Genomic DNA, 52,226 nt, shown 5'->3' with positions numbered 1-52,226 from the left:
TTGAGACGTCTTAATTACCAATGAGATTCTGGTGGTCCCCCTCTTGGGACGTCTTAATTACCAATGAGATTCTGGTGGTCCCCCTCTTGGGAAGTCTTAATTACCAATGAGATTCTGGTGGTCCCCCTCTTGGGACGTCTTAATTACCAATGAGATTCTGGTGGGCCCCCTCTTGGGACGTCTTAATTACCAATTTGTACAATATCACAGAGGCTGTGTCTCCTATCCCTTTCTCTCAGCCGCCCCCAATCTACAACTTTCTCAATCTTTCACTCTATCACTACTAGGCAATAGTCACGGGTAGGGTGGTTGAATGGCGTACAATGACCGGTGGAGGTGTGGTGTACACGAGGACGCGCAGAATGCGACGTCTCTCAGTTGCTGGTTCGAAGCGTGGCATGGGATCGCGCTAGGTCTCACCACTCGACCGGTCACCCCTCAGACCCAAGGAGACCACAGACAAACCAATAATGGCTGAAACACTAGCAAGTGTGACACATACATAGTATGTGATCTCCACTTACCGTGTTTGGAGGGTGATCAGTCCTCGAGGTCAGCCACTACGGGTGTTGTCCACGGACGTCCAGGCATGGGTCCAGGGGGTCTCGGATCGCGGGCCACGCCCCACGTTGGTTGCGCCAAATTGTCGGGGTCGTCACGACAATATCCTTCCTTCACCAGTCATTCCAAATTAGATTATGTGAGCATTGGTACCGGATAAGAATGAGTCAGACAAAGGCTGGTTCAAACATGCTCGTGTGTCTACAAGGTGTAGCAACGTCACAGCAACTGAACTCTTTATTTCCTATACACAACATTATATGGTCCATTGGGGGAAGGTGTGCAGAGGGCGGGGTTAGGCGGGGTTTAAGCAATATGTCTAGTATTCAGTCTTTCTGGTTGGTCCTGACGTCATCTGATGGATCCTCCTTTCTCCACGTCACTTTAAGTTTCAACTTCAACAGAAATGATACTTTAGCTTCTGGAATGCGAAACTTGCTTCTCATCAGAAGCAGAACTAGGGCAAAGGTGAATACTGGCAGCCATGTTAAATACAGTTACATTTGCATTAGCAAGCAAAGGGAAAAAAACTTATTGTTTCACAGCATAAGAAAATATAAAAGTACAAAAGTGTATAAAGATATATATTTTCACCTTGACACTATAAAGGCCTGACTGGTGGAGGGCTGCAGTGATAGTTGACTTTGTGGAACTTTCTCCCATCTCCCTACTGCATCTCTGGAGCTCAGCCACAGTGATCTTGGGGTTCTTCTTTAGGCTATGTGCTCACGCTGCGGAATGGTGTGTGGATTTTTCCACACTGTTTTTGGTAAATCCGCAGGCAAACCGCACTGCTGATTTACCGCGGATTTACCGCAGTTTTTGTGCGGATTCCACCTGTGGATTTCTATTGAGGAGCAGGTGTAAACCGCTGCAGAATCTGCACAAAGAATTGACATGCTGCGGAAAAAACAACGCTGCGTTTCCACACGTTTTTTTCTGCAGCATGTGCACTGCGGATTTTGTGTTCCATAGGTTTACATGGTACTGTACAATGCACGGAAAACTGCTGTGGATCTGCAGCAAAATCCGCAGCGTGTGCACATAGCCTTACCTCTCTCCCCCAGGCTCTTCTCCCACGATTGCTCAGTTTGGCTGGATGGCCAGGTCTAGGAAGACTTCTGGTGGTCCCAAACGTCTTTCATTTGAAAGGAACCATTTTGCCGTTATAAGATGCGGCCACCGCCTTTCAGGGCTTATCTACAGCATTCTATAATGCTGTAGATAAGCCCCCAATTCGACCTGAAAGATAAGAAAAATAAGTTATATTATACTTACCTGCAGGGCAGACCTGTTCGATGGGTGTTGCAGGCAGGGGCCTTACTACAACAGGTGCAGGGGTTGCAATCGCACCCGGGCCCTGGAGCCTAGGGGGCACTAACGTTCCCTTTGGCCTATATGAAACGACTATTGCTATTAAAGATTTAAAATATTTGGGCGACCCGTTGAAGCTGTCGCATCGGGGCCCATAAGTTTCAAGTTACGCCACTTGTCGCAAGTCTGGGTACGGCGCCTCCCATCTTCTTGTGATGCTACCCTCCTGCTTGCTTCATGGCTCCCCAGCATCGCGCTCCTGCACAGTCGTACTTATCTGCTCTGTTGAGGGCAGAGCAAAGTATCGCAGTGCGCAGGCGCTGGGAAAGGTCAGAGGCCCAGCACCTGTGCACTGCAGTACTTTGGTCTGCCCTCAACAGAGCAGATAGGTACGACTGTGCAGGAGCGCGATGCTGGGGAGCCATGAAGCAAGCAGGAGGGCGGCGATCATAAGGTGGGAGGTGTCGGACCTGGACCTGCGACAGCAATTGGACCGGACCGCCCCCCCGGTGAGTATAATAAAACTTATTTTTCTTATCATGCAGGTCGGACCAGGGGCTTATAGACAGCATTATAGAATGCTGTAGATAAGCCCTGAAAGGCAGTCTTATGGCGCAGGGGTGGGGAACTTTTTCCAGCCGGGGGGCCATTTGGAAATTTCTACCATCATCCAGGGGCCACTAAAAATGATCACCTTGAAAATTACCCCAGTATATTTAGTCAAACAATTAATTACGGTAACTCACCCTTAATGTGACGGCTGGAGCTCACAGGGGGGGGGGGGGGGGGCACAAAGATGAAAGGAGGGCACATACAGTTAAGTCCATATATATTTGGACAGAGACAACATTTTCCTAATTTGATTATAGACATTACCACAATGAATTTTAAATAAAACAATTCAGATGCAGTTGAAGTTCAGACTTTCAGCTTTCATTTGAGGGTATCCACATTTAAATTGGATGAAGGGTTTAGGAGTTTCAGCTCTGCAATATGTGCCACCCTGTTTTTAAAGGGACCAAAAGTAATCGGACAGATTAAATAATTTTAAATAAAATGTTCATTTCTAGTACTTAGTTGAAAACCCTTTGTTGGCAATGACTGCCTGAAGTCTTGAACTCATGGACATCACCAGACGCTGTGTTTCCTCCTTTTTGATGCTCTGCCAGGCCTTCACTGCGGTGGTTTTCAGTTGCTGTTTGTTTGTGGGCCTTTCTGTCTGAAGTTTAGTCTTTAACAAGTGAAATGCATGCTCAACTGGGTTGAGATCAGGTGACTGACTTGGCCCTTCAAGAATATTCCACTTCTTTGCTTCAATAAATTCCTGGGTTGCTTTGGCTTTATGTTTTGGGTCATTTTCCATCTATAGTATGAAACGACGACCAATCAGTTTGGCTGCATTTAGCTGGATCTGAGCACACAGTATGGCGGCTCTGAATACCTCAGAATTCATTCGGCTGCTTCTGTCCTGTGTCACATCATCAATAAACACTAGTTACCCAGTGCCACTGGCAGCCATGCATGCCCAAGCCATCACACTGCCTCCGCCATGTTTTACAGATGATGTGGTATGCTTTGGATCATGAGCTGGACCACGCCTTCGCCATACTTCTCTTTCTATCATTCTGGTAGAGGTTGATCTTGGTTTCATCTGTCCAAATAATGTTCTTCCAGAACTGTGCTGGCTTTTTTAGATGTTTTTTAGGAAAGTCCAGTCTTTTTATTCTTGATGCTGATGAGTGGCTTGCACCGTGCAGTGAACCCTCTGTATTTACTTTCATGCAGTCTTCTCTTTATGGTAGATTTGGATATTGATACGCCGACCTCCTGGAGAGTGTTGTTCACTTGGTTGGCTGTTGTGAAGGGGTTTCTCTTCACCATGGAGATTATTCTGCGATCATCCACCACTGTTGTCTTCCGTGGGCGCCCAGGTCTGTTTGCATTGATGAGTTCACCAGTGCTTTCTTTCTTTCTCAGAATGTACCAAACTGTAGATTTTGCCACTCCTAATATTGTAGCAATTTTTCGGATGGGTTTTTTCTATTTTTGCAGCTTAAGGATGGCTTGCTTCACCTGCATGGAGAGCTCCTTTGACCGCATGTTTTCTTCACAGCAAAACCTTCCAAATGCAAGCACCACGCCTCAAATCAACTCCAGGCCTTTTATGTGCTTAATTGAGAATGACATAACGAAGACATTGCCCACACCTGTCCATGAAATAGCCTTGGAGTCAATTGTCCAATTACTTTTGCTCCCTTTAAAAACAGTGTGGCACATGTTAAGGAGCTGAAACTCCTAAACCCTTCATCCAATTTTAATGTGGATACCCTCAAATGAAAGCTGAAAGTCTGAACTTCAACTGCATCTGAATTGTTTTGTTTAAAATTCATTGTGGTAATGTCTATAACCAAAATTAGAAAAATGTTGTCTCTGTCCAAAAATATATATGGACTTAACTGTAGCTGGGGGACACAGAGATCACGGAGGGGCACATTGCTGGAGGGGACAGAGATCACAGGGGGCACAGATCACATGGGAGCACAACTATCACAGAGGGTTACATAGCAGGGGGCACAAAGCTGGGAGCCACAGAGATCATATGGGGGGGCATATAGCTGGAGGGCACAGAAATCACAGGGGGGCATAGAGCTGGAGAGCACAGAAATCACAGAGGGGCACAAAGATCAAAGGAGGGCACATAGCTGGGGGGGACTGAGGTGACAGAGGGGCACAGCTGGGGCCACAGATCACATGTTAGCACAAATATTGCAGGGGGTACATAGCTGGGGGTCATAGCAGGGATCACAGGGGGGCCAGAGAAGAAATGAGGAATTCAGCTCAACGAGGTAGTAAAAAAAACCCTTTTCTTTATTCACTTGAAAAATATGTTCAGTGGAGGATAAAAACATAAGCGATTACAAAGGATAAAATGCGATATCAACGCGTTTCTGGTGATCAAGCACCCTTAATCATGATATCCAATGTGTGGCTTATCTTGCATTTTTATACTAAGATTCGGTGAACACACTGTTACACTGATTAATTAGCATGATTGCTAAACAAAGTGAAAACATAAGAAAGTGAATATAAATACAGATTAAAACAAATACTTTGGCTGGATGAAAATACAACATGGGCAATATATTTTTCACAATATTGAATAAGTAGCAGCAAAAATATCCCATATATATAGAATTTAATTTGATGTCATGATTTTATGAGCATGGAAAAATACACCATAACTGTTCGCTGATGTTTTTATCCTCCACTGAACATATTTTTCAAGTGAATAAAGAAAAGGGTTTTTTTCACTACCTCATTGAGCTGGATTCCTCATTTCTTCTCTGACTTCTCCACGCCTTGACACAGCGGTTCCGTGCTCCGAGTTCCCAAGGATGTCGATCATGGGGAGCTGGACTTTGTTCGATCACAGGGGGGCACAAAGCTGGGAACCAGAGAGATGCACATAGCTGGGGGTCATATATAATTATATACAGGAAATGCCCAGGTTATATCAACTGTGCAAATATAATTCTATACAGGAAATGCCCGGGTTATACCAGCTGTTCATATATAATTCTATTCAGGAGATGCCCAGTTTATACCAGCTGTACATACATAATTATATATAGGAAATGCCCAGGTTATACCAGCTACCATTACATAATTCTATACAGGAGATACCCAGGTTATACCAGCTGTACATATATAATAATATACAGGAGATGCCCGGGTTATACCATCTGAACATATATTATTATATACAGGAGATGCCCAGGTCAAACCACCATGGTCCATATCACAATATGGGTGATGTATCGCATATATGAACTGTACATCGCATTACTAAAGCTCCGTGTTATTTGGTTATGGTAGTGGAGGACATATTGTATACAATTTTGCACGTTTGCCATTCAGGACTCTATGAGAGCTGGGTGCCGCCTTTTTCATCTTACTCCTTTATTGAATCTCATGAGTCAGTTATGAGACGTCCACACTTTCTGACCCCTCCTCAAGGCTTTGCCCGCTGACATTACCCACTGGCAGTTAGCAGGCGGTGGGAAAAGATAAGGATATCACAGAACAGCAATGAGTGGAGTCATCACTGCTCCTCCCAAACCTCCAGATTTCTAAGACAACTCACTATCCAGTGTATCCTTACAGCAAAACATCACACTTCATTCAGACATTTCTGTGCCGCCATTACAGCTCCACCAGTGTTAATGCCAATATTCTTGGCAGTATATGGTAATTAAGGGGTCAAAGTCCCTGGTGGGCTAGTGTTTTGAAAAATCTCAATTTCTGGTGGTCTATGGTATTATGGAGCTGTGCTATAGCAGCCCTGGTGGTCAGTGTCAGACTGGGGTTCCAAGGGTCACCAGTAACCAACTGCAGGGCCCCACTTTTCAGCTGCATGCAAATGTGACATTATCTTCCATCAGAAACTTACAGAACAATGGACTGGCCAGATTGTTACATGAATAAGATGGCGCCTGTGTCTGTATATAGTGATTCATGTATATAGTGCGAGCACTGCTCATATGGAGGGTGGTGCCCACTCCTGCACAGGGGCCCACCGGAGGATTCTCCTGTTCTCCTATGGGCCAGGCCAGCTGGTGGTTAAGAGCAGCAACGGAGTAATGTAGAGTCTGGGGCTTTGAGCAGTGAAGGGGTTACAGTCAGGTAAGGGTTAGACACAGAGATGGGTCAGAGTCAGCATCAATCACCAGGGAGGCTAGACACTTACTGGCCAGATAACATCCCTATTGATGTTGTAGTGATATGCCATCAATGCCAGTATCCCTGGTGCTCTAGTGTTTTGATCTTGATTGTGTAAAAACATCTAGTGGCCTAATGCAGTAATGGGCTGTAGTAGCATCCCTGGTGGTCTAATACAGGAGTGTGGGAAAATGTCAGTGTTATTGATAAACAAGCGGAGTAAGGCATTATCTTCTGGGTTCCTGGTGGTCTACAGCAGTGAAGGAGTTAGCAACAATATCAATTGCCAGGAAGACCGGGAAGTTACTGGCCTGATGGCAGGGAAGGGGAAATGACATTTGGCAGATTACATACTTACTGGATAAATGGCAACCCTAGGTATGCTGGTAATATGGCAAAGCCAGCCAATATCAATGGGGTCTAGGGCAGTAAAAGGATAATGCCAACGCCACTGGTGGTCTAAAGTAGTTAAGGGGGTAAATCTTTTCGAAAGGTCAGTGCAAAAATTCCTTGTGGTCTAGTGGCTTGAAACCTTAACCATACCTGGTCACCTGGGAAGTTAGTGTATATGTTAGTATCCCTAGTGGTCTAGCACAAAGGGCATAAAGATATCAGCCCGAGTGGGCAAGGGCAAATGAAGATTAATGTCTGCATCCGTGGTGATCTAAGGCTGAGAAGGGGTTAATTACAACATCAATAACGCAACCTTATGCATGTCCTTGTGATATGCCAAAACTTGCAAAGCTAGCGAATATCCATGGGGTCTTGGTTACTAAAAGGGTTAATACCAACATTCTTATTGATCTGCTGGTAGAGAAAGGGTCAATGCCAACATCCCTGGTGATCGGGTATTTTGAAAAGGTCAGTGCTAAAATCTTGGGGGGTGTCTACAGTAGTACAGTAAAGGGTTACATTTTCAACATTGGTGGTATAAGGCAGTAGTAGGGTCAATTCAACATCTCTGTGGTCTATCATAGTAAGGAGTTAATGTCCCTGGTGGTCTAGGGCAGGGAAGGGGTAATAACTGCAGGCAGATTGAACATTTGCTGACCAGATGGCAACCCTGGGTACTTCCTAGTGGTATGCCACTACTAGGCATGGCTAGCTAATATTTTTTGGGGCAGTAAAAGGGATAAACACTAACATCCCTAATGGTCTGCAGTAGTTAAGGGGGAATGTTTTGGAAAGATTAATGCAAAAATCCCTGATGGGTTCAGTTAGACAATATCTGATAGCATCTCTGCTAGTCTAGGGCAGTAGAGGATAAGTCCCGCTGGTCTTGGAGAGGAGGGGGTTAAAGTCAGCAACCCTGGGGAACAAAAGTGGTAAAGAACTAATATCTGTGTCCCTGGTGGTCTACAGTTGGGAAGGGTTAGTAATAGCATCAATAACTGGGCACGTACTGCCCACATGTCAAACCTAATAATTTCGTAGCGACATGTCATCACTAGGGTAGTAAATGGGTTATTGCCAGTATCCCTAATGCTCGGTGTTAGTTAAAACATGAATGTCAGCAGCCCTGGTGACCTGGAGGCAATAAGGAGTCATGTTAGCATCACTGGTGGCAAGGGTTTAATAACCGGATCCATAACTCTGCAGACTATAAACATACGTGCCTGATGGCCACCCTAAGGATCTCCTAGTGAGACAGGTAGATCTCTGCATCCGAATTTGGCACTGCCCATCAATTCACCAGGGGTTAACAGGAACAAGTGAATTTCATGACCCATCTTTAAGGAGGAAGGATCTGATCTGCAAAGCAAATGTAAGTGCGTCCGGACCATTGGGATAAAATGCCTCCATTCATCCTCCGGTCCCAAGCAATGCAAATCTGAGCAAGAGTAAAAGTGAGTCTGACTCTTAGGGGTCCCAGAGCGACAAATGCCCATCCAGGACCCCGGCTGCAAATAATGACATCAGGCAGATAATTCTATGAAACGTCAGTGGAGCACTGTGGGGGGCCGCTCACTGCATGTGTGACCCCCTACAGGCACTCAGATGTGCCTGTAGGGGGTCTCCACTTCTCACTCTCTTACCTATTGAAATAGGCTGATAATGAGAGGAGCGCACCCCACCCCACAACAGGCGCATACATCCACACCACTCTTCTATCTACCACCACTCGCCATTTTCTTAGGCCTGTAGTACACACACTACCCAGCTTTCCCAAGCACCTGACAGGTATACGGCTAGCACTCACAGGGTAACACTGCCGGGCTGTACTTTCCCTCTTCAGGGTTGTGGGTACGTTTACAGCAGCAAGGAATAAACTTCTTACATGTTAGAATTAATATATGAAAAAGGGTACAGTGCTTCAAAAAAGTGAAAGAACAAAAGACACACGGCAAAAACATCGTACAACAGAAGGGGATAAAATAATGAAACCTCAAACATTGGATTGGTGAGTGATCCTTGCGGAGGAAATACTGCTGAAATAAGATCCTCACAGTTCCCCTGGGTCTGAGCCCTGGTGTCTCTGGAGAGATCATCCTCACCCCTCATCTCCTCGTCAGGTGAGTAGGAGATAATCATATGCACGGAAAGATGGGTGCAGGACAGAATTCTAATTTGTCATTTTCCCACGGTAACCTCCTAGTGCAGCGATGTCAAGCTCAAATACACAGAGGCAGGTACGGACTGGGGCTGAAATTCAGTCCTGGCATTTGGAATCACACAAGACCATGCTGTCCCCGTCCCCATGAACCAGATGAGATATATTAGTAATACGGCCCTGGATGGAGGAAAGGAAGACTTACTACTAGTGTTGAGCATTCCGATACCGCAAGTATCGGGTATCGGCCGATATTTGCGGTATCGGAATTCCGATACTGAATTCCGATACTTCCCGCGTATCGGATACCGGAATCGGAAGTTCCCAGAATTCAAATTGAACGCAGCAGCCAATGAGGAATGAATGAAAGTGTGGGCACATCCTGTTTAGCATGGTGGGCATGTAAGTACTGGCAAGGCTTGGATTGGCTGCTGAAATGATGTCACTCTGCACTATAAAAAAGCGCTGCCGCCATTTTGCGCTCACTCTGCTGTGATTTCAGTTAGGGACAGGACGCTGTGTTCTAACTGAGGGCCAGTTGAGCTAGCTAATTGCTTTATTTTCCTTTCCAAAGGCTAATTTAGCAAAACGCTGTGTGTTCTTCACTGTTCACCTTGCTCTTGCCTTGCAGCGCTGTTTTAACAGCGTTCTGCAAGGTCTCTGTGTGTGTGTGTGTGTGTGCAGCTCACTCTGTAGTCTGTGTGCAGCCATATACCCGGTTGTATTCAGCTCAGGGGGGGTTCACACTGCCTCACACAGTTGTTCTTTTTTGCTCTTAGTGCAGCCTGCTGCACATTTTTTCTCAAATTTCCTATTAGTGTTTTTCCACCAGTCTCCAGCTCTATTGTGGAAAAACACTACATAGGATAACCTAGAGGGGGGTTTTTGGGCCTTGCAGCGCCGTTTACGGCTGTCTGCACGGTCTCCGTGTGAGCCCAGCTCGCCCTGTAGTCTGTGTGCAGCCATAGCCGGTTGGATTCAGCTCAGGGTTCGTTACTGGCTCATACCTTGAGAAAAATTTTCCTTTTTTTCAAATAGTGCAGCCTGTTTAAAATTTGAAAAAAAAAATTCCTATTAGTGTCTTTCCACTCGTATCCAGCTAAATAGTGGAAAAACACTATATAGGATAACCTGAAGGAGGGTTTTTTGGCCTTGCAGCGCCGTTTACGGCTGTCTGCACGGTCTCCGTGTGAGCCCAGCTCGCCCTGTAGTCTGTGTGCAGCCATAGCCGGTTGGATTCAGCTCAGGGTTCGTTACTGGCTCATACCTTGAGAAAAATTTTCCTTTTTTTCAAATAGTGCAGCCTGTTTAAAATTTGAAAAAAAAAAAAATTCCTATTAGTGTCTTTCCACCAGTCTCCAGCTCAATTGTGGAAAAACACTACATAGGATAACCTAGAGGTTTTTTTGGGGGCCTTGCAGCGCCGTTTACGGCTGTCTGCACGGTCTCTGTGTGAGCGCAGCTCGCCCTGTAGTCTGTGTGCAGCCATAGCCGGTTGGATTCAGCTCAGGGTGCGTTACTGCCTCATACCTTGAAAAACAATTTCCTTTTTTTCAAATAGTGCAGCCAGTTTAAAATTTGAAAAAAAAAATTCCTATTAGTGTCTTTCCACTTGTATCCAGCTAAATAGTGGAAAAACACTATATAGGATAACCTAGAGGAGGGTTTCTTGGCCTTGCAGCGCCGTTTACGGCTGTCTGCACGGTCTCCGTGTGATTTAAACTAGCTCTGTAGCCCGATCTGCACCAAAAAAAAGGTTAAGTTCACCAAACACAACTTACACTTGTGTAGGCCACATTTGAAAAATAATAAAGTTTAGTCCACAATTTACAACATTAGTGTTTCTTACACCTGTTAGGAGGAGCATTACAGGAATAAGCACACTAAGGCCTTAGTACTTTTCTGCTTATCTTTATCTGTCAACCAAGATGAAGAGGGCAGGGAGTAAGGCACGTGGGCGTGGGCGCGGAGCAGGGAGAGGAGCAGGGAGAGGACGTGGTGATTCTGTGCCTGCTGCGGGCGCCGGTGACTCGTCGTCACTCAGTTTCAGCAGGGAACAGTCCTTCATGCGCAGCTTTGTCGGAGAGCGCCGTGCACCGCTGCTGCGTGAAGACCAAATTGAAGCCGTTGTCGGGTGGATGGCAGCTAACGCCTCGGCATCGACTTCAGTTAGTGCCACATCCTCTCAGGCACAGAGCACTGGAGAGCAGCCATCTGTCTCTTCACCACCTGCCAAATTGGCCAGGCAGTCAGAGAGCCCAGGACAGGAGCCGTCTCTACTTCTGTTCTCTGAATCTCTTGGCTTGGAAACAGGGGGCCAGCCAAGCAGCATTGGAGAAATGGAAGAAGAGGCAGTGTGCAGTGATGCCCAACACCTTTTTCTCTCTGACTCTGAAGAGGCAGGTGGGCCAGTGCCTCCGGTGACCACAGCGCAGTACGCATCTGATGATGAAACTCAGGTGCCGCTTTCTCGTGCGTACTGTGCTGCTGAGACTACCCAGGAGGAGCAGTTGGTGGCAGAGGGTAGTGGAGATGATGAGGTCCTTGACCCATCGTGGCGTGAGGAACAGGAAGGTGGTGGGAGCAGCTCAGAGGAAGAGCTTCCTCTTACGGGCCAAAGAGGGAGAGGGAGGGGGAAGACTGCGGAGCCTGTAGCCTCCACTTTGGCACCCGTTAGGAGCCTGTCTCTTTCCAAAGCCAAAAAGGGCGCTCCCAAGACTTGCAGTGCCTGGTCCTTTTTTGACACAGTTGCAGATGACATTTGTTTTGTCAAATGCAAGCTGTGTCATCATAAAGAAAAAAGAGGGAAAAATGTCAGCAACCTCAATACCACAAATATGTGGAAACATGTGCGGACCAGGCACGCGGTGGAGTTACAGAAACACACTGAAGATGTAGGCCAACCAACAGCGGCAGCTACCACCTCTTCAGCTCGTGTTGCCTCTTCCTCCAGCTCACGCACAGCTGGTTTGGCTTCCTCCCAGAGACCTTGTGTAATTCCACCCACAGCACCACCTTCCCAGTCATCCTCACACTCCCAGTCTACTCTACAGCCATCGGTAGTACAGGCATGGGAGAAAAGGCGGGCATTCTCGGCCAACCACCCCCGAGCACAGGCTCTGAATGCAGGCATTGCCAAACTGTTGTCCCTGGAAATGCTCTCGTTCAGGCTGGTGGAGACTGACAGCTTCCGTGACTTGATGGCATTGGCAGTCCCACAGTACAAGGTGCCCAGCCGCTTTTACTTCAGCAGGCAGGCTGTCCCTGCCCTGCACAGGCATGTTGAGGCAAACATAAAACATGCGCTACTGAACGCCGTCAGTAGCAAGGTCCACCTCACCACCGATGCGTGGACCAGTCAGCATGGACAGGGGCGATATGTTTCCCTCACTGCCCATTGGGTTAATGTTGTTGAGCCAGGTACAGATCGTGCGAGTGGCGCAGGACGTGTCCTGCCCACTCCAAGGATTGCAGGAATCCAGTCTGTACGCATCGACTCCTCCTCTTACACCAGTTCCTCTGATTCCTCTCTGCAGGATCCGTCACAGTCCACCCCCACATGGACCCGTGAACGTTTACCTATGACCGACATGAGCACAGCCGTGGCCAAACGTCAGCAGGCCGTCTTGAAACTAGTTTCATTGGGGCATCGAAGCCACACAGCGCAGGAGCTCTGGAATGCCATAAAGCAGGAGAGCGATGTGTGGTTACTGCCAGCGAATCTCCAGCCAGGCATGGTAGTGTGTGACAATGGCCGAAATCTGGTGGCAGCTTTGGCCCTTGGCAACCTCACTCACATCCCATGTCTGGCACATGTGCTCAATTTGGTTGTGCAGAGTTTTCTGAGGGACTATCCGGATCTTGATGCCCTGCTGCACAAGGTCCGCCTAGAGTGTGCTCACTTGCGGCGTTCCAGCTTGGCCAGATCCCGCATTGCTGCTCTGCAGCGCCGATTCCGCCTTCCGGAACACCGCATCATATGTGACCTACCTACCCGGTGGAATTCCACGTTACATATGTTGGAGCGGTTGTGTGAGCAGCAGCAAGCAGTTATGGAGTACCAGCTGCATCAGGCGCAAAGAAGTCGCAGTCAGCGCCGATCAGACTTCACAACCACAGAGTGGGCCACTATGAAGGACGTCTGCCAGGTTTTGCGTCCTTTTGATTATTCCACGCGGATGGCAAGTGCAGATGATGCACTAGTCAGCATGACTGTCCCCCTTATCTGCCTGCTTCAGCAAACTTTGCAAGGGTTAAGGGATGATGTGGTGGAAGAGGTGGAGGATGAGGAGTCACCTTTTCCATCAGCTTCTGGAGAGTCAGCGCCACGTGGTTCCTCACAAAGGGGTACGCAGGGGCCAATTTGTGAGGAGGATGAGGAGGAGTCAATGGAGGAGGAAGAGCTCCGTCCAGAGGAGGGAGCGACACAATTGTCCAGTGGTCAGTGTGTACAGCGAGGGTGGGGTGATGACGAGCGGGCAGAGATCATGTCTCAAGCAGGGGACAGCGTTTCTGGGCCGGTTGGCACTCTGCAGCACATGGTGGATTTCATGCTGCAGTGCCTGAGAAACGACCGCCGCATCGACCACATTCTCAACATGCCTGATTATTGGGTGTTCACCCTCCTCGATCCTCGCTACCGGGACAACGTCCAAAACCTCATCCCTGCGTTGACCCGGGAGCGTAAATTGCGGGAGTACCACGACACACTGGTGAATTCCATCATCTTCTCCTGTCCAACTGAGAGGAGTGCTGCTAGTGCTTTACAAAGCAGCTCAGTGCGTCGAGGCAGTGGGGGAGGCTCTGCCCAAAGAGGGAGCAGAAGCAGTGCCTCTGCCCAAGGCAAGCCCAGTATGGCACAACTCTGGCACACTTTTGTGTGCCCGCCCCAAATGTCTACACCATCACCAGCGGCTCCAGTCAGCAGGAGGCAACGGTTCCGTCAGATGGTGACAGACTACATGGCTTGCCCTCTTACTGTACTCCCAGACGGCTCTTCCCCGTTCAAGTTTTGGGTCTCTAAGCTGGATACATGGCCAGAGCTAAGCCAGTATGCATTGGAGGTGCTGGCTTGCCCTGCGGCTAGTGTCTTATCGGAACGTGTCTTTAGTGCCGCAGGTGGTGTACTAACAGACCGTCGCATGCGACTATCCTCCGATAACGTTGACCGGCTTACTTTCCTGAAAATGAACCAGGCCTGGATCTCGCAGGAATTTGCCACTCCTCTGCCTGATTAAGTAATTGGGTGTCATCCAGGTCTCCTGCTGTGTTCATCTTTCTACCACCTGAACTGCTATTCCTGGGCTCCAACACCGCCAGTTGCGGCTCAGAAGTGCAGGCTGCACAGTAAAAACATACGACCCAGTGTTATTGGGTTTCAGTAACGTCAGCTGATCCCCAGCTGTGTAGCCGGCAATGTGTCCTGCGACCGCCACGCTGGCACAACAACCTAAATGTAAGGGAACCTGTCCCCCCCCCCCCCCCCCGTCGTTTGTTACTGAAAGAGCCATCTTGTGCAGCAGTAATGCTGCACAAGGAAAAGGTAGCTCTTTTTTTTTAGCTCTTTGCACACGCAGAACTTAACACTTATAAAATGTGTTCACTGATACCGTTATACCGTCCCGGAGCTGGGACTTTCCTTCGTAATGTGACGCAGCACAGCCGTCATTCCTACCCCCTTGGTGCCATGCGCTGCCTCCTCAGCGTTGTTTTAAGCTGTCACGGAGCCTGCGCTGTTCTGTTATCCCTTGGGCATGCCCTATTTGCGCTGCCTGTCTTCTGACATAATTTGGTGTCAGGCTGGCTGCGCCTGTGCGGCCGCGGTGCCCGAGATCCCGCCTCGCAGTGTCTTCTGATTGAGTCACACTGCGGGCCTGGGATCCATGGGCATGCGCAGTGCATATCTTCCCCTCGGGCTCTCGCTCATTTCCCTCCGCCTTCTTTAGACTGTGCGCCGTCAGCTGATCCCTAGCATGCCACGGCCGTGACACCGCACAGTCTGAAGAAGAGGGAAGGAGGGGAGTGAGAGTCGAGGTTATGCACTGTGCATGCCCATGGTTCCAAGGCCCGCAGTGGGATTACGTTAGATGAGACTGCGAGGTGGGATCTGGAGCAGCGTGGACGCACAGGCACTGACAGCCTGACACCAAATTATGTCAGAAGACAGGCAGCGCTAATTGGGCATGGCCAAGGGCTAACAGAACAGCGCAGGCTCCGTGGCAGCTTAAAACAACGCTGAGGAGGCAGCGCACGGCATCAAGGGGATAGGAATGACAGCTGTGCTGTGTCCCATTACGAAGGAAATTCGCACCTCCGGAACGGTTTAACGGTATAAAGGGACACATTTTTAGTGTTTACTTCGGTGTTTGCAAGGAGCATAATTAAAAGAGCAACCTTTTCCTTTTGCATCCTTAGTGCTGCACAACATGGCTCTTTCAGCTACAAACGTCTTGGGGGGGGGGGTTAAAGGTTTCCTTTCAACTTGCTCCAATCAGGCTTCGGCCTACACTCTGTTCCTCTGCTCCTCCTGCTGTCCCTGGGCTCTAACACCGCCAGTTGGTGCCTGGAAGTGCTGTGTGCACAGTCAACAGTCGCTCCTCTGTTATTGGGGTTCAGTAACGTCAGCTGATCCCCAGCTGTGTGTGCGGCAATACCTCCAATCTGCTCCTCCTGCTGTCCCTGGGCTCTAACACCGCCAGTTGGTGCCTGGAAGTGCTGTGTGCACAGTCAACAGTCGCTCCTCTGTTATTGGGGTTCAGTAACGTCAGCTGATCCCCAGCTGTGTGTGCGGCAATACCTCCAATCTGCTCCTCCTGCTGTCCCTGGGCTCTAACACCGCCAGTTGGTGCCTGGAAGTGCTGTGTGCACAGTCAACAGTCGCTCCTCTGTTATTGGGGTTCAGTAACGTCAGCTGATCCCCAGCTGTGTATCCGGCAACGTGTCATGCGACCGCCACGCTGGCACAACTAAAATGTAAGGGGACCTGTCCCCCCCCCCCCCCCTAGGCGTTTGTTACTGAAAGAGCCACCATGTGCAGCACTAATACTGCACAAGGGAAAGGTCGCTCTTGAAATTATGCTCCTTGCAAACGCTGAACTACACACTCATGTAATGTGTCCCCTCACACCGTCCAACCGTCCCGGAGGTGGGACTTTCCTTTGTAATGTGACGCAGCACAGCCGTCATTGCTACCCCCTTGGCACCGTGCGCTGCCTCCTTAGCGTTGTTTGATTCCGTCATGGACCCTGCGCTGTTATGTTATCCCTTGGCCATGCACAGTTTGCGCTGCCCGTCCTCTGACATCATTTGTTGTCGTCCTGGCTGCGCCTGTGCGTCCACGCTGCCCGAAATCACACCTCGCAGTGTCGTCTAATGTGATCCCACAGTGGGCCTGGTATCCATGGCCATGCGCAGTGCATATACTAGCCTCTCACTCCCCTTCTTCACGCTTCTTCAGACTAGGCGGCGTCAGCTGATCCCTAATAGCATGCCACGGCCGTGACGCCGCACAGTCTGAAGAAGCAGGAAGGAGGTGAGTGAGAGGCGATGATATGCACTGCGCATGCCCATGGATCCCTGGCCCGCAGTGGGACTACATTAGATGACACTGCAAGGTTGGATCTCGGGCAGCTTGGACGCACAGGCACTGCCAGCCTGACACCTACATGATGTCAGAAGACGGGCACCGCTAACTGTGCATGGCCAAGGGATAACATTACAGTGCGGGCTCCGTGACAGAACCAAACAACGTTGAGGAGGTGGTGCCCGGCACCAAGGGGGTTGGAATGACGGCTGTGCTGTGTCACATTACAAAGGAAAGTCCCACTTCCGGGATGGTTTGACGGTGTGAGGGGACACATTATATGAGTGTGTACTTCAGCGTTTGCAAGGAGCATAATTTTCGGAGCCACCATTTTCCATGTGCAGTATTACTGCTGTACAAGATGGCTCTTTCAGCAACAAATGCCTGGGGGGGGGGGTTAAAGGTTCCCTTTCAACTTGCTCCACTGCAGGCTTCGGCCTACACTCTGCTCCTCTTTGATTCCCTGGGTTTCAACACTGTCAGTTGCCACCTGGAAGTGTTGTCTACACAGAAAAAAACACTAGGTGATGTGTCAGTGGGGTTCAGCACCGCCAGCTGTTCCCCTGCTGTGTAGTCGGCAACGTGTCCAGCACAAGCCACGCTGGCACAACAGAACAAAAGCTGCCACCAGTGCAGGCTTCGGCCTACACTCTGCTCCTCTCCTCCTCCTGCTGACCCTGGGCTCAAACACCGCTAGTTTTTGCCCGGAAGTGCTAGCTGCACAGAGAAAAACACCAGCCAATGTGTTAGTGGGGTTCAGCAACGCCAGCTGTTCCCCTGCTGTGTAGCCGGCAACGTGACCTGCAAACGCCATGCAGGCACAGGAACTGAAATTAAAAGGGAACCTGGCCCCACCCCCCCAGGTGTTTCTATGTATAACAGCCACCTAGTACAGCAGTACTGCTGCATTTGTACAAGGTGGCTGACTTTTTCTCCTTGCCCACGTGGAACTCAACACGTACAAAATGTGTCTCATTGAGACCATTCCACTGTCCCTGAGGTGTGACTTTCCTTTGTAATGATACGCAGCACCCCCCTTGGTAGCGTTTCCCGTCTTTTGTCATCATGGTTAGCTGGCTGCGCCTGTGCATCCGCCCTGCTAGAAACAACGCCCCTCGTTGTCATATTTATTTTGTCAGCGAGGGTGTGGTTTATGGGCACGAGCAGTGCATATGTTCGCCTGTCTTAACTCATCTCCTTCCGCCTTCTTCAGACTGTGCGGCCTCCTGGCCGTGGTAGGCGATAAGGGATCAGCTGAGGCCGCCCAGTCTGGAGCAGGTGTAAGGACATGTGTAAGCGGCAAACCTATTTACTGCACAAGGCCACGAATCCCAGCCACGCAGTGTGATTTTTTGAAAACACACTGTGGGTCTGGGATTCATGTCCATCGCTAACCGCAACGGCCGACATGAAATGAGGTCAGAAGACAGGAAGCGCTCACAGCGCATGGCCAAGGGATCACAATAGCGCAGACTCCTGTACAGCAAATAACAACGCTCAGGAATCTGCGCCCAGTACCTAGGTGCAAATTTTGACACCTGTGCTGCGTCTCGTTAAAAAGACAAGTCACGCCTCCACAACTGTTTGACAGTATAATGGGCTAAATAGTGTACGTGTTTTAGTCAGCGTGTGCAAGGAGCAAAACAAATAGAGCAACCTTTTACTTGTGCAGCATTAATGCTGCACAAGGTGTGGCTCTTGTACCTTGCAACACCTGAGGGGGGGGTTAAAGGTAACCTTTGAAATTGGTTCAACTAGGCTTCGGCCTACACTCTGCTCCTCTACTCCTCCTGCTGACCCTGGGCTCAAACACCGCTAGTTTTTGCCCGGAAATGCTAGCTGCACAGAGAAAAACACCAGCCAATGTGTTAGTGGGGTTCAGCACCGCCAGCTGTTCCCCTGCTGTGTAGTCGGCAACGTGTCCAGCACAAGCCACGCTGGCACAACAGAACAAAAGCTGCCACCAGTGCAGGCTTCGGCCTACACTTTGCTCCTCTCCTCCTCCTGCTGACCCTGGGCTCAAACAACGCCAGTTTCTGCCCGGACATGCTAGCTGCACAGAGAAAAACACCAGCCAATGTGTTAGTGGGGTTCAGCACCGCCAGCTGTTCCCCTGCTGTGCAGCTTGCAACGTGACCTGCAAACGCCACGCAGGCACATGAACTGAAATTGAAGGGAGCCTGGCCCCCACCCCCAGGTGTTTCTATGTATAACAGCCACCTTGTACAGCAGTACTGCTGCATTTGTACAAGGTGGCTGATGTTTTCTCCTTGCCCACGTGGAACTCAACACGTACAAAATGTGTCTCTTTGAGACCATTCCACTGTCCCTGAGGTGTGACTTTCCTTTCTAATGATACGCAGCACCCCCCTTGGTAGCGCTTCCCGTCTTCTGACATCATTGGTTGGCTACTTGCGCCTGTTCGTCCGCCCTGCCTGAATAAAATGCTCCTCGTTGTCTTAATTATTTTGACTGCGAGGGTGTGATTGATGGGCACGAGCAGTGCATATCTTCGCCTGTCTTAACTCATCTCCTTCCGCCTTCTTCAGACTGTGCAGCCTCATGGCCGCGGCATGCGAGAAGGGATCAGCAGAGGCCGCCCAGTCTGAAGCAGGTGTAAGGACGTGTGTGAGCGGCCAAAATATTTACTGCTCAAGGCCACGAATCCCAGCACCGCAGTGTGGCTTTATGAAAAGACACTGTGGGTCTGGGATTTATGGCCATCGTTAACCGCACCGGCCAACATGAAATGAGGTCATAAGATGGGCAGCGCTAACAGGGCATTGCCAAGGGATAACACAAGAGCGCAGACTCCTGTACAGCAAATAACAACGCTCAGGAAGCTGCGCCAAGCACCAAGGCGTTATTTTGGACACCTGTGCTGCGTCTCATCAAAAAACCAAGTCACGCATCCACTACAGTTTGACTGTAGAATGGGGTAAATTGTGTATGTCTTTCATTCAGCGTGTGCAAGTAGACAAATTAATAGAGCAACCTTTCACTTGTGCAGCATTAATACTGCACAAGGTGTGTCTCTTGTACTTTGTAACACCTGAGGGGGGGGTTAAAGGTTTCCTTTGAAATTGGTTCAACTAGGCTTCGGCCTACACTCTGCTCCTCTCCTCCTCCTCCTGCTTCAACACGGGCTCTAACATCGCTAGTTTTTGCCCGCAAGTGCTAGCTGCACAGATAAAAACACACGCCATTGTGTTAGTGGGGTTCAGCAACGCCAGCTGTTCCCCCAGTGTGTAGCCGGCAAAGTGTCCTGCAAACGCAACGCAGACACAAAGCTGCCTCCAGTGCAGGCTTCGGCCTACACTCATCTCCCCCTGCTTACCCTTTGCTCCAACACCGCTAGTTGGGGCTCTAGGAAGACAATCTTTAATAGGCAAGGCAACGCATCCGGGTTCCAGCACCGCCAGCTGGTTCTCGGCAGTGTTCTTGTCACAGGTACTCCCTCGTGCCAAGCCTGGTTTCAGCACCGTCAGCTGTTTCCGGGTTGTGTCAACTTCACTGAGACGCCTATGCTTGCCCCGTCGTGGGGCGGTCGAGTTAGCCAACTCCAGGGTGCCTCCAGTTTAGGAGCTTCCTATGTGGGCTGCGTGAACTGGTAGTCAAGGCTGGTTCTGTAGTGCCAGTAGGCCCAGCTCCCCCTGTAGGACTGTTGGGGTTCGGTAACTGCGGCTGCCTCGCGGCCTAGCTGTTCTCTCCTCTCCTGTGGGCCTTGGGGTCCACCACCTGGTTCCAGCACCGTCAGCTGGTTCCGGGCCGAGCCTTTGGCTTAGGTGCCTCCTCCTGGGTATCCGAGTTCCGCCAACGCCAGGCGGTCCTTGGTAGTGCTTTTAAGCGCGGGCACCTACAGCTTAGCAACCGGGTTCCAGCACCGTCAGCTGGTCCTCGGTCGTGCCATTGGCTCTTGCACACTGGGGCAACGCATCCGGGTTCCAGCACCGCCAGCTGGTTCTCGGCAGTGTTCTTGTCACAGGTACTCCCTCGTGCCAAGCCTGGTTTCAGCACCGTCAGCTGTTTCCGGGTTGTGTCAACTTCACTGAGACGCCTATGCTTGCCCCGTCGTGGGGCGGTCGAGTTAGCCAACTCCAGGGTGCCTCCAGTTTAGGAGCTTCCTATGTGGGCTGCGTGAACTGGTAGTCAAGGCTGGTTCTGTAGTGCCAGTAGGCCCAGCTCCCCCTGTAGGACTGTTGGGGTTCGGTAACTGCGGCTGCCTCGCGGCCTAGCTGTTCTCTCCTCTCCTGTGGGCCTTGGGGTCCACCACCTGGTTCCAGCACCGTCAGCTGGTTCCGGGCCGAGCCTTTGGCTTAGGTGCCTCCTCCTGGGTATCCGAGTTCCGCCAACGCCAGGCGGTCCTTGGTAGTGCTTTTAAGCGCGGGCACCTACAGCTTAGCAACCGGGTTCCAGCACCGTCAGCTGGTCCTCGGTCGTGCCATTGGCTCTTGCACACTGGGGCAACGCATCCGGGTTCCAGCACCGCCAGCTGGTTCTCGGCAGTGTTCTTGTCACAGGTACTCCCTCGTGCCAAGCCTGGTTTCAGCACCGTCAGCTGTTTCCGGGTTGTGTCAACTTCACTGAGACGCCTATGCTTGCCCCGTCGTGGGGCGGTCGAGTTAGCCAACTCCAGGGTGCCTCCAGTTTAGGAGCTTCCTATGTGGGCTGCGTGAACTGGTAGTCAAGGCTGGTTCTGTAGTGCCAGTAGGCCCAGCTCCCCCTGTAGGACTGTTGGGGTTCGGTAACTGCGGCTGCCTCGCGGCCTAGCTGTTCTCTCCTCTCCTGTGGGCCTTGGGGTCCACCACCTGGTTCCAGCACCGTCAGCTGGTTCCGGGCCGAGCCTTTGGCTTAGGTGCCTCCTCCTGGGTATCCGAGTTCCGCCAACGCCAGGCGGTCCTTGGTAGTGCTTTTAAGCGCGGGCACCTACAGCTTAGTAACCGGGTTCCAGCACCGTCAGCTGGTCCTCGGTCGTGCCATTGGCTCTTGCACACTGGGGCAACGCATCCGGGTTCCAGCACCGCCAGCTGGTTCTCGGCAGTGTTCTTGTCACAGGTACTCCCTCGTGCCAAGCCTGGTTTCAGCACCGTCAGCTGTTTCCGGGTTGTGTCAACTTCACTGAGACGCCTATGCTTGCCCCGTCGTGGGGCGGTCGAGTTAGCCAACTCCAGGGTGCCTCCAGTTTAGGAGCTTCCTATGTGGGCTGCGTGAACTGGTAGTCAAGGCTGGTTCTGTAGTGCCAGTAGGCCCAGCTCCCCCTGTAGGACTGTTGGGGTTCGGTAACTGCGGCTGCCTCGCGGCCTAGCTGTTCTCTCCTCTCCTGTGGGCCTTGGGGTCCACCACCTGGTTCCAGCACCGTCAGCTGGTTCCGGGCCGAGCCTTTGGCTTAGGTGCCTCCTCCTGGGTATCCGAGTTCCGCCAACGCCAGGCGGTCCTTGGTAGTGCTTTTAAGCGCGGGCACCTACAGCTTAGCAACCGGGTTCCAGCACCGTCAGCTGGTCCTCGGTCGTGCCATTGGCTCTTGCACACTGGGGCAACGCATCCGGGTTCCAGCACCGCCAGCTGGTTCTCGGCAGTGTTCTTGTCACAGGTACTCCCTCGTGCCAAGCCTGGTTTCAGCACCGTCAGCTGTTTCCGGGTTGTGTCAACTTCACTGAGACGCCTATGCTTGCCCCGTCGTGGGGCGGTCGAGTTAGCCAACTCCAGGGTGCCTCCAGTTTAGGAGCTTCCTATGTGGGCTGCGTGAACTGGTAGTCAAGGCTGGTTCTGTAGTGCCAGTAGGCCCAGCTCCCCCTGTAGGACTGTTGGGGTTCGGTAACTGCGGCTGCCTCGCGGCCTAGCTGTTCTCTCCTCTCCTGTGGGCCTTGGGGTCCACCACCTGGTTCCAGCACCGTCAGCTGGTTCTCGGCAGTGTCTTTTGCTCTTGTACCTTCTGCTCCCCATCCTGGTTCCAGTACCGTCAGCTGGTTCCGGGCAGAGCCTTTGGCTTAGGTGCCTCCTTCTGGGTATCCAAGTTCCACCAATGTCAGGTGGTCCTTGGTAGTGCTTTCAGGCACGGGTACCTCCTGCTTAGTAACCGGGTTCCAGTAACGTCAGCTGGTCCTTGGTAGTTCCATTGGCTCTTGGACATTCGGCTACCCATCCGGGTTCCAGTACCGTCAGCTGGTTCTCGGCAGTGTCTTTTGCTCTTGTACCTTCTGCTCCCCATCCTGGTTCCAGTAACGTCATCTGGTTCCGGGCAGAGCCTTTGGCTTAGGTGCCTCCTTCTGGGTATCCGAGTTCCGCCAACGTCAGGCGGTCCTTGGTAGTGCTTTTTAGCACGGGTACCTCCTGCTTAGTAACCGGGTTCCAGTAACGTCAGCTGGTCCTCGGTAGTTCCATAGGCTCTTGAACCTTCGGGTAGCCATCCGAGTTCCAGTTCCATCAGCTGGTTCTTGGCATTTTCTCAGCCTTCTTGTACCTTCTGCTACATTTCCAAGTTGAAGACCCTAACGTCGACAACCCGGAAGACCACCCCGATGACGACGACCCGGAAGACCACCCCGATGACGACGACGACGACGACGGCGGAGACGACGACGGCTGAGACGACGACGGCGGAGATGACGACACTGGAGACGAAGACCCTGGAGACGACAACATGGAAGACCGAGAAGCAGAAGAACAAGAGGCTGCAGAACAAAGAGCAGAAGAACATTAAGCATAAGACTTAATATCAGAGCAAAAGATATTATCTAAATTATATGCAGAAGAAGACTAAGCAGTGTATGGGGGTGAGTCCGTTCCTCCTCGTGGTGCCCCTGGATAAAGCCTGATGCTGCAGGCCAAACTGAACGCGGACAAATGTAACTTTTGTGACTGGCAGAACGGAAGGTGTAATCTTCCAACTTTTATAGATAACAACTACGGGAATGCCTGTCACAAATGAGAATATGATGAAGAAGTAGAATAGGAAGAATAATAACAGTGGAATAAAAAGAATATGTAGAATAGGAAGAATAATAATAGTTGAAGAAAATGAATATGAAGAATGTAATAAAAAAAAAAATAGGTAGAAGATGAAGAAGAAGATGAATAAGGTGAAGAAGTTGATGTCAAGGATGCTGATGATGATGAAGATGAAAGTGTGGGAAAAGAAAAAAAAAAAAGAAAAAAAAGAAGGGGAAGGGCGTGGAATAGTGAAACATCAATATCTGACAAAATAAAAAAAATTTACATACTCAATATCTTTTTCAATCCGAACGTCTTTAAAAAAAAAAAAAAAACATGCTATTCTATTTGATTGGACTAATCCTCATTGCCTTTAATGTCTCCGCCACCTCCCCAATACATCCTACATTATTCTTAGTTGTTTTCCTTCAGGTAGAATGAACCTACAAGGAAAGAAAGGGTTTATTTTAATTCCGATATTTTGGTCCCATTGACTTGCATTGGGATCGGGTATCGGTATCGGCGATATCCGATATTTTTTGAATATCGGCCGATCCAAACCGATACCGATACTTTCCGATATCGGAAGGTATCGCTCAACACTACTTACTACAAGGCCAAGATTTCTAATGATACCCGTGGCCTGGTGGGGTAAGTGACGGAGTCGGCGACTTTCTGCTCCATCACAACAGTTAATAATATGAGTGTCTTGAGAACACCGATTATGCTAACAACGTACCAGACAAGGCGGCCCACGACCAGACAGGCCCTTCTGGCATTAGCCAGATGGCCAGTCCAGCCCTGCACAGAGGGTCAAAACTAAAGCTTGGACAAAGTTCAAAGACATTTATTAAAAAATGTCTGCAATTTGGGAAGTTTTTCCGTATCAAATATAACCAGGAACCTTTTAATATGGAAACAAACAAAGGCATTGTCGCACCAAAGTACAATTTAATTAATAGATCTTAGAATAAAATATTGGAATATAATATACAGTACAGACCAAAAGTTTGGAAACACCTTCTAATTTAAAGATTTTGCTGTATTTTCATGACTATGAAAATTGTAAATTCACGCTGAAGGCATCAAAATTATGAATTAACACATGTGGAATTATATACTTAACAAAAAAGTGTGAAACAACTGAAATTATGTCTTATATTCTAGGTTCTTCAAAGTAGCCACCTTTTGCTTTGGTGACTGCTTTGCACACTCTTGGCATTCTCTTGATGAGCTTCAAGAGGTAGTCACCAGGAATGGTCTTCCAACAATCTTGAAGGAGTTACCAGAGATGCTTAGCACTTGTTGGCCCTTTTGCCTTCACTCTGCGGTCCAGCTCACCCCAAACCATCTCGATTGGCTTCAGGTCTGGTGACTGTGGAGGCCAGGTCATCTGGCGTAGCACCCCATCACTCTCCTTCTTGGTCAAATAGCCCTTACACAGCCTGGAAGTGTGTTTGGGGTCATTGTCCTGTTGAAAAATAAATGATGGTCCAACTAAACGCAAACCAGAAGGAATAGCATGCCGCTGCAAGATGCTGTGGTAGCCATGCTGATTCAGAATGCCTTCAATTTTGAATAAATCTCCAACAGAATCACCAGCAAACCACCCCCACACCATCACACCTCCTCCTCCATGCTTCACGGTGGGAACCAGGCATGTAGAGTCCATCCGTTCACTTTTTCTGCATCGCACAAAGACACAGTGGTTGGAACCAAAGATCTCAAATTTGGACTCATCAGACCAAAGCACCGATTTCCACTGGTCTAATGTCTTTTCCTTGTGTTCTTTAGCCCAAACAAGTCTCTTCTGCTTGTTGCCGGTCCTTAGCAGTGGTTTCCTACCAGCTATTTTACCATGAAGGCCTGCTGTACAAAGTCTCCTCTTAACAGTTGTTGTAGAGATGTGTTTGCTGCTAGAACTCTGTATGGCATTGACCTGGTCTCTAATCTGAGCTGCTGTTAACCTAAGATTTCTGAGGCTGGTGACTCGGATAAACTTATCCTCAGAAGCAGAGGTGACTCTTGGTCTTCCTTTCCTGGGGCGGTCCTCATGTGAGCCAGTTTCTTTGTAGTGCTTGATGGTTTTTGCAACTGCACTTGGGGACACCTTCAAAGTTTTCCCAATTTTTCGGACTGACTGACCTTCATTTCTTAAGTAGTGATGGCCACTCGTTTTTCTTTACTTAGAATTTGTATTATGGCAAGAAAAAAAACAGCTAACAGTCTATTCAGTAGGACTATCAGCTGTGTATCCACCAGACTTCTGCTGAACACAACTGATGGTCCCAACCCCATTTATAAGGTAAGAAATCCCACTTATTAAACCTGACAGGGCACACCTGTGAAGTGAAAACCATTTCCGGTGACTACCTCTTGAAGCTCATCAAGAGAATGCCAAGAGTATGCAAAGCAGTCATCAAAAGCAAAAGGTGGCTACTTTGAAGAACCTAGAATAAAAGACATAACAAAAAAGTGTGAAACAACTGAAATTAAGTATATAATTCCACATGTGTTAAATCATAGTTTTGATGCCTTCAGTGTGAATTTACAATTTTCATAGTCATGAAAATACGGAAAAATCTATAAATGAGAAGGTGTGTCCAAACTTTTGGTCTGTACTGTATAAGAGCAGTAAAAAGCAGCATATGGTCCAATGTCCTAATTTAAATACGTATTGGATCACCGTAATAAAAAATTAACCCCTTTCTGACATCTGACGTACTATCCCGTCCATGTGGGCTGGGCCCGTCTAACCATAGATGGAATAGTACGTCATAGCCGATTGGCAGCTCACACAGGTGGTGTACGGCCGCTCGAGGCCGGGTGTCAACTGTGACAAAGTGCCAGGAGCAGTCACAGACCGCTCCCGGCACTTTAACTCCCGAAACACTGCGATTAAACATGATCGCAGTGTTCCAAAACCGGAACAGGGGCTGACAGCCCCTCTGCCTTTAGATCGGAGACCCCACGGCATGCCACGGGGTCCCGATCGCTGCCATGGAGACCCGATGTCATCATGACAACATGCATGTTAGCAGAGCTGAGAGACTTCCTGTCATGCGCAGTGCATGTCAGGAAGTCTCCAAGGTCAGTGTGCAGGGATTGCAGCGCTGACAGCTTCTATAGCATGCACAAAATGAGTGTCCCATACTGGGACAAAGTGTAAAAGTAAGAATGAAATAAAAAATATTAAAACAAAATAAAAAAAAAAAAAATCAATATTTATTCCATCAATGAATATTTGAATAAAAAAAAAAATCTAAACAATAAAAGTACACATATTTGGTATCGCCGCGTCCATAACGACCCGACCTATTTTTAATATAAAATAGTTTTTATTGTATAAAAGTGGCAAAACATAAAAAATATATATAAATGAGGTATCGTTGTCATCATGCTAACCCGAAGAATAAAACTGCTTTATCAATTTTACCACATTTGAACGGTATAAAAGCCTCCCCCAAAAGAAATTCATGAATTGCTGTTTTTTGATCATTCTGCCTCCCAAAAATCAGAATAAAAAGTGATCAAAAAAGTCATGTGCCCAAAAATGTACCAATAAAAGCGTCAACTTGCCATGCAAAAAACAAGACCTTACATGACTCTGTGGACCAAAATATGGAAAAATGATAGTTCTCAAAACGTGATGAAGCAAAAACAATTTTTTTCAATAAAAAGTGTCTTTTAGTGTGCGACAGCTGCCAATCATAAAAACCCGCTATAAATAATAAATCAAACCCCCCTTTATCAGCCCCTTAGTTAGGGAAAAAATAATAAAATAAATAAAATGTATTTATTTCCATTTTCCCAATAGGGTTAGGGTTGGGATTAGGGGTGTGTTGGGGGTTAGGGTTGGAGTTAGAATTGGGGGGTTTCCACTGTTTAGGCACATCAGGGGCTCTCCAAACATGACATGGGGTCTGATTCCAGACAATTTTGAAAAAAAGTTGAAAAATCGGCACTCCTTCCCTTCCGAGCTCTGCCATGCGCCCAAACAGTGCTTTACCCCCACATATGGGGTATTTGCATACTCAGGACAAATTGTACAACAGCTTTTGGGTCCAATTTGTCCTGTTACCCTTGGTAAAATAAAACAAATTGGACCTGAAGTAAATTTTTTTGTGAAAAAAAGTTAAATGTTCATTTAAAAAAAAAAAATTTCCAAAAACTCCTGTGACGCACCTGAAGGGTTAATAAACGTCTTGAATGTGGTTTTGAGCAGCTTTAAGGGTGCAGTTTTTAGAATGGTGTCACACTTGGGTATTTTCTATCATATAGACCCCTCTAAATGACTTCAAATGTGATGTGGTCCCTAAAAAAAAAAAAATGGTGTTGTAGAAATGAGAAATCGCTGGTCAACTTTTAACCCTTATAACTCCCTAACAAAATATAATGTTGGTTCCAAAATTGTGCTGATATAAAGTAGACATGTGGGAAATGTTACTTATTAAGTATTTTGTGCGACATATCTCTGTGATTTAATTAAGGGCATGAAATATTCAAAGTTGGAAAATTGCGAAATTTTCAACATTTTCGCCAAATTTCCATTTTTTTTTTCTGCAAATAAACGCAGGTAATATCAAAGAAATTTTACCGCTACCATGAAGTATAATATGTCACGAGAAAACAATGTCAGAATCACTGGGATCCATGCAAGCGTTGCAGAGTCATAACCTCATAAAGGGACAGTGGTCAGAATTGTAAAAATTGGCCTGGTCATTAACGTGTAAACCACCCTTGGGGGTCAAGTACCCCCCCCCAAAAAAAAACAAATTTACAGAATAGCACCAAATTAACACAACATATACTAATAAAACACGCATAATAACACCACAAAAATTTCACCCCAACACAAAATCTGTATACAATATGAGTGAAGGAAACAGGAGAGAGCAATCCCTATTTTAATAACTATTGTCTTCCTACCTACCAGCGGAGGTTGGCACCCTCAATCCTGCGAAATGCTGCCCCCCACTTACCCTAAGTGCCCTCATCAAGATAAATAGGGTGAACAGGTTTTCAGTAAACTACCATATGTAATCAGGTCAACGTGACACCCTGTCTCTGATATACCAGCTTAAATTTCATTGGTTTCTGCTGGCCTGAAAATAGAGAAACCAACCAGATTCCCCTCTCTCATTTTTCTATCAATGATCCAATTGGGGGCCAATCAGCAACACAATCATTTCTCCCTTCATTTTGCAAACAGATTTAATTGGCTGTGGTACCTGGGCTCTAACTCATCCATTGAGAAAGACTATTGGAACCAATGAGATTCTTCCTTGCTGTCAGTTATCTAATTGGTTGTTCCCCGTGCCCCACTTACTCATTCTTTTGAATGAAAGAGCCCATAGCAACCAATAAGATTTAACATTTGGTTTTCGAGCAGTGATTTGATTGGATGTTCCTCCTTTACCTCTTCCTTCATGTGAAAGACAGCCCACCAATCAGATTTCGCCCTCGCTTATTCTATCAGAGAAAGTCCGTAGCAACCAATCAGGTTCTCAGTTCATTTTACAAGTAGTGATCTGATTGGTTGTTCTTACTCCATCTTTTCCTCCATGATCTGGGATCAAGTCCATGGCAACCAATTAGATCCCATCTTTCATTTTTGCACAACAGAAGGTTGCGGTGTTGCGTAGCGCCATTGTTTCGCTCCTTTTATATTGGGCCCATTAGGAGACATGAAATATCCAATGTATAAAAGTGTTTTATTACAAGTAGCAATATTACGTTTATAAACACACAAATGTCTTAAAAATGCACAATACATCTGTATACACGGCTGTGAAACGCAGATCACTTTAGACAAGATTTTTCTGAAGATTTGACAAAGATTTATTTTTTGTTTTGACGTAAATAAATAAAGTTGATACAAAATTTTAAATTAAAAAAAAAAAAAAACCTTCCAACTCGCAGACCCTTCCTCACCATGGTACAAACCACCGCCATCTTCAATCAGTGGCGCCACTTGTATGAATCCATGAGGACACCCACTGGCCGAAGTAACTGCTGCCGGCAGCCGCCATTCACTGCTCTGTGATAGCAGGAAAGATGTCCTCTACGTACCGCAAGCACGTCACACACAGGATCAGCACCCATGCAGTGATGGAGGGTCCCGCCATTAACCCCTATTAGGTCATTTCAGTCCATGTTGGTTTTCTCGGTGTCTCCTTAGGTCCACTTTACGCTGGAAGCCTTTACCGCACAGGTCACACGTAAACGGCTTAAAGCCTGTGTGCTTACGGCTGTGAGTGATCAGGTTCGAGCTCTGACTGAAAGCTTTTCCACAAACCTGACACTTGTGAGGCTTCTCTCCTAAACACAGGATGAAACACGATCGATATCATAGCCGTTATATTCTTGTACATAGGGGCAGTATTATAGTAGCTATATTCTTATACATAGTGGGCAGTATTATAGTAGTTATATACTTGTACATAGTGGGCAGTATTATAGTAGTTATATTCTTGTACATAGGGGCAGTATTATAGTAGTTATATTCTTGTACATAGTGGGCAGTATTATAGTAGCTTTATTCTTGTACATAGGAGGCAGTATTATAGTAGTTATATTCTTGTACATAGTGGTCAGTATTATAGTAGTTATATTCTTGTACATAGGAGGCAGTATTATAGTAGTTATATTCTTGTACATAGTGGGCAGTATTATAGTAGTTATATGCTTGTACATGGGGAGCAGTATTATAGTAGTTATATTCTTGTACATAGGAGGCAGTATTATAGTAGTTATATTCCTGTACATAGGGGCAGTATTATAGTAGTTATATTCTTGTACATAGTGTGCAGTATTATAGTAGTTATATGCTTGTACATAGGGAGCAGTATTATAGTAGTTATATTCTTGTACATCGTGGGCAGTATTATAGTAGTTATATTCTTGTACATAGTGGGCAGTATTATAGTAGTTATATTCTTGTACATAGGAGGCAGTATTATAGTAGTTATATTCTTGTACATAGTGGTCAGTATTATAGTAGTTATATTCTTGTACATAGCGGCAGTATTATAGTAGTTATATGCTTGTACATAGGGAGCAGTATTATAGTAGTTATATTCTTATACATAGGGGGGCAGTTTAACTTACCAGTGTGTATATACGTATGTTTCTTCATGTCAGACTTTTGATGGAAACGCTTTCCACAGAACTGGCAAGGATACGGCCGAGTGTCAGAGTGGATAAGCAGGTGGGTTGATAACGTGGAAGATCGCTTAAATGTTTTTCCGCACATCTTGCACTCAAAACTCCTCTCCTGTAAAATAGGATTTTTATTTTATTTATTCATTTTTATAACCTAGTGTTTTATATTAAGCTTGCACAATATTTCATGATGGGGATGTGGTTGTTGTAGAGTCGTGTGGTTCTATGACACTGTACGTATAACACCACGATAGGATTAGATACACAGCTCAGCAGTATACCACACATTATGGACCTCACCTGTGAGTGGACGTTGAGATGTTGCTCCAGACTGACAGCATGACCAAAGGATTTCCCACAAATGTCACAGACAAACGGTCTGGTTCCACTATGAGACCTCCGGACGTGAACCTCTAATCCATGAGATGTAGAGAAGACCTAGAAGATAGAAGAGATTATCTGGCTTTCATATAACAATTCAGTACCGTGCAGCGGCCCTCACCCGCCTGCAGCGGCCCTCACCCGCCTGCAGCGACCCTTCCTCGCCTGCAGCGGCCCTCACCCACTTGCAGTGGCCCTCACCCGCCTGCAGCGGCCCTTCCTCGCCTGCAGCGGCCCTCACCCGCCTGCAGCGGCCCTCACCCGCCTGCAGCGGCCCTTCCTCGCCTGCAGCGGCCCTTCCTCGCCTGCAGCGGCCCTCACCCGCCTGCAGCGGCCCTCACCCTGAATATCTTACCTTGCTGCATTTGACACAGTGATAGTTATCCATAACAGAGGAGAATGCCAGGCTGTAATTAATGGGGTGATCATAGTCTGTTTCTGTAGCTGTGGGGGGGCTGCCATATAACCCTAGGACTGTAGGACCCTGCCTCATGGAGGGGTGCCCATGGGATGGGACTTGATTGAAGCTATAGGCAGAATGCAGAGACTCCCAGGAGATGCTTTGCTTGTAGAAGGCAGACAGGGGGAAGGACGGATACGACTTCATGGGGAGCAAGGACAAAGAGATGCCTTAAAGACAGAATTACAACATTGTGTCATTCCTATATTCATTCAATGTGATGATGAGTGTAGTAGTACATTACCTGGGCCTGAAGCCACAGAGGGTTCGCGACTTAAATAGAGGGTTCTCTGCATGTCATCTTTTGATCGGCCATAAGAGCTCTTGGTCAGGTCCTCAGGTGCATGTTCTTTAAGGTCAATGTCGGATGATTTCCCGCCTTTAGACTCTGATGTAATAAAAATAGAAGAAATCTGAGAAAACTGGAAAAATGTTGCAAATTGGGGTGGCCTCCCTCACCCTAGGATCAGGATCTATACAGACATGTACGTGTTGACGCAGTGTGTGTGACACAAACCACAATGTTTGTACAGACACGGAGCCAATTTCTCGGTGTTTGACAATCCGGCTTTGATTGAACTGAGAAAACACATCGTTGTGATACATCCTTGTCCGGCACCTAACGAAGCTCATATCACTGCCTGCAACACAGCACCAGTATTCCCAGCAACAGCGAGCAGCTCATCCTATCCTGTGTGATGCTCCATGCTGAGCTGTGTATCTAATCTTATTCTGATACTGTCTGCTGATCCGTGTATCTAATCCTGTCCTGTGTGATACTGTCTGCTGAGCTGTGTATCTAATCCTATTCTGTGTGATACTGTCTGATCAGCCATGTATCTAATCCTATCCTCTGTGATACTGTCTGCTGAGCTGTGTATGTAATCCTATCCTGTGTGATACTGTCTGCTGAGCTGTGTATCTAATCCTATCCTGTGTGATACTGTGTGATGAGCTGTGTATCTAGTCCTATCCTGTGTGATACTGTCTGCTGAGCTGTGTATCTAGTCCTATCCTGTGTGATACTGTCTGCTGAGCTGTGTATCTAGTCCTATCCTGTGTGATACTGACTGCTGAGCTGTGTATCTAATCCTATCCCGTGTGATACTGTCTGCTGAGTCAGGTATCTAATCCTATCCTGTGTGATACTGTCTGCTGAGCCGTGCATCTAATCCTATCCTGGCGAAATACAAAAAATAGAGCGCACTACTAGTACCAAAAAATATAGGATGCCAAACGGGGTGCAAACAAGCAGCCAAACTACTGAAGCTAGAACCAAAAGAAAAAGAAGCTGCTCAATAGAATGCACACCCAAGGCTAATAAAACACAATCATGAATAATAACACAAGAATTTTATTGGCAAACAACAACTTCAAAAACATAAAACATAATTAAAAACAACGGTACTGAATACATATGGTCCACATGTAGATATAACATATACAGTCCATATATCCATAATAACAATAGTCTGCAAACCTCAATATAAATAATAATAAACGTAACCCTCTGGCTCATGGAGCTAAATGCAAAACATGGGTAACTCTACACGGCCTAATGATAGACAGAGGCACCTACTGAACCTAGGGAGTAACCCCTCAGACATGATGGCACAAGATGCAATGTTGAAAAACCATCATAAGGCCCAGAGGCACCTTATGCCCCTAATAAGGCGGCCAAGTGTAACATACCCACGTAGCCAAAGTGAGAGGGGGAGACAGACCGTCCCCAAGAGCAGACCCGTGTGGACCAAAGCGATGCAGCCCAACGCGTATCGCCCTGCTACAGAGGGCTTCGTCAGGGGAAGGTATTGTCCGCCAAATGCCCCCTGCTTAAATAGTGTACAAACGACCCACCTGATATGAAGCCGGTGAGCAAAATGCCGGCGAAACCGGAAGTCCGGCGCTAAGAAGAAACGCCCACAGCCAGAGAGGCAGAGACGCAGAACCGACACGCCTCCCCATTGGAATAGACAGTGCGCAGGCGCGAGCTGCCTGCCTGAAGGAGCAACGCTCCAAGATTACCGGCCATGTATCTGGCCGACACAGAACAGACCCAGCCATGTAGGGTACAGAAAGACAAGATCGCCGCAGTACGCCAGGTGGAATCAACTGAATGTACACCCTCCCAAAGACCGGACCCACCCCAATAGGTGGCGCAATGCCAAATCCCGCATATGTACTGCCGTCATGATATGGCAGAGTGCACCCTAGAAGACCCCATTTGTGTGCTGCATAGAAGGCACTAGAGAATGCGCCTACCTAAATAAATAAATAAATAAATGAATAAATGTATAAAATAGGCGCGAAACCCCCTCCATGAAGCCCAGACAATAGGTGAAGCCACCCTTAGTACAGGGAAAGCCACCAAATCGACGGTCAAAATGTATCAAGCCATATAATAGTGGCCAACCGAAGGGCTTAACATGAAGAGGGCCATAAAAAGAGGTCCACCACAAGTGCCTATAGGCAATCATATCACCATACTCTGACATCCATACGGCAGACAGGCACACCATATCACCACTCACCCCCGGGGGCGGACCACCATTCATATAATACAACACAAAAGAATTCAGGAACCAGAAATATCATAATAAATTAGACAAGGCATGTGAACAGTTTTATTAATATATAACATACTATCAAGATATTATAACATAAAAATGTATCCAAATTACACAAGGCCCCAAATAGGGCCTAAATAGGACTTAAGGAGATCATAAGGCCCTAAAATCAGTATGCTAGAATAGGGCTAACCCTGTGATATTCCCAATAGAGATCTCGCAGAAAAACTGCATGGTAGCTAATCAAAAAGAGGGGTGGGGAAGGGAAAGGAGAGGGGGGGAAAGAAGGGGAAGGGAGGGGAGAGGAAATAGAAAAAGGTAGCAAACGCCTAATAACATATATACAAACCGCCCCATGAGCCATGAGAGGGTGATGCAATAAACCCGAAATGGTAAGTCAGCCCCAACCCCAAAAGGAAGGGGACCATATGCAAGAAGATCATATACCATAAAGTCCATTAATCAAAAACAGGGGATCAGACAACCTGATCGAAGGAGAGACCAAATATCCCAGCCTCCACACAAGTAGGTCCGAAGGAATCCCGACCAATGAGAACAGCTGATCACCAAACACATCAGATAAGTGAATCCCGCGAAAAGGAATGCAGTCACTAGACGTAATGGAAAAACGAATCCAGGTGTTTCCTTCCAGATGTGTATATAGAACTGCTGAGGATCCCGGAGTATCACCTAGAACGGAGCAGGGAAAAGAAAGAAAAGAAGGGGTAAATTAACCCAAAAAGCCAGTAAAAAGCAGCTCTTCATTAAGCCCCCCAGGAGCCACTGATCCCAAATGGAAAATCCAGCGGGCCTCAGCCCTGAGGAGCTGGGGTTTGATGGGACCACCCCTGTTATTGCAATGAATTCTCTCAAGACCTATAATCTGCGTGTTAGAAGTCCGCCCAGCATGATGGGTCAGGAAATGGGACGCTACTGGAGTAAGTATCCTGCCCTTAGCCAGGTCACTAGAAGCCACGTGGATAGTTGAAAAATGCTTCTGCATCCTGCGTCGTAATTCCTGTGTGGTTTGACCCACATACACAAGACGACATGGACATATAAGGGCATAAATCACACATGAGGTCTTACAGTTTATATAAGAGCGCAATTTATGGCGTCTGTCGTCACGGGGATTGATGAAAAAATCCCTAGTCATAGTCATGTGGGAACAAATATTGCAATCTCCACAGGCAAAAGAGCCATGAAGTCTAATACCCTGACCTATCCGAGTTGTTTGTCTAACATAATGGCTCCTGGTAAGGAGGTCCCTAAAATTCGGGGCCCTTCTAGCAGTTATCATGGGACGATCACCCACAATAGTTGATGTACTGAGGTCCGTAGTCAGGATCCCCCAGTGTTTGCGCAGGATACTGCCGAGACCATCCCAATTGTTATTAAAGGTTGTAATAAACCTGGTCTTGTTATCACCCACCTTGGTCCTTGATTCCAGCAGCAAATCCTGCGTCTGAGTTCTGGCCCGCTGATAGGCTCTAGCAATACTTCTGTGGGGATAATGCCGGGCCTTGAATCGGTGAGTGAGCTCCCTGGCCTCTTCTTGAAAATCCAAGTCATTGGTACAGTTCCTCCTGGCCCGAAGGAACTGGCCCATAGGGACCCCCATTCGAGTGTGAAGCGGATGGAAACTCCTAAAATCAAGTAGGCTATTAGTAGCCGTAGGCTTCCGAAACAGCTTAGTAAAAATCGATCCGTTATCCAGCGTAATCTCCAGATCCAAAAACGTCACTGTGGACAATGACATGGTATATGTAAGAAGAATGTGATGAGTATTACTGTTCAAAAACTCTATAAATTGGCAACATTCTTCTTGAGACCCCGTCCAAATAAAGAGCAGGTCATCAATATACCTTGACCAATGACAAACCTTGTCCCTGAAGGTTATGGATGGAAACACCTGGGTAGCCTCCCACCACCCTAGAAACAAGTTTGCTAGGGCGGGCGCGCATCTCGCACCCATGGCCACCCCAGAAACCTGTAAATAATAGGCCCTATCAAACAAAAAATAGTTATGCCTAAGTATAAAATCCAACAGGTCTACTACCAGGGAGTCATGCATACGGTCTGAGTGATTAAGTTGGTCCAGAAAAAACAGAACCGCCAGGATGCCGTCCTCGTGACCGATGTTGGAGTATAAAGACTCCACATCACAGGTCACAAGCCAGGCCCCCGGCGGCACGGTCAAACCCCGACAGATGTGAATAAAGTGGGCTGAATCCTTAACAAAAGAGGGGAGTGTCTTCACTAAGGGCTGTAAAAAGAAGTCAACATAGACGCAAGCCTTTTCACACAAGCTACCAATGCAGGCCACTATGGGCCTGCCCGGAGGTTTATGCAAGCATTTATGTACTTTAGGTAGTAAATAGAAGGTCGCTGTCACTGGGCAATCAACCCACAGAAACTTATACTCATGGTGGTCAATGATGCCCAAGTCCTTGGCCCTGTCAAGAAGACGCCTGAATCTCAAAGCAAAAGTCTCAGTGGGATCGGAAGGCAATTTCCTATAGAATCTGCAGTCACCCAACTGGCGCTGCGCCTCTTCCAAATAGAGGGAATGTGGCCAAAGAACCACATTACCCCCTTTATCCGCCTCTTTGATCAGGAATGTGGTGTTTTGGCGCAAACTTGTAAGGGCCCTCTGTTCTTCCCTACTCAAATTATTGGGAACTAATGCCCGAGGGGAGAGATTCATAATATCCCTTTTTACCAATTCGAAAAACACTCGAATGGCGGGCACCAACGAAAAGGGGGGTGTGACAGTAGACCGGTTTCTGTGAGGAAAGCGATTCCTACCTGTGCCGACCTCATTCTCCTGAAGCAGTTGAATCAAATCCTGGAATATTTGTTGGTCCGTGTGATCAGGACTATTAGCCAGATGGGGCCGACTGTGCAGTACCCGAAGAACGAGCTTCCTACAGAAGAGATATAAATCCTTAACAAGGGTAAATTTGTCAGCACATTGCATTGGTGAAAAAGTCAGCCCCCTTTGTAGAACAGAGAGTTCAGAAGGAGACAATACAGAGTCAGAGAGGTTAATAACCTGCAAGACGTTACCTGATGCGTGAGTCCCCATTGAATCCGCTTCCAACGAAGACGGAGCTAATATTTGCGGTGATTCCGATACTGTCTCTGTGTTGGCGGTGGACGCCCCCCGAACCGAGTGGTCCGTATGGGTGCCGCCACGGCGCCTACGACCTCTTCGGACCCGGCGTCTGGCTCGCTCTCTGCTGAAGATAAAAAATCACTGCCAGAAGTATAATTGGCAGCCCTCGGACCTTCTTGCATGGTGTCCCTGGTTTTCTGTAAAGGCGCATTCGATCTTTGGTTACCATGGTGCTTCCATCTAAAGGCCCTGGACGTCTCAAAATCCGTACGATCTCTGAAAAATTTAGATTTCTTTTTATTCATGACGTCCCGGTCATATTTATCAAGATTCTCCTTAAGTCTCTGCCTAAAAGGCTGAACCTCCTTTATCTCATCGAATTTCAACAGCCTGGAGTCCAAATCCTTAATTCTGGTTTTGGTAACTGATAGTAAATCTCTGTCATGTTCCAACAGCATATTAATAATAATGCTGGAACATTTAAGCAGCCCCTGTTCCCAAGAGTTCTTGAACATGGGCGAGGGCTCCCAGGCAGGATAGATAGACACCCTTAGGCCACGAGGCACAATATTGGCTTTGGTATATTCCTCAAGACTGCGGATGTTCCACCACAGCCGTATACCAGTACGGTGGGCCGCCGTAAGTTCTGCTGTAAGTTTCGCAAAATCTGAATCGACCATGACATCTCCTTTAGAAGCGAAGATATCCGCCGACTGAGCCTGCCAGGCCGCCTCACGGGCCTCCCAATCCATGTTGCGTGGAGTTCCCTTGGGGCAATAATAACTGCAACAAACCAAAAGACCAAAAGAAATTGAAGCATACAGAAACACAACCCGGCAATAATCAAATAAGATCAAATAAGGGTGTCTATCTATCCTGCCTGGGAGCCCTCGCCCATGTTCAAGAACTCTTGGGAACAGGGGCTGCTTAAATGTTCCAGCATTATTATTAATATGCTGTTGGAACATGACAGAGATTTACTATCAGTTACCAAAACCAGAATTAAGGATTTGGACTCCAGGCTGTTGAAATTCGATGAGATAAAGGAGGTTCAGCCTTTTAGGCAGAGACTTAAGGAGAATCTTGATAAATATGACCGGGACGTCATGAATAAAAAGAAATCTAAATTTTTCAGAGATCGTACGGATTTTGAGACGTCCAGGGCCTTTAGATGGAAGCACCATGGTAACCAAAGATCGAATGCGCCTTTACAGAAAACCAGGGACACCATGCAAGAAGGTCCGAGGGCTGCCAATTATACTTCTGGCAGTGATTTTTTATCTTCAGCAGAGAGCGAGCCAGACGCCGGGTCCGAAGAGGTCGTAGGCGCCGTGGCGGCACCCATACGGACCACTCGGTTCGGGGGGCGTCCACCGCCAACACAGAGACAGTATCGGAATCACCGCAAATATTAGCTCCGTCTTCGTTGGAAGCGGATTCAATGGGGACTCACGCATCAGGTAACGTCTTGCAGGTTATTAACCTCTCTGACTCTGTATTGTCTCCTTCTGAACTCTCTGTTCTACAAAGGGGGCTGACTTTTTCACCAATGCAATGTGCTGACAAATTTACCCTTGTTAAGGATTTATATCTCTTCTGTAGGAAGCTCGTTCTTCGGGTACTGCACAGTCGGCCCCATCTGGCTAATAGTCCTGATCACACGGACCAACAAATATTTCAGGATTTGATTCAACTGCTTCAGGAGAATGAGGTCGGCACAGGTAGGAATCGCTTTCCTCACAGAAACCGGTCTACTGTCACACCCCCCTTTTCGTTGGTGCCCGCCATTCGAGTGTTTTTCGAATTGGTAAAAAGGGATATTATGAATCTCTCCCCTCGGGCATTAGTTCCCAATAATTTGAGTAGGGAAGAACAGAGGGCCCTTACAAGTTTGCGCCAAAACACCACATTCCTGATCAAAGAGGCGGATAAAGGGGGTAATGTGGTTCTTTGGCCACATTCCCTCTATTTGGAAGAGGCGCAGCGCCAGTTGGGTGACTGCAGATTCTATAGGAAATTGCCTTCCGATCCCACTGAGACTTTTGCTTTGAGATTCAGGCGTCTTCTTGACAGGGCCAAGGACTTGGGCATCATTGACCACCATGAGTATAAGTTTCTGTGGGTTGATTGCCCAGTGACAGCGACCTTCTATTTACTACCTAAAGTACATAAATGCTTGCATAAACCTCCGGGCAGGCCCATAGTGGCCTGCATTGGTAGCTTGTGTGAAAAGGCTTGCGTCTATGTTGACTTCTTTTTACAGCCCTTAGTGAAGACACTCCCCTCTTTTGTTAAGGATTCAGCCCACTTTATTCACATCTGTCGGGGTTTGACCGTGCCGCCGGGGGCCTGGCTTGTGACCTGTGATGTGGAGTCTTTATACTCCAACATCGGTCACGAGGACGGCATCCTGGCGGTTCTGTTTTTTCTGGACCAACTTAATCACTCAGACCGTATGCATGACTCCCTGGTAGTAGACCTGTTGGATTTTATACTTAGGCATAACTATTTTTTGTTTGATAGGGCCTATTATTTACAGGTTTCTGGGGTGGCCATGGGTGCGAGATGCGCGCCCGCCCTAGCAAACTTGTTTCTAGGGTGGTGGGAGGCTACCCAGGTGTTTCCATCCATAACCTTCAGGGACAAGGTTTGTCATTGGTCAAGGTATATTGATGACCTGCTCTTTATTTGGACGGGGTCTCAAGAAGAATGTTGCCAATTTATAGAGTTTTTGAACAGTAATACTCATCACATTCTTCTTACATATACCATGTCATTGTCCACAGTGACGTTTTTGGATCTGGAGATTACGCTGGATAACGGATCGATTTTTACTAAGCTGTTTCGGAAGCCTACGGCTACTAATAGCCTACTTGATTTTAGGAGTTTCCATCCGCTTCACACTCGAATGGGGGTCCCTATGGGCCAGTTCCTTCGGGCCAGGAGGAACTGTACCAATGACTTGGATTTTCAAGAAGAGGCCAGGGAGCTCACTCACCGATTCAAGGCCCGGCATTATCCCCACAGAAGTATTGCTAGAGCCTATCAGCGGGCCAGAACTCAGACGCAGGATTTGCTGCTGGAATCAAGGACCAAGGTGGGTGATAACAAGACCAGGTTTATTACAACCTTTAATAACAATTGGGATGGTCTCGGCAGTATCCTGCGCAAACACTGGGGGATCCTGACTACGGACCTCAGTACATCAACTATTGTGGGTGATCGTCCCATGATAACTGCTAGAAGGGCCCCGAATTTTAGGGACCTCCTTACCAGGAGCCATTATGTTAGACAAACAACTCGGATAGGTCAGGGTATTAGACTTCATGGCTCTTTTGCCTGTGGAGATTGCAATATTTGTTCCCACATGACTATGACTAGGGATTTTTTCATCAATCCCCGTGACGACAGACGCCATAAATTGCGCTCTTATATAAACTGTAAGACCTCATGTGTGATTTATGCCCTTATATGTCCATGTCGTCTTGTGTATGTGGGTCAAACCACACAGGAATTACGACGCAGGATGCAGAAGCATTTTTCAACTATCCACGTGGCTTCTAGTGACCTGGCTAAGGGCAGGATACTTACTCCAGTAGCGTCCCATTTCCTGACCCATCATGCTGGGCGGACTTCTAACACGCAGATTATAGGTCTTGAGAGAATTCATTGCAATAACAGGGGTGGTCCCATCAAACCCCAGCTCCTCAGGGCTGAGGCCCGCTGGATTTTCCATTTGGGATCAGTGGCTCCTGGGGGGCTTAATGAAGAGCTGCTTTTTACTGGCTTTTTGGGTTAATTTACCCCTTCTTTTCTTTCTTTTCCCTGCTCCGTTCTAGGTGATACTCCGGGATCCTCAGCAGTTCTATATACACATCTGGAAGGAAACACCTGGATTCGTTTTTCCATTACGTCTAGTGACTGCATTCCTTTTCGCGGGATTCACTTATCTGATGTGTTTGGTGATCAGCTGTTCTCATTGGTCGGGATTCCTTCGGACCTACTTGTGTGGAGGCTGGGATATTTGGTCTCTCCTTCGATCAGGTTGTCTGATCCCCTGTTTTTGATTAATGGACTTTATGGTATATGATCTTCTTGCATATGGTCCCCTTCCTTTTGGGGTTGGGGCTGACTTACCATTTCGGGTTTATTGCATCACCCTCTCATGGCTCATGGGGCGGTTTGTATATATGTTATTAGGCGTTTGCTACCTTTTTCTATTTCCTCTCCCCTCCCTTCCCCTTCTTTCCCCCCCTCTCCTTTCCCTTCCCCACCCCTCTTTTTGATTAGCTACCATGCAGTTTTTCTGCGAGATCTCTATTGGGAATATCACAGGGTTAGCCCTATTCTAGCATACTGATTTTAGGGCCTTATGATCTCCTTAAGTCCTATTTAGGCCCTATTTGGGGCCTTGTGTAATTTGGATACATTTTTATGTTATAATATCTTGATAGTATGTTATATATTAATAAAACTGTTCACATGCCTTGTCTAATTTATTATGATATTTCTGGTTCCTGAATTCTTTTGTGTTGTATTATATGAATGGTGGTCCGCCCCCGGGGGTGAGTGGTGATATGGTGTGCCTGTCTGCCGTATGGATGTCAGAGTATGGTGATATGATTGCCTATAGGCACTTGTGGTGGACCTCTTTTTATGGCCCTCTTCATGTTAAGCCCTTCGGTTGGCCACTATTATATGGCTTGATACATTTTGACCGTCGATTTGGTGGCTTTCCCTGTACTAAGGGTGGCTTCACCTATTGTCTGGGCTTCATGGAGGGGGTTTCGCGCCTATTTTATACATTTATTCATTTATTTATTTATTTATTTAGGTAGGCGCATTCTCTAGTGCCTTCTATGCAGCACACAAATGGGGTCTTCTAGGGTGCACTCTGCCATATCATGACGGCAGTACATATGCGGGATTTGGCATTGCGCCACCTATTGGGGTGGGTCCGGTCTTTGGGAGGGTGTACATTCAGTTGATTCCACCTGGCGTACTGCGGCGATCTTGTCTTTCTGTACCCTACATGGCTGGGTCTGTTCTGTGTCGGCCAGATACATGGCCGGTAATCTTGGAGCGTTGCTCCTTCAGGCAGGCAGCTCGCGCCTGCGCACTGTCTATTCCAATGGGGAGGCGTGTCGGTTCTGCGTCTCTGCCTCTCTGGCTGTGGGCGTTTCTTCTTAGCGCCGGACTTCCGGTTTCGCCGGCATTTTGCTCACCGGCTTCATATCAGGTGGGTCGTTTGTACACTATTTAAGCAGGGGGCATTTGGCGGACAATACCTTCCCCTGACGAAGCCCTCTGTAGCAGGGCGATACGCGTTGGGCTGCATCGCTTTGGTCCACACGGGTCTGCTCTTGGGGACGGTCTGTCTCCCCCTCTCACTTTGGCTACGTGGGTATGTTACACTTGGCCGCCTTATTAGGGGCATAAGGTGCCTCTGGGCCTTATGATGGTTTTTCAACATTGCATCTTGTGCCATCATGTCTGAGGGGTTACTCCCTAGGTTCAGTAGGTGCCTCTGTCTATCATTAGGCCGTGTAGAGTTACCCATGTTTTGCATTTAGCTCCATGAGCCAGAGGGTTACGTTTATTATTATTTATATTGAGGTTTGCAGACTATTGTTATTATGGATATATGGACTGTATATGTTATATCTACATGTGGACCATATGTATTCAGTACCGTTGTTTTTAATTATGTTTTATGTTTTTGAAGTTGTTGTTTGCCAATAAAATTCTTGTGTTATTATTCATGATTGTGTTTTATTAGCCTTGGGTGTGCATTCTATTGAGCAGCTTCTTTTTCTTTTGGTTCTAGCTCTAATCCTATCCTGTGCGCTGCTGTCTGCTGAGCTGTGTATCTAATCCTATCCTCTGTGATACTGTCTGCTGAGGTGGAATAAATTTACAGTTGCGTTGCTGTATCTCCCAATTAGCTGTGACATGTAGGCTGCACGTGTGTGCAGAGCTGCGCTCCAGACAGACGGACGCTTCCCGGGAACAGTTACAGTAACGGACACAATAGGATTTGAATAGAGCGGATTTGAATCTGGCTGGAGGAGGGTGGCGGGATCACTGCTGGCACTGCCAGGACGGGCAGGAGTCAGGAGGGCTCCACCTTCCCATATAAGCAGCACACTCCTCTTCTGAAATACTCTGTGCTCCTAGGGAACCTGCTCCTTGCTCTGATCTCATAAGATCCGTACAGAGTTCTCTTGTAAAATACTGTGCTGCGGGGTGACCCTTCTCCTGACAAGATCGGAACAATCTTATTATTAAGGATCCTGCTCTTCCGGGATAGATCTCAGCCTGTTACCTCCTAAAAAATTGGTGCACCCCTCTCCTGGAGATGCTCTGTGCTGCTCCTTTCTATGACACTCTCCTCTTCTTAAATACTCTGTGCTGTTAGCCCCATTCTCCTTCTACTGTAACTCCCAGCATAGTCAGCCTTCTCCTTTCCTGAAACACTCTGTGATGCTCTGATCATTTTTATGCTGTGGGAATATATATAAGAATAACAAAGGCGATTTCGGGACTGTAATGTTTGATCAGTGGGGGTGCATCTTTCGGGACCCCCAGTCTGTAAGCAGAACGAAAGAGGCACTGACATCCATGGAGAGTGTAGTATAAGTACATGAGCAACAATGAGCTGCAGTGCCAGACATGACCACAACCTTAAGGATGGCGCTGTGCAGCTGCAAACCTTGGAAAGAGTACAGCGCCCTCTTCAGTCTGGATGAAGGTACCATTTCTGCATGGCCCCAGCAGCTCAATGGTTAATACATTATATAAACAGGGAAGTCGTTATTATGTATTTGTAAATCACATTATGGACAATGTGTCGGAACAGGAAACCGGGATAGGATTTATTTCCCTGTTTATACAGCGCTGATAATTACACAATGTGCTATTCACACACCAATCACCTCTGCTTGCTGTCAGTGAAAGGAGCCCTCCTATATACAGCTAGGGCACAAGACCGACCTCCCTGATGGATGTGGAGTCACCTACCATGGCATAACGCCAGGCTGGGCGCCTCCTGGGGCGGGCTCACATCCTCCAGGTAGCGATGTTGATGGTAACTATGAGTTTTCTTGCTTTTTACCAAAAAGGATCGCGGCATCTCCTGAAAGAGAAGAAAATAATAAATATGCAGATGTGACCTCATATATACAGAAATTAAGGGTGTAAAACTATAGGAGCCCAATGAGAAGGAAGGGGGTCACAGCTCGGCGTAACGGTCATGGGTGGTCAAAGCCCGAGTAGGAATCCTACTCCACTCCGGCTTCTTCATATTGGCAAATGTGAGCAAAACCATATGTGGCAGACAACGGATAGGGGGCACCAGTCCAGCAGACAACAGAGTGGGGAAACCCGCCCAGCATACAACGGAGAGGGGGCACCAGTCCAGCAGACAACAGAGTGGGGAAACCCGCCCAGCATACAACGGAGAGGGGGCACCAGCCCGGCAGACAACGGAGAGGGGGCACCAGTCCGGCAGACAACGGAGTGGGGAAACCCGCCCAGCATACAACGGAGAGGGGGCACCAGCCCGGCAGACAGCGGAGAGGGAGCACCAGCCCGGCAGACAACGGAGAGGGAGCACCAGCCCGGCAGACAACGGAGAGGGGACACCAGCCCGGCAGACAACGGAGAGGGGACACCAGTCCGGCAGACAACGGAGAGGGAGCACCAGCCCGGCAGACAACAGAGTGGGGAAACCCGTCCGACAGACATCGGAGAGGGAGCACCAGCCCGGCAGACAACAGAGAGGGAGCACCAGCCGGCAGACAACGGAGTGGGGGCACCAGCCCGGCAGACAACGGAGTGGGCGCACCAGCCCGGCAGACAACGGAGTGGGGGCACCAGCCCAGCAGACATTGGAGTGGGGGCACCAGCCCGGCATACAATGGAGTGGGGGCATCTGCCCAGCAGGCATCGGAGAGGGGGCATCTGCCCGGCGGGCATCGGAGAGGGGGCACCCGCCCGGCGGGCATTGGAGAGGGGGCACCAGCCTGGCAGACAACTCAGAGGGAGCACTTGCTGGGCAGACATCGAAGTGGGAGCACCAGCGCGGTAGACAACGGAGAGGAGGCACCCGTCCGGCAGACAACGGAGAGAAAGCACCTGCCCGACAGACAACTCAGAGGGGGCACCCGCCCGGCAGACATCGGAGAGGGGGCACTTGCTGGGTAGACATCGAAGTGGGAGCACTAGCGCGGTAGACAACGGAGAGGGGTACAAGCCTGAGCATCGCTATAATCAGTGGTTGCTAAGGTGTAATGTGCAGGACCCCCATTTTTCACCTATGTGGACCCTCCATGCCAGCAGGTAATGGAGGACACACCAGGTCAGGATATCCTCTTTTTACACCACGCCACTATACAGGGAAGATCTCTGGCTCCCGATAAGTTGCACAATGCCAGTCTGCAGCCAGTGTGATAAAGCAATGTGTACAAAGTCATCACAAAACATGATTTACTAAAATAAAATCTAATTTTTTCCTCGAGACGTATAGAAATCTGAACACTTCACAGCGACAGATTCCAAAGTGTAAAAAAAAAAGAAAAATCACAAGAGCTCAAGTCACAGTACACAGACCCCGGGCGCCGCTTCAGGGAAGCGTCTGCAGATTTGCATGGTCCTCTCCTTCAGCTCGATTTGCATGGAGAGGAGAAAGCTGATCCCCCAGAGGCCATAATGCAGCTATTATTTCCAACCTGTTTTATGTAGTTACATCTACATGTTTCAAAGAAGAAACTATGAAATCTACATTGTCTTCAATCCCTAAGACAACTCTTCCTGGCACTACCAGCACAACATAGAACACATGTAAAGTATAAACAGTAAATATTGGGGAGAGCAGCTGCAGAGAATTGGATAACCCTGCAGCAGCTTTCTCTTTTTTTCCCCAATTGCCTACCTAAGGTAACCTGTACACTAAAAGTGCACGACAAGAAAAAAAAAAAAAAAAAGAGGGAGAAGGGGTGTCATATTTTACATGAACACCTCCATAGCTGCCAATGTGGCTGCCTGGCCTTATGGAATTCCCTAGTATACCCCTGTGTCCAGTATTGCAGTGGAGAAGAGCTGCTGCAGGGAAATCAAACTCCCTATGACAGTTCTTCCTGGCCCTAGCGTAATATAGAACACATGTAACGGGGGCAGCTGCAATATAAATTGTGAAGGTACCTCTCTGCAGCAGCTGTCCTCTTTTACAAGAATTACTCCCTGCTAATAAGAACATTTTCCAATACAGTGGAAAACTACAACTACCAGCATGTCCTGTCAGCTGCAGGATATCAGGGCATGCTGGGGATCTAAAACATCACCCCGGTCTATTCACATCTTGTTTTGCCCTCCTGGTCCAGCGGCAATTTGTCTATGGAAAGTACACCCTAAAAGTGAACACCGATTAAAAGTGTACCTGTATCTTTAATAACGAAGGGATAGGGCGTTTATTTTACGTGTGTGCCCCCATAAAAGTGATTCTATAGAGGTAGCATTTATCCATTATCTATAGTCTATAGCGGCCGATGTGGATGTCTGCCACTATGGATTCCCGAATATTGGAGCAGTAGAGAGCCGCTGCAGGCAAAATACCCCATGACAGTTCTGCCTGGCAGCATGGCATCGCATACAGGGAGAGAGGGCAGATGCAGGGTGTGCTGGAGAACAGCAGCTGCAGATATATCCCTTGTACAATTATCAATCCTTGCTGATAAGGTAACAATGCGGTATCTGTCCGGGCATGCTGGGAGTTGTAGTTTCCTGATTGAGAGATACCAGTGCCATCTATCCACATCACCATACAACTGTTCTTTATTGGCATCAGATGTGATTCAGGTGACGACTCATTTGCTTGACATTTGCATTTGTCCTGCAAGGATTTAGTCGCGTCCTAATCAGACACAGTCCGCCATTGATGTGGAAGCCTAGAGCGGGCACGATGCCCACGAAACCTGTTATTTGTCTCATTATGTGCCCTTTGTTCCAATGTTTGGGGACAAGAAAATTCAAATATGGGAAAGGTGGGGGGCATCGCAAATATCAACATTTGGCCCCTTCTTGGGTTCATGCCACCATGACTATAAGCAACGTTCCACCGACTTGTGGCTCTCCAGCTGCTGCAGGACTACAACTCCCAGCATTCCCGGAGAACTGATGGCAGTCAGAACATGCTCGGAGTTGTAGTTTTGACACAAGCGGCGAGGCATAGGTTAGGGAACTGCGGGCATGCTGGGAGTTATAGTTTTGAAACAGCTGGAGAGGCATAGGTTAGGTAAATGCGGGCATGCTGGGAGTTATAGTTTTGACACAAGTGGCGAGGTATAGGTTAGGTAACTGCTGTCAGGGCATGCTGGGAGTTGTAGTATTGCACCAGTTGGAGAGTCACAGGTTAGAAAACCGCTGTCAGGGCATGCTGGGAGTTGTAATTTTGCAACAGCTGGTTAGGCAAGATGGAGAACACTGTCCAGCAATGCTGAGACTTGTAGTTTCGCGAAAGATGGAGAGACACAGGTTTGGGAACCCTGACATCAGATTCAAATATGGCAGAAATTTTATATTATATATATATATATATATATATATATATATATATATATATATATATATATATATATATATATACACACACATATACTTCTGGTGCGGGTGCCCATTCCATAGATCTGAATGATTTTTATCAAGAGCATGGATCTTTATAAACTACACATGCGGAGCTTTTCGGCAGTAATCACACATTCATTTCTGACTACTTGATGTATATAACAAAAAAAAAAGAGAAAACAAAAATGCACATAAGAATATTCCTACAGACACAGCATGAAATATCATGAAGGAAACATAAGAAAAAAAACCTAATAGGCAAATTAATGTGCAATTCACTAAGCAAATGGGCGCTGTATGAAATATTTATCTGATACATATCTTCTAATATTTCCATCTAATATACTTCACTCCCAATTTTATACTAAAGTAATTTTGATTCCAAAATGTATTATATAGAATTAAAAAAAAAGCAAAAATAAGTTAAACAAAAAACACAACAAAATTTTCACTATATATTTAAGAAAAAAAAAACCATTTAGCATTAAAGTCCATGAAACCCCTAATTATTCGTCTACAGGGAAATCTATAATAAGAGGAGAAAGATGAATTAGATATGTAGAGACACCAGAGTATTCTTATAGATATTCTTACTGATAAACATTTATTTTAGCATAGAATTAAAGAGAGTAAAATAAGGTGAAAAGAATATATGAGATTAAACTGTAATACGCAGTGAATAAATGATACAACTGTGATAGGAACACAATGTAAAAAACTTCTAAAAACACAATCAGATATAAAGTATCTGCACTAAAAAAAAAGATAAAAAATATAAATACAGATAAAAAGCATTATATTTCACTAAGCATGTGACATATAACAAGATAACTCATTCTACGCAAAAGCAAAAATATAAATGTAATAATGAATATCGTAATTAACCCTATGAAACATTACTTTTCATTTATATTCATTTTATAGTTAATGATAAAAATTTACGCTATGAAAACTTAAAAATAACATACCGTAATAATAATTAAAAAAAAAAAAAAGATGTGTTGAAACAAATTGCATTGCTCCTGTAGGAGTGATGTTTCATTACCTGGCGGTGGTGGTAGTCAGGATGATAGGTGTGATCCCTCCCTGTCGGCGGCGGTGTCGCACTGATGTAGGGCACCACGGTCCTGGCACTTGTGTTTGCCCTCAGCTTCTCCCCCCGCCCTGATTTTTCAATCTGATTACTTGTGTCAAAATCTGGAGTTGTTGCAGCCAATGGGGAAGCGGAGAGAGACAATATTTGCTTATCAGAAGTGGAGCAGACGTTGTAGTCGCCCAGAGCTCCGCACAACTCGAGAAACCCGCACTACACTTAGTGAGTTCTCCATTTACAGTTGGGACTGGGGGGCAAACGGACCAGGATTGTGGACAACAAAAATGAAGATTTTATTTTTTTAGGGGGAAGGGAAATTGCATAAAGGGCAGTTCCTGGATATTTATTCACTATCATAATTGAGCAATTGTCCTTCTGCTGCTGTCTGTGGCAGCCTGTACTCTGTATATATTGTAGTGGACGCGGGCAGACACAAAATGGCAACTCCATTGATGATTTTATGAAATATCTGCTGCCGCTGCACTCCTTTCCTGAAACGCCCGGTAAGCTATGCCACTGCCACAAGGCCAGCACTCGTTTCCTTAAATGCTCTGTGCTGCTGGGATCATTCCCACAATCTGACGTTCGGGTGTGTTCGGCTTCAGTCCGCATTATCGTGTGTAGATACGATCATTTCACACGTGAATCCGTGCTCTGGTGAGCGCCAATCTGGGTAGAGATGGCAGAACCCTGATACCGGTCCTGTCATGGGGTCATGTCAATGGCACAAGGAGAAAAAAAAAAGTCCCAAACCACAATACAGAGCGTCCTCCCAGTCACCGCCCTGATAGAGGGGCTATCTAATCAGCCAGATCACACAGCAGCAACATGGCAGGAAACGGGCATTAGAGATCTACACATGGGTGGACCGGGCATCAAGAGGGGCACATGTATGCTGCAGGAAAGTATTTGGAGGAAGCCCAATGCCCGCAATATGGCGACAGTGCCCATATGAATGTCGATGCCAACTTCTGCTCTCCAGTACCTGCTGCAGAGCCCATACTACAATGCCAGCCACAGTGCCCCTTTTCTAATGACTGGAATCAATTTTAAGAGTTAGGTCAGCAGTGCCCAAATATCAATGCCAGCCTCTTCCCTCCAGAAGTGTCACCTACAGTGCCCATATAACAATGCCAGACACTTTCTTAATAACAGTGCCAGCCATTTCAGCTGCTGTGCCCATATATCAATGTCAGTAACTTCTCTACACAACAGTACCAGTGTCAGTGCCCATATTACAGTGACAGCTGCCTCTATAACGCCAGCACCAATGCCCTGGCCAGACAGTGCCTATATAACAATGCCAGCAACTGCCTCCATAATAGTACCAGACACAGTGCCTCTATAACAATGCCAGCCACTGCCTCCATAACAGGACCAGGCACAGTGCCTCTATAACAATGCCAGCCACTGCCTCCATTACTGTACCAGGCACAGTGCCTCTATAACAATGCCAGCCACTGCCTCCATAACAGTACCAGGCACAGTGCCTCTATAACAATGCCAGCCACTGCCTCCATAACAGGACCAGGCACAGTGCCTCTATAACAATGCCAGCCACTGCCTCCATAACAGGACCAGGCACAGTGCCTCTATAACAATGCCAGCCACTGCCTCCATAACAATGCCAGCCACTGCCTCCATAACAGGACCAGACAGTGCCTATATAACAATGCCAGCCACTGCCTCCATAACAGGACCAGACACAGTGCCTCTATAACAATGCCAACCAGTGCCTCCATAACAGGACCAGGCACAGTGCCTCTATAACAATGCCAGCCACTGCCTCCATAACAGGACCAGGCACAGTGCCTCTATAACAATGCCAGCCACTGCCTCCATAACAGTACCAGGCACAGTGCCTCTATAACAATGCTAGCCACTGCCTCCATAACAGGACCAGACATAGTGCCTCTATAACAGGACCAGACAGTGCCTATATAACAATGCCAGCCACTGCCTCCATAACAGGACCAGACACAGTGCCTCTATAACAATGCTAGCCACTGCCTCCATAACAGGACCAGACAGTGCCTTTATAACAATGCCAGCCACTGCCTCCATAACAGGACCAGACACAGTGCCTCTATAACAATGCCAGCCACTGCCTCCATAATAGTACCAGACACAGTGCCTATATAACAATGCCAGCCACTGTCTCCATAACAGGACCAGACACAGTGCCTCTATAAGAATGCCAGCCACTGCCTCCATAACAGTACCAGACACAGTGCCTATATAACAATGCCAGCCACTGTCTCCATAACAGGACCAGACACAGTGCCTCTATAAGAATGCCAACCACTGCCTCCATAACAGTACCAGACACAGTGCCTATATAACAATGCCAGCCACTGCCTCAATAACAGGACCAGGCACAGTGCCTCTACAACAATGCCAGCCACTGCCTCCATAACAGGTCCAGGCACAGTGCCTATATAACAATGCCAGCCACTGCCTCCATAACAGGACCAGGCACAGTGCCTATATAACAATGCCAGCCACTGCCTCCATAACAGGACCAGACAGTGCCTCTATAACAATGCCAGCCACTGTCTCCCTCCATAATAGTACCAGGCACAGTGCCTCTATAACAATGCCAGCCACTGCCTCCATAACAGGACCAGGCACAGTGCCTATATGACAATGCCAGCCACTGCCTCCATAACAGTACCAGGCACAATGCCTCTATAACAATGCCAGCCACTGCCTCCATAACAGTACCAGGCATAGTGCCTCTATAACAATGCCAGCCACTGCCTCCATAACAGGACCAGGCACAGTGCCTATATAACAATGCCAGCCACTGCCTCCCTCCATAAAACAGTACCAGGCACAGTGCCTCTATAACAATGCCAGCCACTGCCTCCATAACAGTACCAGGCACAGCGCCTATATACCAATTCTAGCCACTGCCTCCATAACTGGACCAGGCACAGTGCCTCTATAACAATGCCAGCCACTGCCTCCATAACAGGACCAGACAGTGCCTATATAACAATGCCAGCCACTGCCTCCCTCCATAACAGTACCAGGCACAGTGCCTCTATAACAATGCCAGCCACTGCCTCCATAACAGGACCAGACAGTGCCTATATAACAATGCCAGCCACTGCCTCCGTAATAGTACCAGGCACAGTGCCTCTATAACAATGCCAGCCACTGC

At 47.6% G+C, this 52,226-nt stretch overlaps 1 protein-coding gene across 1 annotated transcript; it reads right to left on the bottom strand.

Annotated features, from left to right (window-relative positions):
* Positions 1–29,354: 29,354 nt before the first annotated feature.
* GFI1B (growth factor independent 1B transcriptional repressor) lies at positions 29,355–49,094 on the bottom strand. The gene is made up of 7 exons (XM_069747591.1): positions 49,013–49,094; positions 44,368–44,482; positions 31,907–32,050; positions 31,558–31,832; positions 31,122–31,259; positions 30,768–30,933; positions 29,355–29,978 (listed from the first exon to the last, which is right to left on the bottom strand). Exons 2-7 carry the CDS (start codon positions 44,477–44,479, stop codon positions 29,800–29,802), a joined length of 1,014 nt encoding a protein of 337 aa, XP_069603692.1. The 5' UTR covers positions 44,480–44,482; positions 49,013–49,094; the 3' UTR covers positions 29,355–29,799.
* Between the last annotated feature and the right edge of the window lie 3,132 nt (positions 49,095–52,226).

This window comes from Ranitomeya imitator, chromosome 2 (assembly GCF_032444005.1).
Source record: "Ranitomeya imitator isolate aRanImi1 chromosome 2, aRanImi1.pri, whole genome shotgun sequence".
Taxonomy (NCBI): Eukaryota; Metazoa; Chordata; class Amphibia; order Anura; family Dendrobatidae; genus Ranitomeya; species Ranitomeya imitator.
The sequence above is the reverse complement of the archived record's forward strand: the minus strand, read 5'-3'. Positions and strand labels throughout refer to the sequence as shown.

Coding starts and splice junctions, on each gene's coding strand:
- GFI1B (XM_069747591.1), bottom strand. CDS start 44,479: ATGCCGCGATCCTTTTTGGTAAAAAGCAAGAAAACTCATAGTTACCAT. Junction 30,934..31,121: donor ATCTCAACGTCCACTCACAG/GTGAGGTCCATA, acceptor CCTATTTTACAG/GAGAGGAGTTTTGAGTGCAA. Junction 29,979..30,767: donor ACATACGTATATACACACTG/GTAAGTTAAACT, acceptor TCCTGTGTTTAG/GAGAGAAGCCTCACAAGTGT.